We start from the raw sequence: 72,089 nt of genomic DNA, 5'->3' as shown, positions 1-72,089 counted from the left end.
GCATTAGCCACAACATAAACACTAGTCATCTGAATGACTAGGAATAAATTTATTATACATACCGGTAGCTCCTGGTGAGAAATGATTGGATATTTAGTTTTCAGTAAAATTGTCGTGTCTAGGATTTTCATATTGAAAATTAGGCCAAACTAGTCTAGTGTGACTTTATGTGCTTTCCCAAAGTGTGGAACATTAAGGAATCATTTTAATGCCCTTTGACAGCAATTCATTTAATCTTTCATCTACACTCCACCTCCGTGATTCATACGCTACCTGAAATGTAATCATCATATATTCCGCTGCAGAGGGAAGTAATAGAGCTTCACGTTGTTGCCAATACAAATGCAAGTTAAGCTCTTTTTTCAGATTTTGGCTACTTTATCATGTTTACTACAAGTCAGGTACCACAAATGTACTAATGATTGGATTTTAGCCCTCTGTAAAATTCGTGTGTGGGTGTGTAGGTTGTTTGTGTGTACCATGCATGTGTTCTACCTCCATCACACACAAACTTGTTTGCCTTTGTAAAGCCTCATTAAAAATGTGACGCCTGCGATCAAAAGGTACCACCGCAACCGTGTGGCAGAAATCACATGAATATGTTTATCTTGTTTGTGACAACAGGCAGGTGGCTTGATACGGCCACTTTGACTATTTAGCGAAATACCGGCGGAGCTGAGTAAATAATAGATGAGACCTGTTTGCGATGCCTTTGGTCCGTCCCATTGGACGCGAGGCAACATTCTTTGTTCAGCTAATTTGAGTCAAATGAGAGAACGCTCAAGTGTACGCTCAACTTTAGTTATTGCACTTCAAAGCAGTGATGCCTGATATCAAATGTGGTTTTAAAGAGCAGAGCCCCCACCCTACCTCATACACAACAAGCATGCAGCGGGCAGGCAGATGAAAGCACGGGGAGCTATCAAAGTCGTCATAGCTCATTTTGGGGAAGCCCTTATCTGGCCTAGCCGTGCGCCCTTCGGCGCTTAGCGAAGATTCACGCTAAGTGATGCTTGCGGGGTCATGAACACAGTTAAAATTGCGCATCACCGAAGGCCGCGTATGTCACATGGGAGGGCAAAATGGCCTTGAGGCATATGTACACAGTCCGGGGCGTGAGGACCTACCTTTTTGAATATTCTTTGATTTATTTAATGTTCTCCCATTCATTTAGTCTTTAATGAAAGCAAAGTATCTTCATGTTAACTCAAAATGAAACACAAACGTCTCTTTTTTCTTTGGAAAAAAAAGATCAATGTTTTGGTCTTTTTTTTTTTTAAGAGATTATGAACCAAACCAGGAAACAAATCAGAACCAATTTTTCTTAGTGCATTTTCTGCCTTTGAAAATTTGGTTACAGTTATATGCAGTTTAAATGCAGTTAATAAAACAATCGTTAGATGCATCTCTAGTAAAATTCATCCATCCATTTTCTGTAGCCACTTATTTACAAGGGCCGCAGGCTTGCTGGTGCCTATCCCAGCTGATTTCGGGCAGTAGGCGGGGGACAATTGGACTGGTTACCAGCCAATTACAGAACACACAGGGACAAACAAACATTCATGCCCCCAAATATACCTAAGGACAATTTAGTATGTCCGATATACGGCTGCTATGCATGTTTTTTTGAGAGATGGAGGAAGCCGGAGTGCCCGGAGAGAACCCAGACAGGCTCGGGGAGAACATGCAAACTCTACACAGGAAAGCCGGAACCATTGCCCCACCAAGTCACTCTTTTGCAAATTTTGGGTTTAAAAAATCTTATGAGAGACGAAACCCGACAAAACCATGCACAATCGTACCTCGAGGAACGAGTAGTGAATTATCAATCTACTCGAATGCTCCATTCCCATTGTCTACATTTACTTACGGTTACAAACTTTTTTTCAAAGTAGAATGGGAGGCCAAGCCTTAAGCTATCAGGCTCCGCTCCTCTGGAACCATTTTCTTGATATAGTTCAGAAGAGTAACCTTAAAACTTTTTTTCAATGGAGTTTATAGGATGGGATTATAAAACGGCTCTTCGCTTAGTTTAAATTGCCAGGGATCTTCGTTATTGCACCCGGCTTCAATCCATTTTTCACCTTATCATCATACATGTACAGTAGTATGTTTTTACCCAATTTTCCCTATTGAATGGTGCACTGTGCTTCTGGAGGTGTGACTTCACATGTATTTGCTCGTTATCGGGTGGAGACGTTGGTGTTAGGAATGGACAAGTATGGTTGTTGCTGCTGTCATCCTGGGACTGTTAAGTCTGGCACATACCCGCAGAGCAGATAATCATTAGAGACCATTTTCTCACCTCTCTGTGTGCCCGTCATTTTCAGTGAGTTTTTTTGCCTCGACTTAACAATTTTAATATTCTTTTCCCTTGTAGAATTTCAGAAATTCAGAATGACGGCCCCCAGCAAAGTCCTTAATTATATGCAACCCAACAAGTTATTTGCTGAACCAATGGTCTTGGCTCTATTTGCTCAGAAGACACTATGCAGCAAGTTATACCGTTTTTGATATTGTTTTTATGCTAAGTGTTTTCTTGTCCACCCATCAACTTGTCCGCTACCCTTTCTTCTCTCACTATCTACCCAATGTCCCTACATTTTCTCTCTGTGATGGACAGTTGCCTCACAAAGCTTAGCTCCTTCCTTGGAGGGACTTTTTCCTTAGCTCTTTTTTCCAAGCGCTTGCTTGTGGGGTTCAGTTAGATTTCTTTGCTACATAATGTATGAAGAATGTGGTTCTTGACCTGCTCAACATGTAAATTGCCTTAAGATAAATTCAGTAGTGAATTAGCATTAAATAAATAAAATTGACATGACAGGTGGGGTGAATGTAACACTGGAAAACAGGTGAACTTAGCAGAATTGTGACAGGGGTGTGAGTAAGCTGGAGTTTGGGCAAGGGGTTGGGAACAACAGCGGTCCCCAACCACCGGTACTGGACGGTTGATCAACTGGTACCGGGCCGCATGGGCTGCACCTGAAATAATGTTTTGAAAATTATTTAGTTGATCACTTCATACATTTGTGCTTGATCTTTGTTTTTTTTTTTGGTGCTGCTTCTGGCCGCTGTTGATATTACATACATAGTGAGAAGGATGATGTGAGGGGGCACATTGTTTTGTTTTAAGCACATTTTAATCAATTACCAATCAAAATCTCATTTTCGGTCATTTCAAACTGAATTTATTCCAGTTTTTTCATTTTGACAATTTTTCAAAATGGGTCGCAATTAACAGCCAGCACTGTAAATATTAGGAATCAGGTGAGAAACTCAACGCCATTTCACACTGGTAAATAATATATTAGGACGAGAAAAGCAGAAGTCATGTAAACATTTTTGTCATGCAAACATGTGGGAAACATTGCCCCCTGGTGGTAGGATAACAAAGTGCTTGATTTGACATGTAAAGTAGTTGGCTTATTAAATGTTAACATCACAGAGGATTAGTTTAATTAATCTTGGCAGCCAATATCCTGATTGCGATTAAAATCCAATTAATTGTGCAGCCCTAATTTGTAGTGGTATCTATAGACACATTTTATTCAGCAACACCAGAAGATAGAGCATGTAACATCGCGTTTTATTTCTGGCTGTCATGCTGGATAATTTCATCACTATTGACAATGCTCATCATTTAGCAATAAAATGATTCATGTTCCAATTTGTTTGCTCTTAATTTGAAACAACTGTATTATTCCTGTTTCTTTGTTAAAAAGCATTATGTTAGATCACTATATATATATATATATATATATATATATATATATATATATATATATATATATATATATATATATATATATATATATATATATATATATATATATATATATATATATATATATATATATATATATATAAAACAAACTACCTCAGCACCGCATGGGAGATATAACAAGAACATCTCTTTGCATCATCACAGTCATCATATGACTGAGATTTGACGTCTTGTTCTTCGTATGCCATGCAGATAAGCAGCAGCTGCTGTTCTTCTCATGCTGGCTTCCACTTGACTGCACAAACAAATTTGTTTTCATGTCAACCAAGAGTCATATTGGCTGATAATTAACCACAGGCCAGTCTCCAATGGTGCCTGCCTTCTTCATGGCGGCAGACTGCGGAGCCGGAAGACCCTCAAAATGACCACTTCCAGCCTACACTTTTATTGAATCAGTCTCGATGGTTTCCTAACAGCTGCTTTCTGGACAATCTGCCGGCCTCTTGCTTTCATTCAACATTAACTTTTCTTCGTACTGTTTGGATAAGTAAGCTGTTTGGATGCACGTGGCGTCTTGGGTCTGGTTTGATTCATGCGCAAGCGTGTGCTGCTGTGTGTTTTAAACGTGCATGGCTGGGACTATCAAACAGGCCTTTAATTTAATCTGGTCGTCATGGTGACCTTAAATGATTTAGGGCTGACCTCAGCTCTGGAACTCAATGTTCTATAGACTCAGATAGGTCCGGAAGTGTGACTGGTGTATGTGTGTGTGTGTATGTATGCGTGTACAGTATATAAATATGTGTCAAAGAGCAAGCATGCTCATATGCCAATACAAACCTGTAATGCATATATATAGACGATAAGTGTGATAGTGTGACATGGTACCACCTTGACTTTGCCTTTCGGAGATGCGCACACACAAACACACACCTGTTCCTGCCTTTCCGTGTCCTTTCCCTTTATAACCTTCGGTTTGAATTTATTAAAGTAACCTTCAATCCCGTAAACAGCACACCAGTCCACTTCTCTCTTTTTCATTCACACGTACGCATGCACACACCAAGACATACTAGTTATTGGATTCATAACTAGGAAATTTCTATCCCTCTTCTCTGCGTGCAGGATGAGAGGTGATGGAATGAAATTCTCCCACAGAAAAGCTTTGCACTTACCTGGGATTTAGAAAAGCTCTTGTAGTTCTCTCTCTCTCTCTCTCCGCTCATGCACACACACACACACACACGCGCACTCACAGACCCCGCAGACAGAAGCCGCTGTACACTGACAGAGAGGAGAATTCAGAATAAGTGAAGTGAGCACAAGGGAGTCAAAAAGGGATTAAAAAAACGGTTCCGTTGGGAGTAGTGTCACAGGGCCAGGAAGAGGAAGGTGAGATTGAGTTTGAGAAGAATTTGATCCATTTGTTGCTCCGAAGTTAAAAAAGTACTTCCCTTGATAAAGTTGACTGTTCGGCACTTTCACCTCAACAAATTTATGTGCCGGGCTAAACCTAAGATGCGTCTGTGGTTACAAGCTCCTTCTCACTAACAATGCATGCAACTTTACTTTTATCCTGTCATTTTTAAAGCTAAATTAACCATTCATCGGATTGACAAATCTCACACGCTCTTCCATTTTCAGGTCTTTTTTTGCGCTCCCAACCACAACAAGAGTTATGCCAACACAATGACAGCCAATCAGTGTCCAAATCTGGGTGTGACTGACCATTATTTTTCGCCCCCCAACAACTCAAGCCCAACAAGCCCGATACATAAAAACGAATCTAATCAGTATACAGAAAGTATGAAGTTTAAGATGAAATTTGAGAGTAACTCACTTGGAAAACATAACGCTTTAACTAAGACTGCAACAATCTGAACACAATGTATCTGTCACATATTTTGACACCCCTGCTTTTAATGAGTCTTGGCATAAACTACGCATCCAGAAATAGACAAAAACAAAGAATTTGACCATAAATGTGTGGCTGGAGACCAGTCCGGGGTGTAGCCCACCTCTCGCTAAAATTCAGCTGGGACAGTTTCCAGCTCATGCACCATAACCAGGGTACGCTGCAGAAAATTATTAAATGCTAGAACAATCGATGTTTTCCTTTTCCATTATTGCATTCTCATTCATTGTCTTTTCATTGTATCCTAATCCTTTTAATTCTATCAATCCTGCTGGGTTTGGAAATGCACATTTGATCCAACCAACTGACAAAACATAAAAGCACATTACTGTATATGGGAGGTGGAGGTGAAGGCCATCATAGCTTTTCTCAACACTTTCTTGTTCCCTCCATGAAAATAATGTGTTCATTTGAAAAAAATGACATCTTAAACTAAGTACGGCATGGCCAGGTTTCAAGCTTTAGACAAATCACAGGCCGTTTCAGTCAGTGGTGCCATTAAGTGAATTTAATGTCGCCTTTTTGTCATTGCCCCGTGATGCTCTGAATACTGCGCGGCCACGCTTGTGTGGCATCAGGAGATTGCTCCCATATGCACTGATTTGCTCTGATGTATTTACCGCTGGTGTAGTCCTCAATTTGTGTCCTTCAACAGCATCTCTCAGCACACTCTCGCAACTTGTAGGAGAATTGCAATTTCCAGTTGTGCCCAACCCCAAACAATCAATGTCCGAAAAATTGAGCGAGAGAACACAAAACACACACACGCACACACACACACACACACACACGAGATGAAACATTTTTGCTGTTCCAAGCAAGACAATACATAGGCAAAGGCACAACTGCCTCATGAATGTTGCTTAAAGCCTCTGCAATAACAATGCATTGAAGCTTTTGTAATTAAACTCGTTAGACGACCCACCACTCCTATATAAAATGTAGCAGGATCGTATGGAAAGGACACGGGAGAAATTCAATTTTCACTAATCAATTGGCAGAAGAGAGTGACAATGATTCAATCAGTCCTTCTGAAGTGCCACTTCAAAGTGTCAACTGTCTTTTTTTTTGCTAATGTATAGTGTATAAAAAGAGAATGTGTGAAGGATTAGAAGAAAAGCCTAACACTGTACTTGCTGTGCATCAAACAGAAAGAATGTGAGATTTATTGCAGATCCATTAAAAACTTACAATGGTTTTGACCCCCTGAGCCACCACCGCTCATACCTGAGAGTCCCAAAATCTTGTTTCTCATATTTTCATTATGCACACTGCTTTTCACAAGGCTTTGACATGCTTCACCTTAAAAAAAGAAAAAAAGAAAGAACAGCTATAATAGTGCTTCCTCGGTAAAGACAATGCATTCTTATTCCAATGTAGCAAAATGTAATGATTCACCTATTTTCATAATACGACACGTAACTTATAAATGAGTGACAGGGTCGGGACAGCTGACAGGGTAGACTAAATAAGACTAATTTTTGCTACACTAATGTAACACATGACGAATGCGGCTTGACATTGCCTTTTGTGAAATAAGACGTCAAAGGTGGTGGGATATGTTAATTTGCCAGTGATGCAGTTCAAGGACTTTTTGTACTTCACAACATGATGACAAGAGACTTTTTCGTAATTTCCTCAAAGTGTTGTGGAAATTGTGTGTTGTTCTGGGTAGGTGTTTCTGCGTGTGTGCATGTGTGCATATTTACTGTGAGCTCTAATCTATAATTAATCATTGTCAGTGACCCAGAATTGCAGCGTTTTGTCTTTCAAATGTGAGCCTACTCAACCATCTTTCCCTCGCTTCCCCTTTCTCCCCCCCTTTGGGAATTGTCTATTTTCGGATCCTCATGTTCTATGACAGCTTTCACACAATCCTCCATAGCTCTGACACACACGCACACACACCTAAGCACACATACAATCACGACAACACACCTATTAAACGGAATATTTAAGATGTCTCATATTAACAATTACTGGCAGTCCTTAGGACATGACAACCGTGTTTTCACGTATAGAAACATAACACAATAGGACAATAAGTGGATGCTCTATTCATGTTTTTCATCTGATCGCATTTAATATCTTCTAATAAATTCTATTGTAGCATGTTGGCAAACATTAAAACTTCTAAAGCTGGCATTCAAGGCACATCAAGCGATTCCAGTGAATGTGACTGAACTGATATATATATATATATATATATATATATATATATATATATATATATATATATATATATATATATATATATATATATGTATATATATGTATATATATGTATATATATATATATGTATGTGTGTGTGTGTAACAAAAATGCGATTTGATTCAAAAGGACAGAAAAAAACTCATTGCTTTATACCCGTTTGAAGTGAGCCACACCGCATTGAGTAAAAATCAGAATTCTACTGAATCAAACAGATTCACCTCATTGCATTTTAAAATGACTTGCCCTTGAATCATATCGCACCCCATCAGAGATGGGAAAGCCAGGTAGTGAAAACCCTGCCACAGTTTGGCTTTAGCCACAGGTGCTTCTAATTAACTTGCAGTCAAATGTGGTTGGAGCACTTCATCATCTGCTTTTAGGTTGCACATGCAGTCTTGGTATGTGTGTGAGGATCAATCGCTATGTGTGCAGATTTGATATGATTTGCAAAGTCTAATTTGTTGACAATCGTAGGGGTCATTCACATTCTAATGCATAGAATTGCAATGCATTGTGAACCTAAGCTCTCTCTCTCTCTCACACACACCCACACACACACACACACGCACACTTGTGCAAAAACACACATTAGCTACAGTTAAATATCAATCCATTGAAGAGTCAGTCGTAGACTAATTACACTCTTTGACATTCTTCCAGCTCTTTATTGGAATCTCTAAGGCGACCTGGCAGGATACGTGACCAGGACAATGCCAGAGGGATTTGTGTTCACAGGACAAAGAGCACCCACTCACACACGGCCACACGAAAGTCATCTGCGCTTCACTGCCCACATTAAGCTACTCACCTGCTAACACTTACATCACACATTGGCCATAGATTTTTTTGGCTCCGGCTCAACAGATGATCCAAATGGGGAGTCTATCAAGCACGCTTTGTTCAACCTTAGTCACCACAATCGAATCACTTGAAGTTCCAATAGGAGAAACAATTATGTTCCTAAGGTCCATCATGTTCTGATTTTTGCGGTAATATTCTCAAATGTTCTACTTGCCTGCATCTGTCACTGAGGATCCTTCACTCAGCTAAAGTTGAAGGGCATCAGCTCGGGCATGCAAAGTAATTATGCATTTTCCTCTTCTGCAAGGCCATGCTTGACCCTCCACAGGTCAGAGGTCACTGGTCTTAGTTTGGTCATACAGCAATTAACCTTCATACACTGGAAAAAATATACACACGCACACGCTCATTCAAATATCTTATCTGCACGCACAGAGTAATATAGTGCTATTGATGCACATTTGAACTGGTTCTTTCGCTGTCCTTGTCACAAGGTCAGTTGGATTGAATACAGTACAATACAATACATTACAATAAAGTACAATGCATCTGAATTTATTTAGTATTTACTACAGCTACAGCTGTAACAAAGGACTTCACAAAACCTTTCACAGTGAACAATTAAAAATTATATGGATAATCGTTGTAACGATAATATGGACTATTGTTCTTGCTCATTGAAACAAACATCTATAGACTGTATCAATACTTATGAAATGTGATGTTGCCAAAGAGGAATAAATGTTTTTGACAGGTGAACTTGTTCGAATGTACCTGCAAGTAAGTTCAAATGTATTTGCAAGTATGTTTGAATGTATTTTATTCATTCAAACATGCTTGCAAATACGTCTAAATGAACTTGTAGAATAAATGGTGTAAGTGTAGCATTATTTCCCAGAAAAAAAAACCTATGATTCAGTATGTTGTTTTTAGCATTTAGCTGACAAGTACAAACATATTTCCAAGTGCATTCAAATGTACGAATGTGTTGAATGCGCACTTTCACATACCGTAAATTCAAACATAGTTGCAAATACCGTACGTCCGAATGTACTTGTAGGCTAAAGGCTGAAAGCATAGCATTTTCTCCCATAATGCCTTGGAGTTTTTCTGAGCATACCTCAAAATGTATGCTAAAAAAATATCTGTCATCAGCAATATGTTTACTAGACATACTCACATGAGTATTCCACAGCAATGTATTCATCATCATTCATTTATTGTGTGATTTTTATAATCTATAGTTCAGTTTTTGTGAGTGTACAAGTAGTAGTTTCTACAAAGGATAGTGTGTCAGGTTGCACACACACGCTTGCATACATGCCAATGTTGTGTAGGTGTGCCGACGTTTTAGTGTGTGACAGCAGCTGCTATTTGCACTCACACACATACACATTTGGAAATGAAAGCAATGCAATTCATAATAGAATCCCACCGAATAGCAAACAGCAGAATGTATGTTTTTTTTTTTTTTAAACAGACATGAGAGATTAGCGTAGGAGACAATGAATAATTCTCTTTCCTATTACAAACCTACAGTAGCACATCTTATCAGCGCTGACAGGATGTATCCTTGTGTTCTCTACAGAGGAACACAAGACAAATAAATGTAGAATAGGTCCAAGTTGATGAATTTTATACTTATGGAGAAATAATAGCACTTTCAGGGCATTTAACTTCTCTGGTAAAGATACTGTATATTAGCAAATTGACAAGCCAAAAGCCAATCACAGTCGAGATTTTGACGGGTGGGTAGAGGAACCACAAATTGTACTCAAGTAAGAATACTGTTACTTTGGGCAAGGCAAGTCAGCTTTATTAGAATAGCACATTTCGTACCCCCGTCAATTCAATGTACATCACCTAAAAGCATTTTATAAACACAACAGTTAACATTATTTGAAAGCAGAGTAACAAACATGCAACAATAACACCAAGGCCCAAAATATATGGACACAAATGCTATGGTGAGCTTTTATTTTAAAGTTGTTGCAGGCACTGTGTTGCGGATTATTACTCTTTTGTTGAGGTTGCTTCTAACTGGCAATACAGACAACACACCATTGTTCTGAAATCAGCCGCCAATTTAGGGCGCTAACAAACGACTGAATTAGGCTGAAAGTGACATACAGCAACCGCTGTTAGTGTTCATCTGAAGCTCAGGCTCCTTTATAGCTGTGTCTAGCATTTATTAGCTGCCAGCTCGCAGTGCTCGAGTGCTCCATATAGGCTGGTGCGATAGATGTAAAAGTCTTTGCACACTTTGATCCTGCCGCCTGACACAGTTGCCATTCCCACTGATCACATTTAACAAATCTGTTATTTAGTCTTAATAATTGTTGTTTTTACCGAGTAGTTTTCCTTTTTTTTAAATTTTATACAAATAATATTCAAATTTTCTATAGGGTATCCAAATACCAAAAATATTTTAATCATATAAAGTGTCAGGTTAATTTGTCAGACATTTGTAAGAAATTGTACACAAAAAAGGAGACAAGGCAATCTTCCCAACTCATGCATGAGGGGAGCGAAGAGGAACCGGCCAAGGACAATTCTACTGCGCTCTGCCAATCTCTCCGACTCCCCTTACTTTTATTTGTTACAGAGATCCCTAACCACATGAAGGTCCCGGCCCTCAAGGGGCAGGGAAAAACGCAAGTCTATGGCCGGGACCTTGTGTACTTGTCCTTCTATGTGTGAGCATGTGGGTGAGAAACTAATGCATGTATGAAAAAATACGTAGCGAAACATTCTGATAATGCATAGAAATAACATCGATAAGAGTCACAGGTGTGGGAACGCTCCGACTGGCAGGCTTGAGCGGCCTTCCTTCTGCTTGAAAGAAAACAATGACGAGACAGTTCTTTTCCCACAAACAGTGCACTCATTCTCCCAGCGTACCATCAACATACCTAGCAGTACATCAGCAGTTTATTCATTCATTATTATCATTCAGTATGTGTTTATTCATTCACGCAGCAAAGCATTTCTTCATTGCGAGCATTAATATTTTGTAGCAAATGTATAATCACTATATCTATAACTATTCTAACAATAATTATTCTAACATAAAGGTAAAGTACAACATATTTTAAACATATAAAGGTAATGTACATGAATGAAAATAGGTGTCTAAAATTACTAAAGGACCGTGTTTTGAAATTGAGAAAAGAATAAATATTGCATGAAACGTAATTCTACTTTCATCAGCATGCACACACACAGCCATCGAAGATAACATGGTAAGAAAGAAGTTATTCATCTTTTAAGGCAGACTGCAGAAGTACAACAAAACATTAGCATCTATTGAGCAAACTATTGAAAACTACATCAATACGACACCCCCACTTAGTTTCTCAACACCATTATTTTTGTTAAATAATATTGCAGAGCCATGAACTCGAAAATAATGTCAAAGAACAATTAACATTTCTTTCACATTGTTTTTGCCTGCTGTGTTTATCCTGAACTCTTTTTCCACGATATTTTTAAATTTGCATTGCTCAGGCAGCGTTCGGCGTACACCTGCCGAATACAAATCACCATTCCACTTAATATTGAAAAGTCCAGTCTCTCCCCCGAGGTATTCAAACCTCTGTCTAGGCAATGGTTTGGGAAAGAGATCCGCTTTACTGTTGGATTTGTCTATTCTCCACACATTTTGGATGTAGTGGTTGCGAATGTCTCTGTTTTGGGTCCCGGAGTGGTTAACAGGATTCTTTACGATTGCGATGGCTCCTTGGTTGTCTTCCAGGATCACTGTGGACATAGCGTCCACTCTGAGATCATTCAGCAATGCTTCGTTTGGCGTGACTGACTCTGTCAATGACTCATATTGGCACGATGATCAAAAGTCACTATATCGGCAAACTCATCATATCCAAATCTTCTTGGAGCCTTTCTGATTTTGACGCTTGTTCTGATATGTCATCTGTGACCTCATCATGTCATGTTTCACTCATCTGTTTTTGCGGTTCTTTTGTTCTCTGAGCAGAGTGCTTTCACTTCCTGCTTCCAGTCCAAGTTTGAGTCGTTGAAGAAGACATACAGTGTATGAGAATGCTCCTTTTCTCTACATCATACAGGTGATATCCCTTGGCATTTTTTGCGTACCAAACGAAAGGGAAGACTCACTGCTTTTTTTGTCCAATTTCCTTATTTTTCCATCTGGAATATGAGCATAAGCAATAAAGCTAAATACCTTCATGTGGCTCATGTCAGGTTTCTTTCAACGCCTTCTCTCCTAGGGTGTCTCTTCATAGGGTGTCTCTTCCTTAAGAACAGCTGTGGGCAGCCTGTTCTGTAAGTAAGTCGCTGTGACTACAGCCTCTGCCCAGAACAATTTTTGTAATTTTGCGTGACAGCATGTTTCTGGCTGCTATAACTAATGTCATGTTTTTTCTTTCTGCAATACCAAACTTGACTAGCATCTGTTTTCTTTGACACAAAAATACATTGGATAATTAGCATTTCTGATGAGAGTGATGTATTTCAAATAGGTTTTTTTTGGAACTATTTAACCTGATTAACCCCTACACTGATTAAAACTTTTTGCCACTCATACAAGATAAAAGAAATGTTAATAATGTTTTATGTGGTCGTTTTTTTTGACATTTTGTCAGTAGTGGTAGCATTCTCTTGTGGCCTCACAAAAAGAAACTTTCTGGAATACCCTTTTGCTGTTATGTGTGACGTACAGTCATTTCATAGTGGACCTTGAGGCTCAAATATTCTTGAAACTCCTTTGATGTATACACACCACCATTATCTGTCCTCCGTTGTGATGCTCAGACCAAACTTGTTTGAGAATGTTCTCTCAAGCTTCTAGAATTTGCTTTGCACCTCATTCTTCTGTTTCGTGAAATATATCTTGCAGCATTTTGTGTAGTCATCAACGAAAGTCAAAAAATATTTTCATTCACTTACAGATTCGGTCTGCATGGTACCACAGACACCACTTTGAATCAGCTGCATCTTGCGTTTGGAACAAATTACTCCAATCGACTTGAATGGCTTTTCAGCCAACTAACCCTCCACACGTTCTTCACAGAAGGAAATCTCTGTTTCCGCAGAGAAATTCACTCCATAGTCCTTTAGCCCAGTGGTTCTCAACCTTTTTTCAGTGATGCACCCCCCTGTGAAATATCTTTTCAGACAAGTACCCCTCAACCACTGCAAAGCATTTTTGGGTGAAAACAAAGATTTAAAACATGCCATCAGTGTCTGATTTATTAAACTTTAGACCCTTTCAAACTTGATTTGTATTGGTCTACAAAAAATAATCAACCTAAAATGTTCCTCTGAATCATCAAAGAAATCTGTTGTCAAAAAGAAATAGCTTAATTATGAATAAATATATTTCCACAAAAATAATCAATATAAACTGTCAGACCTGTTCTGAAAAAAAACAACAAACATTGTAAATAAATATTTGCTCTGAAAAACATTAAAACCAAAGCATCCTGTTTTAAGGTTACATTAGAGATCTCTTCACAAAAACATATCATTAACCCAATTATTAATAAGTATTTGTCCCTCAAAAAATAATCAACATAAAGTGTCATACCTGTTCTCAAAAAGAAATAATTATTTAAAAAAAAATTGGGGGTAAACTTCCTTTCGACGTCAGCATGTGATCAGAATAAAATCCTTTTGTACTCAACATGGACAAAGTTTTCATTTCCATCACCAATTTGCTTTGCCTGAAGACGGTTTGGAGCATCGTTTGAACAGAAAAATACAAATAAATAAATAAATAATAAATAAATAAATACAAAAAAATACTACACTACAATATAACAGCGTAAAAGTTCAGGTTCTTGTTTCAAGTAACACGACAAAAATAAAATCAATTTCAGGTGGGGAAACAGTTACTATGGTGATGTCTTTGTCACCTTTGTCGTGTTTATGTATTTATCATGTTTGTCATATATGATCCTGCCTTATAGGTTAAAGTTTGAGTGTATTTAAGCTCTAGGTTCTCTAGGTCCATGTCTTGTTTTCTTAGATTTTCTTGCCATTCATTTGTGTCCACTATAGCAGACATCTGATTTATTTTGACTGAGTGTGAGTCCTAGTGTGACTCGTGTATGTTTGGGACTTACTGTTTACTGTCTTAATGAGACAAAATGGACTCATGAGTGGATAAAAATTAAATAACTGCGTCTCGGGCGGATATTAAGACGTTTACGTCGCTTCTTCTGTGTTTTGTCTACTTCGGGGTCCAAATTCCACACATCAAGTGACATGTCTCTCAAGACGTTTAAAGATCTTTGAAAAGCTGCAATTATGACCATTGCAAAATGTGACCAGAAATGCAGGACAGTCAATGCCTTAGTTCAATGTTGTTACCATGCCGCTGATCTAACAGGCCTGCCGGCACGTCATTATCTTTCACCGATTTGTGGTCCACGTCTAGACGTTGTATCCCACAGGGCCCTTTTAATGAGATCAAATGCCATCCTCTCATTAGCAGATTTACCCCTGCGCCTTGTTAACTTTATGATAAAAGAAAAATGTGTATCAACGTTAACGTTTTCCTGACGTACGTCGATCGGGGCACCTATACTCTCTGTTTTCCCTCCTCCAGCTGAAAGAAACGGTACCTGTGATGAGTCCGAGGTTCTCGTTGCTGTCGCCCTGCACTTCTGCGTCAGCGCTTTCTCCCAGCGTCAGCTTTTTCGCTCCAGCGAAGGTACGGCTGAGGAGATGGAGTGAAAAATCCTGTAGGCCCATTCAGCCTCGTAATGGGCTGACGATTACCCTGCAGTCACGGGGGGAGATGAGCGGACGCTTGCCATTTGCCCAGCACAGCTGTTTGTCAAGGATGCGATTATACGCCATGACATGAATACATATGAGGTTTTAATCTCTAATCTGTCAGGGCGGTAGCCAAAATGTTTTTGTCCGTTTGCATTCATTCGGAGGTAAAAAGAATGTCATGAGCAAAAGGAAGTGAGAGGAGGCGTGCAGACAAGCAAGGCTGTCTTCCTGAGGAACCGCCAAAGTCAAACACAATACTGGTCAGCCTCCAGTATTTTTTGAAACAACTGTTTCCGCAAGAAAAACAGCAAAAAAAATCTAAAAGTCTACCTGTGGCCATCATCATCATTTTTTTTTTTTTTTTTAAACTATACAACCAATGTTCTGGTCTATTTTCACATGAATTTGCTCCAATCAGATTTGAGCCTGTGTGTTGCCATGGAATGAAATTTGTCTTCAAATCACTAGTATGGTCCAATGCAATTAAAACTATATCGCCAACGGGACTGTTAAAATGAATATATAATCTTGTTTTGTCAATAAGGTCTTCACCAGGCCATCTAGTTGACATCCAGTTGACCTTTGATGACACTGGCATTTTTCAGACCAAATCATGAAACAGACAAACTTGACTGGCAAAACACATCTGTTGTCTCTGACACAAAGATACATTGGATAATTGGCATTTCTGATGAGAATTATGTATTTCAACTAGTTATTTCGGAACTATTTAACCCCTACACCAATGATAAAATTTTTAACACTGTTACAAGATAGAAAAAAAATGTTTTTGTGCACATTTTTTGACGTTTTGTCGGTAGTGGTAGCATTCGCTTATGGCCTCAGAAAAAAGCTGTAAAAATAAATGAATAAAATCACAAATTTGGAGTGGAGATGTTGATTTCAAATGACATTTTTTGTGACTTTGTCTCTATCAGCTTTCACGCCATGCCACCTCAAGTGTTTTCAACTTTGTCAGTTTTACCATCACAATCTGCATTGGACTCATACTGAGATAATAATATATATATATATATATATATATATATATATATATATATATATATATATATATATATATATATATATATATATATATATATATATATATATATATATCCGATTCACTTCTAGCAGGTAACATTCACAGCTCCAAACATTGCCAGCTTTTATCCTGTTGATGTGGAGAATGAGGCTGTGTTAACGCAAAGATGCTGTGATACTCAGCATGTGTACCAATAAAGAAATATATGCACACACTTATTTCAAATCCACCCACATTCTGTTGCACTAGATAAGCCTATTCTCTTCAAACACTACTTTGCATCTATAATGACAAAAGACAACTCACCGTCAACATCTATACAAGTATTATTTTCTCTGTTTTTCAATCACTCGTTGCTATTCAAAACTATATATATATATATATATATATATATATATATATATATATATATATATATATATATATATATATATATATATATATATATATATATATATATATATATATATATATATATATTGTTCACTACATTTCATACAAAACACATTATTTCTTCTAAAGTCCAACATTATTACCTCAGTAAATCTAACGTTAGCATTGGCTTTTGCTTCCTTATATGGTGCGCATTCCCTTTGATTTACATGAATACAAAAATGCATTTCCTTCTTAATCTTCATTTTCTTCTCTCCTTTTTCCTCAGCCACAAAATGCATATGTGATTAATAGACATTGTTTAATAATGCAAGAAGTCATTTTTCCCCCTCACACAATTTCCATTTAATAAAGTGACACACGATGAAACGTTGCAATAAATGCAGACGTCATACACGTCCCTGTTCATGTTTTATTCACCTAATCAGCCATTGAGGTGACTCACACAGAAATAAACACCTTTGTCTAAACTTTTCACTTTTTGTATGTTTCATAATGGACATCCCATATGTGTCTGTCTAAAAATCCGCAAATGGCATTTTCATACAATGTTGTCAGAATTCCTTGTTAAACGCTCACGGGTAAAGGTCACAATAGAGAATTTGTGTCTCTTTAGCTGAGCTTAGGTGTCTTCTTCCATTACTGCAGGATGATTCGACATAGAAGAGAAGGAACTTTTCACAGGTGCAAAATCATTTTGACATTTCCAAAATGGGAGCACGAGCATGTGTTAGACGCAATCCCCCACCCACCACAGCACATCCCTTTTAAATGTCGCAAGATGTCTGCAGGTAAGCGCAAAATACTCAGTTGGTTTAAAAAACTCTCTCTGGATTTCTTGTGAAAATCCTCAGAGGATTCGTGTCTTGTGTGTGTGTCTGTGGGTGTGTGAGTGAGAGTGAGAGAGAAAATACAAAAGAGTCTATGCAGCCGTATTCTACACAAAGTTATTGATATTTCTCTGCTGTATATTGTTTATCAATTTTCTCAGTATAGAGGCCTATTAAACCACACTTAATAGCATGGAGCTCAATCTTATTACCATAACAAGCAGGCATGAAAAACCTGTAAAAGGTAGTTCTCTATCTCAATGTGGTACTTCATGATTTTTATTGTTTCATAAATTTGACTACCTGCAAAAGTCTTGAAAACACCACTGATGCAGTGCAGGAGATAAGCTTGTTTTCTAAATATTTGCTTTCTAATTAATACAGAATTCTTGTTTGTTGGGCCGCACAATTAATCGAATTTTAATCGAGATCACAATATTGGCTACCACGATTAATGAAGCTGATCCTCTGTGATATTAACATTTAAAAAGCCGGCTACCGTATGTGTCGAATCCAGCACTTTGTCATCTTCCACCAGGGGGCAAGCACAAGGTTAAAACTTGATTAGCTTGAGAAATTGCAAGCCAGCAAATCCTGCAGCAGCGGCAAGAAGGGTGGCAGCATCAGCAGCAGCTTGGCTTCACGGCACGTTCCCGAGATTTCAGCTTTCAGTTCCACCTTTTGAGCCTTTAGATGGCAATGTTTCCCACATGTTTGCATGACAGAAACCTTTGCTTTTCTCACTGTAATATATTAATTACCATTGTGAAATTGCATTGAGTTTCCCACCTGATTCCTAATCTATACCGCGCTAGCTGTCAATTGAGACCCATTTTGAAAAATTGGAACGGCAAACATTAGAATAAACTCAGGACAATTTATAATACAATTTTTAATAAAACAATTTATAATAAAACAATTTATAATACACCTACCTACTTCTTTCCTAATATATACCATGCTAGCTGTCAATGGAGACACATTTTGAAAAATTTGACTGGCAAACATTGGAATAAATGTAATTTGAAATGTGTAAAAGTCAGGCACTGAAAGAGCTGCTCAGGAATTCTACAGTGTAATACAAGGGGTGGGATGTGTTATCCATGATGGATGTCGGCTTCTGTCCGCCACCTCCTTGATAGTCCACTTGGCAGCCAGGAACAGAGCTAGCTTTCGTAACCAATCATTTAAGTGTCTTCCTATCTGTCTTTCAGACCGGGTCGGCACTTTTTCTCCCCACAATATTTTTCACCTAAAAACACATAGTCCAAATGTCTAAATGAAAACACACACGCACACGCAAGTTTAATTCTGTAGCTTGACGACACGGAACGTTTTTTGTCAGCAACAATCAGAACCGTGCAAACACACACACACCACCTCACAGCGTTCCATCAAACTCTGCACTCCAGTCTTCCCCAGAGTGCTCGCTCCTACTTAGACTCGTGTTTGCAGAGTTCTCTTCCCATAGGAGAGACAACGTCCTGTGAGATGTATAGAGCAAGACAAATTCAACTTGTGACATACACGACTTTCTCCACGGGGGATTCTTTCCAGAAGGTTGTCACACACTCATGATAGCAATCTGAACCTGTTGGGGAATGTAAATATTTCAACATTCCTCCATCCTCCACTTTCTTCTGCTTAGCCATTTCATATGCACGGGTGAGCCAGAGCGTATCCCAAATGACTTCAGGGGAGAGATGGGTACCCCTGAATGGGTTGTCAGTCAATCACAGGGCACATCGGCACAAACAGAACCTAAGTATTGGCAATTTAGAGTCTACAATTAACCAAATGTGCATGTTTTTAAAAATAAAATAACTATCAAGCCCTAGAATAACATGCAACCATTGGAACCCTCAGAAAAACTTCAGAAAATCTTTTGCTGCTCATCCAGTGAACATTCATTTCTTTCATTTTTATTACAATGAGGACAGTTTCAAAAATAAAAAAACAGGTACACAGAACGGTTTCTGACAATAAAATATGAAATTCATTCTCACTATATTATTTGTAACTAATTTATTTTGTGGTTAATATGGTCACTAGTTGTGTTATACTTTAACTAATGCTAAATGAGATCTTGGATGAAAGTTCAACAGTGCTAAGCAGGTCATTGCATTGATCATTTGTGTCATGGCAATGTCACACAATTTCCATCCCCTGCCCCTGCAACGTAACTTGGCATTCAGCTGTTCTGATTTTAGTTTGTCAAATAATAAAAGAAAAAAAAAATCCATTTCAGTGTGTGCCATTTGTGTTTTAATGAATTAGTTTTACTAATGACTTTTGAAACGTCCTACGACGTGGATGGTCATTGAACGGATCTCAAGTCAAATTTACAGTGCTCGCTTTCTTTTGCTTCTCCGCTCAACTATTAATCTTTGAATGCAAGCACTTTTTGTGCCAAATCTTTTTCATAAAACTAAAAATCATTTGACAAAACATACCTCACTGTTCTACACTGGGAAAACGCCACAGGAAAGCCCAAATTGCTATGGTTTGACTTCATTTCCGATGTTGCATGGACCTTCAGCATTTCTGGTCTGATGTGAACAGGAAAATAAACTCTTTAAATGGCTTATCATAAAAATCGCTATGACAGCTGTGCGACTGACCTAAACAATTGGCTTGCTGGTGTCTATCCCAGCTGTCTATGCACAGTAGGCAGGGGACATCCTGAAACTGTTGCCAGCAAATTGTAGGACACAGAGGGACGAACAGCCATTCAAGCACACTTAAGGACAATTTATAATACAATTTACAATACACCTACCATGCATGTTTTTGGAGTATGAGAGGAAGCTGGAGCGCCTTGAGACAACCTACGTAGGCATAGGGAGAACCTGCAAACTCTGCACAGGGAGGCGGGAGTGAGCTGGAATTTAACTTGAGACTCTGAATCATGAGGGGGATTTACTAACTGTTCTCCCACCTCGCCCACATTAGGAGGAATACAACCATGGGACTGTCAAAATCTGTAGGGACACAAGGCTCAAAATCGATGCTGGACATCTGGTCACCCTAAATAAAGAGCCTAATACAGAGGAAGTCTCTCTCTCCAGCTAGCTAATAGCTACTACTTGTTAACTAGCTAGGTGATATGGCTAGAGAGCGCTAACTACTAGCTGGCACATTACATAGCCAGTAGGTAGGAAGAGCGAGTTTGCTAGCTGCGTTTTCCTCTAGCCGTATATCATCGTCGGCTACTTTAGCGCCGTTGTCACAATTATCTGGTCGCTACACTGTCGGGCACAATTTTCAGAATTGCCTATGACCCTCGAGACAAGAAGAGAATTGCTTGTAAGCTTTGTGTTTCAACTTCAGTCGAATTTTCTCAGTGGATTGAAACTCTTTTCATTTATAGGAAGGGTGGCCTGAAAAAGTAAAATAACACAAGCGATGAGATTTTTAGGAGAGTAAGCGATGAATAGGAAGATGGCCTTAAGGAAGAGTTGTAAATGAGTCAAGTGGCTCTCCTATCAGTCCTAGTAGAAAAGAGCGACAAGTGAACGAATCGCTGAAGGAATAACAGTAAATGATTTCCCATTTTGCTACGATCCCCCCTCAGGTAGACACGAATGCTTTGGTTATGGACTTCAGTGTAAAAACTCTTGAGGTAATGCGTGCTGCATGCGTGCCATAAATACAGCATGGTATGCATATGCACTGAATGAAAGGAGCAAATTGTCAGGAAAGGTGATGGAATGCAATGCTACATGGCGCCGATCTTTTCCCCACTTTAGGGCACACATACATGGAAAAACACACAGTCACACGAGCAGTTGCATATGTGCCACGCTTCATTTCTGCACCGTTGCATCTGTGTCGTGTCACAACTTTGCAAATGCGCTCGCCGTGGGGACACAAGTACTAAATTTGCACAGATTCTTTTTCCCATCCGCTTGGCTGGAAGAGTGGCTTTTGAAATGATAATGAATCTGCAGGCCCAGATCTCCAGCATGTCACAGTGTCGAAAGTGGAAGCCAGAGGGAATATAAGAAAGCGGTCCTGGAAAGCAGAAGAATTCCTTTTTTGCCAAATGGGAAAATTGATTTCAGTCTGAGCTATATTCGCACAAAGCACAAGTGACACTATAAAAAAAGAGAAGCAAAATAGACTCACGGCCACAACATTATGCATACCTTCACCTTTCATCTAATGAAGTCAAGATTTGTATCAAACAAGATTTTTTTTCTGTTGTTTTTTTTTTTTTTATGAATAGGTTTTAAAGCCATTCAGCTACATGACAAAGTTGGTGAGAAAAAATACAGTCACTATGAAACACTATGAAGTTTTATGATTACCAAACTACTACCTCATTAAAAATGACACCAATTAAATGTATAGTTGTGACAGAATTAATTAACCGCAAAGGGAGTTCATTCTTAAATGTGAAAGGCACTGTCGATAGTTTGTCATTTTTATGATGACTGCATTTTACTGAGGAAGTTTCATAGGATCCTGAAATTGTCATGGTCATAAAACCGTTTGCTATTTAAAATAGATATGCATGATTACAAATGTAATACTTGTACATACTGTTGATTGTTATACTGTTATGAAAAATAGCATACTGCACTATTATTTTATTTGAAAAAAACAAAAAGTGATCTTTTTACTTTAGAATGAGCTACAAAAAACACTCCTGGTTTAACTTTTACTCAAAAGGGAAGAGAATTAAATATACATGGCACAAATAAAATACTTCAGTGGCACAGGTGATCAATAGCTATCAAGGCACTAGAATTCAATCAAGGTCCCCATATTAATAAAGCCTGAAGATATCGTCATCTAGCGACACACTTGGAAGCTCTTTACCCCTCCTCTAATCCACCTTTAAATAATGTACTTTTTTTTATGCCAAGGTTTTTTTTTTTTTTTGGTAAGTTTCAACCCCCATATTCGGGTAGACGTAATCACATAACTCGAAATCCAGACCAATTTTCTCCAGACATCTATAAAATAACTTGTATGGGCGGCAAATACAGCTCAGGACCAATTAATAGCTTCTTCACAGCAATAGATTGGTCCATTTGCAGTGAGACAGAGTCTACAGAGTACTTAAAGTAATCATCGCTTGTCCTTTCAAGGAGGGAAGAATAAAATGACCCAGGCAGGATGGACACATTTACCGAGCATTAACTATGGAATGTAATATGTTTTTTTTTGTTTGTTTTTAGTTTATTGAGCCAGAAGAGCGAAGAGACATACGGGCAAATGCGCTGCATGTCAAGCGATTCTAATATCATAAAACAGCCAAACCTTGTGAAAAAGCCAGCCGAATTTCCAAGATAAACGATTAATTACTAGTAATTTACGACACAAACAGCCTTGGAATTATTATAAAAATATTTTTGAAAGCATGGTCATGACCATCATCAATGGTCTCTTTGATTATGCTGAAATAGCTTTCAGTATTAATAATACTTTTTTTTTTGGACTGACATTCTTTTTTTGGCAGAATTTTATTTATATGTAACTATTAAAGTCAGGGGTTGACTTACTCTTGAGTTTTTGTAAAAGTCACCCAAATTTCTGTAAAATCAGGGGTGTCGACTTATCCTCGAGAGTAAAAGTACGTTAACTCCCATTTGACATATCTATCTATCTATCTATCTATCTATCTATCTATCTATCTAATGGATATCTTTATATTTGAGGTAATCTGACATTGTTGTCGGATGTGCTGAGAGATTCACATGGAATTTTAAGATGACAAATAGCGAACGTAACCTTGGCTGAGTTCTCCTGCTATCTTTCCAACGAGAAAATAATTGATACAACTCATGTTCTGACTCTCATTAGATAGTAAAGATGCACAGAGGAGTGTATAAATCTGATGTTTCCATCGCATCTGATTACTGTTCAAAGTCTATCAAAATAAAACACTCCCTGTCTTGTTGCCCAAGTGTCAATTAAAATGAGTTTATCCACATGGATTGTAGGGCGGAGCGTTGCGTCAAACCAAATGAGATAATTCACGGTCCAGGTCACGTGCCGGGAGATGTTGATTAGCGCTGTCATAAACAACCTCACCTGGCTCAACTTTTATCACACAGCCATAATACACAACTTGGTTGTCACGTGCTGCTGTACACCTTAAGACGGCAAGGGTGGGGCAATTCTACGTGTTGCAGAGCTACAGTACATAACAACGCAGGCGGGAAAACGGAGCCTCCAAAGCGTGCTTCAACATGACAATGTCTTCGGGAGAAGAAATCAAACAAGAAAGCGTATCCCTGCATCCTCTCGGTAGAAGAGCATCAGATATGTCCACGCCTCAGGAGCAGGAGCCGCTGTGCATTTTTGGGACGGGAGATTTGGGACGCTCCCTGGGCCTGCGCCTGCTGCAGACGGGCTGCAGGGTAGTGTACGGCAGCCGCAGGCCTCACAGCTGCGGCCCGTTGCCTCAAGGAGCTCAGGTGAAACGACGCAATGTTGTTAGCTTGCAGGAATGGATGACGGTGCGAGAAAATCGTGATCCGACACGGAGAACGTTTGTGCCTCGCAGGTGATGAGCCATGAGGCGGCAGCCAAGGTGGCTCGACTCATCTTCATTTGTGTTCACAGAGAACATTACGCATTCATGGAGACGCTGGCACCTTATTTGGAAGGAAAGGTGAATTGATGGCCGGTGTTTTATGTAATGATGACACACAACTAATATTGACTCAAGAGCTGTACAACACATTTACTGTATTTAAACAATACGATCTACTCCTCTGTGTGTGTCACGTTTATTTATGAGTTCTTAGTTTTGCTCTCTCGTCAAAACCGAGCCCGCAGCTACCACGCTCATATCCTGTAAGGATGCTAATTGAATAATATAAATAAACATGTTTTCTGTTTTAGAATAGTAACATACATCACATGTAAGTGGGAAATTTTGTTCTCTTGCGCAGGTGTTGGTGGATCTCAGTAATAATTTGAAAAAAGACATGTATGCTGAAGCCAATGCTGCCTACTTGCAGAGGTAAGAGTCCCACCTGAATATTTAAAAAAATATAATACAGTATTTTATAGTTTCTGTCTGACCGTTTGACAGTTCAACTCTATAGCTTTCTTACTGCTTTTGGGTTGTGAGCGTGCAGAAGCATAGTCCTCTATAAAGTATTGATTGAAGTAATTGGAAGGACTTTTAAAAGAAGGACTCTTAAAAAAAAGTAGGTTAAAATCATGGCTTTTTGACACGGCCCAAATATGTAATCTCTCCTTTTTTACAGGAATTCTGAACAATTATGATTTTTATCTAAGAAAGAAACTATCAAACGTTTATTGAGAGGATTGATGTCATTAAAATGTTTAGAAAACAATAACGTAAACTGAATTTAAATCAGTTTTAATGAAAACTAAGAAAATGAGTCTGAGTCAGGTGTTAAAGCATATATTATATTTTATCTTTTTAAAGGGAAGCTCAAACCTTTAATTTTTTTTAACAATAATAACAATAATAATAATAATTTTTTTAACAATAATATCTTTTATACATCCATACAAATTTAACAATGGCATTCTGATTACTATAGCATCAAATACAAAATATGCATCGACATTTTTACCATTTTGTCGACTGAAAATCACATCACAGTTGCTCAGGGGTCAGGTAACGGCCGATCACGTACCTGTTTTCTGAGTTTGGTCATGTGGCATTGGCAAGCTGATCCATGGTTGGCCGTTAACCCTGACCAACTTCGATGTCGTCTTCAGGTGACAGCAGGAGGCAAAATGGCTGCCTATTGATATGAAAAGAAATGAGTGGATTTTGCTACTTCATTCATAATCTACAAACGCAATATTAATCAAATGAACAACAAATGAAGCGATATTGTAAAAAAAAAAAACGAACAAACATTTTTTGTTCATTTGCCCTTAAAAAAGCCATTGAAAGAGGTGTTTTTATCAACCCTCTATCCATACCACCTGTTATGGATTTAAAATCTAGCAGCTGTTGCCTGTATTTAATTAAATTCAGGTGACGAGAAATTCAGAACTGTCAAGGTTAAACCTTGACTTGGAGCAGTTCCGTACCTGTGGTATATGTGTCTACAAAATATAACAAAAGAGACCTTGATGCTGAATGTACTGTTGTACATTTATCAAAACTCTTCTGGTTGATGATCCAACCACCAAAAGGTGATTGCTGTGCATGTACTTCATAAATATTTGTAAAATCACACAGGGGTGTTGACGTTGATTTTGACGTTTTGTGTTCAAAAATGCAACTTTTCCCCTCAAATCACTTTTTTTGCCAGTGTTGTGCCCATGCTCATGTCATCACTAACTAGATGTAATCATTTTTCTAAGAGTTGAATATTTCGATCCAAAGCGGTTTCATATAGAAGAAGAATATAGAAGAAGAATATAGAAGAAGCCCATTTAGAATACAAGACGTCAAAAGGCACCCGCTGCATCCCGAAGAAACGAAACCATCTCCTTTGGCAGCCCACAGCCCACTGAGTTTCGATTTAGTCAAAGTGGAGACATTGATTTGTGACATTCAGGCCCCTCTAGTTCTGTATTTCTCCCCCCTCTCTCTTTTTGTGAGGGGTGTTGAAAAATGTCAGCTTAAGTCTTTGCTGTGCGTTCTCCAGAATGGTCCCTGGAGCAAATGTGGTGAAAGGCCTTAACACGCTGTCTGCCTGGGCTCTGCAGAACGGTCTTCTGACAGGAAAACAGGTGAGGTGGGGGGGGGCGAAAAGGTGTGAGCGGAATGTAGGAAAATCAGAGGTACAGCCGGAATTGTAAAGGGGAGGGAGCGCAAGGCCAATTCTATTCCCTTTGTTAGCAGCAAGCCCTTGAAGCATATTAGAGCATAATAATAAACGGTTGGTGTGTCCCACTCCAATCTGTTTTCATGAAACCCCAAATTCTTGTATAGTGCTAGCCAATAAGCAGAAAAAGGCGTCTGACTGCAATGCCTTATTGATCCTGTAGTTGCCAGTGCAGGTTATTGATTTTTCCGTGTTTCCATATCAATGCTGGCAAAAACGAGGGCAGTGCTTGTAAAGACACACAAGCTAACACATTTTAAGATGTTACAAAGTTGAAAGACTAGTGTTTATTGTAGCTTCCGTTACACAGCTACAAAGGGAAACACAAACATGTAGGAACCTCTGGAGACCAAACCTGAATCTGCCTCAAATCCTCTTCAACAAAAACAAGCAGCATGCACACACGTAAACACACAGACATCCACAAATATCTCTTCATGCTGATACCACTGCAGTGCTCCATTTTCCTTCTGAAAAGGTGAACAGTGTTTTTCCTCCACCAGTCATGTAACTAAAGTTAGAGGTGGAGGAATCAATCCCGGAATAAGTGTGGTACTATTTACAACTAAGTTTCATTGAAGTTTTCATTGAAGTACTCAACATGTACTTAACATTTTAACACTCTTAACTATCGCGTGTTGTGTCAGTCGTGAGTGATTGATTCAAAAGAAAGATATTTTGAATACTGATGGGACTTGTGGCTCTTTAAGGGGGAACTGTTTATTCACAAAGCATTCACTAAAAAGAGCTATTTAAAATACTTGCTCTTTTATTTATTTATTCATCTTTTTTTTTGTTTATTTGAAGCACTAGAAAATGACGAATCACAATTGATATCATACCCTAAATTGGTAAACAGCTACCCATGCGCTCTGTGTAAAAACTGTGTCCATCCTCGACTTGGTGGAACGTGTTTAGGGCAGGGTTGCGCAAGTCTAAGCATACCGCACATATGGTTGCCACGCTGCTAATTACCGCGACAATAATTTGGTTACCAAAAGTACTGCTAGTTCAGTGTGGTTGTAAATTTGGATGTATCGCCGAACGTGGCCGAACTCGCCCTTCGACACACCTGCTAATTCGGTTCTCAAAAATAGGCTATATTTTAGACTACCATAAAGGTTGTCTATTATGTTGCAGGTAGAGTAAATGCAATATTGGTGGATTAGAAATAGATGCAGGTGGACAGGTTCCATGCTCCGTGAAGAATGTACATGGATGGCATCATATTATCATGATCCTTTAAAAAATATTTTAATAGCACTCTTACACAGCAGAGTAGAGGGTGGAGAGGTGTGAGTGCTTATGTAAGGGGGGGGGGGGGGGGGGGGTGTCCATGCCTCGTTGGCGGTGAACAGGTGGTAACATGGTAACCCCCATTGTTGTATAAATCAGTTAAATAAATGAATTATTGTCATTACCATTCGAAATTTTTTTGATTGGAGAGTAAATGATGCTCTGAATTGTTCTAAAAATAAATTAATTAAATGAATGATAATAATGGATGATAAAAGCTATCACAGCTATCAAGTCTAGGTGAAAAAGACTCCTAAATGCTCGGCTCGCTTTAAGTGCCAAAAGTCCCATTACAACAAAACATACTAATAAAGTATAAATGCATGTAAATCCAGGTTACAAACAATGCTCTTTTTCTACGATTAGTTGTTTAGAAAGAAGTTTCATAAAGAAGGTTTTAAAATCATGTTTTCAAACGTGTTCTTGCACTATACTGTGTAACTGCTTTCAAAAGTATTGTACTGTAGTAATGTACTGAGCAGCCAGAAAAGAAGTCTAAAAGTCACAGTCTATTCAATTTCCGGTTCTCATGGAATTATCACACTTTTTCATCACGAGAAAGCACAAAACAATCAAGAAGCAAGCCAAAACCCTCGATGCTCAAGGATGGAGATATGCTGAAGCCCCATGCTGCATTGTCACCGCACTTGTCAGGTCAGGTTTGATTTTTCAGGATATTTTACCCAAAACTTTCATCAACATCCAAATTATACTACTTAAGATGGCTTTCGTGTGGGAATTTCCGTCATAAATTTTATGAATGCCTGAAAAAACTACATCTATATACAGTATATTTGTAAATGATTAAAAATAATTTTTGTTCTGATGAACATACTGTAGGTGCATTTTGACTCATTCCTTTTGTCCAGTGCATAGTACCAATCACACAGCAAACACACATTGTTCCAATCCACACTCAAGCAGAGGACCGCTTTCGTCGCAGCCAGGGAGAAGCTCTGTGTTTCAGCGTCTTGCTCAAGGACACAATAAATCCATGTTAGAGGTGCATACGGCAATTCCAATCACTCGGGTTTAGCTGATAATAAGAATTTTTATTTGACTTGATATTATAGCAGTAAGAACACTTGTCTTATTGTCTGTCACTGGTCGGAAAAGATGGCAATTAGACTATGTTTCTGTGATGGCCTCTTGAGTGAAATTTGGGCCTGTTTAGCTAAACACAAATCCAATATGTTCTTGTGAGGATTCATCATCAAGTATTTCACTGTACACAGTAAATGGTAGCAAAAAATACACCAAAACCTTTTAGGGTCTACTTCAAGATCATCTCTCTGCCACTTCAAGTCACTAGTATAAATAGATGAACAAACATACAATAATGATAGCAAATTAAAAATAAGAATATTATGTCTGCTGGTAGCAACCCAGTCACGCACACTATTTTGTCTCAATGGCTTTTAAGGACGATGAATCAATCTATCAATCAATAGAAAGATCAATTAACCAATTATTATAAACATTTATACTATTACTACAAAGGGTATATTTGATGCATAAATGCTGTCAGGATGACATAATAGCAAGTTGATTGGACAATTTCCCCTCTTTGTGTGTTTTTGTGATCGTGTCACATTTACATTCAGATGGAGATTTAGTCTGTCGGCTGTCCCCTGCTGTTACAGTGCAGTAATGTAAGGAGACATGGCTGGCTGCCCGGTCCACTTACACATACCTGGGGGAAAACTGCTCAGTTGACTTGCCTGTCAAACTTTCCTCTCTGTCTCCTCCTACACCCGCTCTAACCCCTGACAACGCACGCACCCACGCACACAAACAAATACCGTACACATTTAATCACCTTATCTTGGAAAAGTATGTTTGATCATAAATGCCAGCATGACAAGATATAGAAATGGGATGGGATTAGGGAAAGAGTGCACACACACATATACAGTATATATATATATATATATATATATATATATATATATATATATATATATATATATATATATATATATATATATATATACATTTTTTTTAAACGCAAGTCAGAGTGCATCGCCGTGTCATGTGCAAACAGTGCGTGACTCATCTAAGATCTTTTAATTATGAGCAACCGTGCAGAACAACCGGCAGGTAGGCAGCAACATGAAAATACTTCTATTTCTACTGACTTGTTTTAAGGGAAGCTCACAGATACATTTTGATCTTTTTGAATTCATCAGCCCGAATGAACTGTCATTGTACCCCGCCAAGATACGAGACAGTAAGACGTGATAAAGATATTCATGAAAAGTAGTCGCCGTTGTGATTGGTCTATAAAGTAAAAGTAAAAGCATCCACCATCATAGACAGCAAGAATATATGCTTACAGGCCAAATGTTAGGCTACACCTTCTCATTCAGTTTTTTTTTAAGGTAATGATAGACACTTGTTTTTGTTAAGTTAACTAGATAGTTTTTGTTTCGTTAACTAGATAATTTTCTTTTGTAAATGTATTTAAAAACAAGCAAATACAATAACTATTGAGATCTAGTAGCCAACATCAAAAGCACTTTGAGTCAGTTACAATACATTTTAAACCTACAAAATAATAGCTAAAATAATGAAACACACGAAGCGGACTAAAACATGTTTTCGTTGCAACATTGAAGCTATTGTTGACTCTTTCTTTAATATGAAAGAAAATCTTTCCCCAGGTCTACGTGTGCGGCAACAGTGCTGAGGCAAAGCAGGCTGTAGCGGATGTTGCCACCAAGATGGGCCTAACCGTTTTGGACAGGGGGTCTCTGTCAGCCGCCCGGGAGCTGGAGGACTTCCCCCTGAGGCTGTTCCCCGAGTGGAGGCTGCCTCTTCAAATTGCTGTTGGCCTCGCCGCCTTCTTCTTTTTCTATCTGCTCATCAGAGACGTCATCTACGCCTACGTGGAGCAGGGGAAGGACATCTCCTATCGAATCATGGTGTCCTTAGCCAACAAGGTGACGAGTCGCTGAGCCGTTTCTTGCGAAACTGTCTTGAGAGACTTGAGATATGTGTCGTCCCTTTTTGGTTTTAGGGTCATGACGAATCAGGCTTTTGAATTTAACTGATCAGGTTGCCTTTGAAAACAAGTAGACTCCATATGTTCATGCGGATAGGTCCGATAGCTACGGGGGCCTAAAGCTAGAGATGTTCTATTTTCTTGCTGGCAGAACCATTTGCTGATAGGCCAACCGTCTCAATTTTCCGTGCCCTCATTACTATTGTTTTTCTCTTGTCTAAAGCCCTTTGAGGTACATACTGGCGCCTCTTTACTCTTCCCCTCTGTTTTCTAACCCTTAAGGGCTCCGTTTTCATAGACGGAGAACACCTGCGCCGGAGTACAAATGCAGACATATCCTGATTTTTGTTTCAGCGCAAAGCTCGCTGCTCGCGTTTGCATCTTTGGGAGACCACCCTGAGCATTCTGAGTGTTGAGTTCTTGACCATGCGCCTTGAAATTCGACAGTTTGGAGGCAGAATGTCGGTCGGAGCTTAGGCCTGCTAAGTCGGCGTCTATGGTGGATGTCAGATGCATTTTTTTCATTGCAGAAGATAATTAGGGCCAGTGAAGAAAAATAAAGATGTGCAGGATTCTCACGTTTATCTCAGAATTCTGACTCTAAAGATTGCTGAATTTTTACCTTACATTGACATTCAAGTCACAATTTTCCCTTTGACAATTCTCAGAATTCTGAGTTTGATGTTAAAGTCAGATTTATCACTTTGAAGTCTGTATTCTGACTTTATTTTCAGAGTTATCATATTAATCTATAAAAAATCAGTCAGAAGTGAGAATTCTGCGCGTAAAGTTAGGATTCTAATTTCAACTCATTCAATGCCAGGGACGTTTTTTAAGAGTTGGATATTAAATCCCAGACACCTAAGACTTAAATCAATACTTACAGTAAGTTCACTAAGACCATTCATTTCCAGATACTTAAGTATTAAATCGATATTTAGATAGTTGAGTATCAATTTAATCCTTAAGTATCTTGAAGTAATATGATATTGATTTGCCCAAAGTATTAAATCAATCCTTAATTATCTAAATATTAAAGTATTAAATCAATACTTAAATACTTAAGTATTGATTTAATACTTAAGTATCTAGGATTGAATGTCTGGACTCTTAAAAAACGTGAAAATATGTCCCTGTTATTGAATGAGTTAAAGAGTTTCAGATTTCTGACCACTTGAAGTTTAAAGTCTGAATGCTGGAGCTTTGAAGTATTATGGTCAAGAGGTCAAATTACCGAAGGGAATGAGGGACAGTGAAGAAAAATTAGGTGGACAGGTTTTTTGTCTTTTCTCTTTTCCCTCAGAATTGCGACCTAAAGTCAAACTTAAATTCAGACTTGAAGTTAGAATTTTGGGGCTTTGAATCACCATCAGAAGAGACTTTAAAGATTCTCAAAATTCTCGCTTTAAAGTCCAGAATATATGAAAATTCTCACATTTCTGACTTTAAAGTCCGATTTCTCACTTTTCAGAAGTCATTCAGAAGTCTCACAAGTCAGGACTCTGAGAAGAAAGTCTGAAGTCTGACTTTAAAGTGAGAATTCTTTCTTTAAAGTTAGATTAAATGAACAATTATGAGAATAAACTCAGAACCCTGATATAATAATGAGAATCCTCTCCATCTTTTTTCCACTGGCTTTATTCCGCTTTGACCATTTGACCATGACCTTACAAAGCTCCTCCACACGGCCTCTACATCACATGCAAAGTATTACCATTGTATTTGCTTTCTTTTTGGGTAGAAATCCCAAGTTCTGAAAAAATGGAAGCGTGGGCGCCACTGTCAGTTCAGGAGGATTTTATCTGGCCAGACAACGAATGACCATACACCATTCAGTTGTAACAATGGTTAGGAATGCACCTGAAGGCCAAAAGCGGCTGCGGCAGTTCATTTATTCGAGGCCAAATTATTGAATTTCTTTGGAATGGATGAAAGGACAGCTTTGTTTGTAGGAGGCAAGCGGAGCAGCAGGCCACTTGCAATTGATTCGGTGTCCCGAGAATACAATGACTTCTTCACTTGAAGGTCACTCTGAACTAACATTTTGTAACATCGTAACAAAGTCGGCGTTTTGCCTGTGCACGTTGATGAAAAAATAGAGCATTTTCTTTTCAATCTCAGCGGCTCGTTCTTTGTGTCGTGAATGGGATATTTCGGTTAATTTGCCCGAGTCAATAATGCTACCGCGGTTAACTCGCTTGGCTTCAGCGGTCGAGAGTTGACTGCGATGCGCTTCTTAATTTCGCCGCCATCTTTCAGGTGTTTCCCATCGTGTCGCTGGTCATGTTGTCGTTGTGTTACCTGCCCGGTGTTATAGCCGCCTTCTTTCAGCTCTACAGAGGAACCAAGTACAAGTAAAGTATCTCGTCATTTGAAGGAAGCTCCAAAATGTCCTCTGCACATTCCTCAAAGCTTCATCCATCTCTCGTGTGGCGTAGGCGCTTCCCTAACTGGCTGGACCGCTGGATGCTGTGTCGGAAGCAAATGGGCCTGGTCGCTTTGGGCTTTGCTTTTCTCCACGCCATCTATACATTCATTATTCCTATCCGCTACTCGGTCAGACATAAACTCATCTCCCGTGTGGTGGACGAGGTACGGTACAGTGGTTTTAGATGATCTCCACGTTTACTGTACAAGAAATCGTTAAGGCTTTTCTCCTCCTTCGTTCACTCCCCTCAGATGAAGAACAACAAAACCACCCCCTTTGACTTTAATTATACAGAAGCATGGGGAACAGACTCGTTCTACGTCTTGGGCATCCTGGGCTTCTTTCTTTATGTCCTACTCGGCCTGACGTCGCTGCCCTCTGTGGGAGGCTCGCTCAGCTGGAGGGAGTTCAGCTTCGTTCAGGTCAGAGCACACTTACACATCTTTTATGGTGTCTGGCAAATGTAGAGCCAAAAATCAAGAGATGTGTACATGCTTTTTATTTGACAGGGACAGCAAGAGAGTTTAATAGTGGCCGCCATCGCCTATTCATAATAAAAGTGTAATCAAGAGCATATTAAACACAAGGCATAATAAAAGAAACAGTGGGAGTTTTTTAGTTTGGTTTCCATGTGATGAAGTAGTTTTGAAGACCTCACGGACTTACTCATTGCTTGTTTGGTCTTTATATAAAAATACAGCATGTGCCCAAGGCATGTGATTCACCCAAGTATAATCAAATAGACAGATCTCATCATGACAAAAATAGCTGGGTCAACATGAAGTTGAAGTTGTTTTGAACACATAACAGATTGAAATATGATACAGCATGGGTACAAAAATCAATCTGATGATTCACATAAGTATTCTGCTAATATTTTCAGTGCGCCTTCTATTGAATGCTCATCGCATTCTAGATTTTTACATTTGCTCTACGTTTGTTTGTCAGCATGGCAAGTTTTGGTGGCATAATTAGGGATGGGAAATGATTAGATTTTTACCCCTACCATTCCATTAGCTATTCTGTTTAACTATTGGAATCTTATTTTATGAAAAGAGGAGAATAAACAGTTAGATTAGCATCCACTGGATGTTCTGTCCTTACAATAGGAAATTAGCTGCTATGCTAATGAAATATTTTTTACTTAAACTGGAAAAAATATACGTAAGTGTATTAAGCCAGCTGTGGTAGGCACCAGCAAGCCTGCAACCCTTGTGAGGATAAGCGGCTCTAGAAAATGGATGGATGAATGGATAGTTTTAGAAGTAGCATCATTTAACTTACGAGTGCGTTTAAAATCACCTAAACATCGAATTCCAAAGGTCCCGACTCACAAACACCAAATTGCACAGGTCACCGGGACAACATTTTTGAAGCACCATGACAAAAGGTTTTAAGCGTAATTATTCGCAATCAGGGGCGTGCTGGCCAATCTGTGCACACCCTCACTTCACCTAATCTTAGACCTAAGACACGCATCAGCAAGACTCAAAGATGGCAAAGATTATCATCATTTTTTTTCAGTAGACGAGACAATGCAGGGTGTACTGCAAATAAAGTTTTTGAGAGCTCCCAAGTACCATTGTCCTCATCCTCTTTTTCCTATCAGTAAAATCTCTTTCTAGGGCCCGCTAGATAAAGCGTAATTATTTCCAAGTTTTTATCTGAGTTATTAAAGTGCTGTAAAAGCAATGCGTCACGGGCACTTTCTTCCCAAGTGACTAGTTAGGTAGCTCCCTAACACAGGCGTGCACAACGGATGACTGGTTGCTTTTAGCTCAGCATTTTAAATGTTAAGTTATTCATTAAACTGAATTATGATAGCAGGTATAATCCCACGTGAACAGATTTGCTAATACAGGTCACGGCTACGTGTGTGCACAGATGGACTGATGGGAAAAGATATTCGGCAACGGAGGTCAAGATAATTGATCCTTTGAGTAGGGGAGAAAAAGACGACGCAACTGAGATCAATTTGCATAGATTATCGCCGCGATCACGCTTGTCAACAAGGGAATGCGTCCAATTTTAATATTCATGACGCCAAAGGTTTTGCAGCTCTGTTGTGATTAAAAATAAAATCTTTCATTGTTATCATTCGATGAGGCAACTGTAAAACAATCAAGTGTTCTTCTGTGCTCGAGACATTCTCTACTAAGTGATTAACAATAACCAAACAACAGGAGTGCGCTCGGGTCCCGAAAACAATTATTCTGTAACAGCTGTGGAAGGAAACCTTAAGAGAATCTTTTCTCTATAAAACTTAATGTGACAATTTCTATTCATGAAGTCAGCAGGGGAGTAGTTTTATCCATCGACAAAAACACATCTGATGAGCCGCATTTGCACCGTGTAATACAGGATGTTATTTGTTCAAATATATGCCCTGTTTTCCCCATGTTGACTGAGAATGGTTCGCTTCTGAACTTTTTGGCCAAATTCTAATTACCTGGGCGGGCCTTGAATGTTGACATCCAGTTTCTTCCGGGCTCTTGGAAATCGTGGAAATGATCAAGGTGGAAGCGTCATAAAAAATGTTTGGTAACTGTACTGCTGATGTTTTCCAGAACACTATTAACTCATTCACTTCCAAAGATATAATTTTATGTTTGTTTTTTTTTTTCAAGAGTCCAGATATTCTATCCCATGTACGTGTTTATCCATCTAGCCATCCATTTTTTATAGCCGCTTATCCTCACAAGGGTCGCAAGACTGGCTGGTGCCTATCCCAGCTGACTTTCAGGCAATAAGTTACTTGTTTATAGCTTGTTTAATTTTTTCAAGTGTTTGCCCTAAAAAAAGGTCTAAAATGGATGATACTAAATGAAGTAAATATTAAAGTAATGAATTTGGCTAAGTAATTGTTTGTGATCATCATGATTGATTTTGTACTTTTAGTACCTAAAGTAATCAATTATTTTATTTTTATTAGCACCAAAATAATTTGTTTCAAACGTAATTGCCTGAAGTAATCAAGTATTTCAGTACTAAAGTACCTAAAGTAATGATTACAATAGTAATTCAGTACCTAATGGGATTTTTAACTGTTGTACTAGAGTTCTTAAAGTAATTCATTACTTAAGCATGAGTACCTTTAGTTCTTTTAGTGCATAAAGTAATCAATTTTAAAATAATCAATCCAATATGTCAGTACTTTATCTTTTAATTACGTAATTCTTAATTCACAAGCCATTTTAGATCCTTCTTATGCCAAATATTTCAAGAAAAAAAGATATGAAAAAAAAAGTTTGTTTTGTTTTCTAAATTAAAAGCAAATGTCCGTTAATGTTTTATTTTAATTCAAGACTAAGATCACTCTGCTTAGATGGAGGACAAAACACAGATTATATTTACTGTTGAGAGGCTGAAATTGCAATTATTATTATAATTCTATTAGTAGGATGAATGTTAGTAATAGTTGCTCAATCATTTCAGCTCTAATGGTATTTTATCGACAGTACAATTGAATGCAGAATGCTTTCGGCACTTTCAGTGACCCATACAGCAGAGAGAATTAATGGCCATATTTTTTTTCATTCAAATTTGGCAAGGTTGTTTTCAACATTCCTCCGTGTGTTGTGTCGGATTTACTTTCACTTAATAGTTTCAGTTTTCGGGGACTTTGCAAGCAATGCAATATTCATATGCCGAAACAATAAAACAACCTTGAAACGCTCTTAATTTTAATGATGAATGAGGAAATTGCAATGAAGGTTGCACTGCAGATGCTCCTCATGGGTAATTAAATCAGGTATAAAGTGGAGAACGACTCCATCCATCCATCCATCCATCCATCCATCCATCCATCCATCTATCTATCTATCTATCTATCTATCTATCTATCTATCTATCTATCTATCTATCTATCTATCTATCTATCTATCTATCTATCTATCTATCTATCTATCTATCTATCTATCTATATCTTTCTCTCTCTCTCTCGCTCGCTCTCTCTCTCTCTCTCTCTCTCTCTCTCTCTCTCTTTCATCTCTCAAATCCGCCTCACAGGTCAGGGACCTGAGTTCAAATCCATTTCACCCCAGCCTGTGCGGTATATGCATGTTATCCCCTAGCCCGTGCCGGTTACATCTGTAACATTGTAACAATGAACACAAATTCTAGAAAAGAAAACATTCCAAAATATCCCACTTGATTTGTTTTAGCCCCTTAAACAAAAAACAACAACAAAAAACAAACAGAGAAATGGAAATGTTTTTTCTGTGTAGCTGTATTCTTTGGGGGAGAGTTAAATGTCTTTTTTGTCTTTTTTTTCCCCTTACAGTCCAAACTCGGCCACCTTACCCTGCTCATATGCACGGCACACGGTTACATATACGGCTGGAATAAATTCCTCCGCCCGTCAACGTACAAGTGGTACACCCCTCCAGGCTACATGCTCTGTCTGATTGTACCCTCCGTGGTGCTGGTGCTCAAAATGTTGATCTTGCTGCCATGCGTGGATCGAACTCTCACCCGCATTCGACAGGGTTGGGAGAGGGCCCCGAGCGTGGAAACGGGCGAGAGGAAGGCTACAAACCTGTGACCATCTGACCTCTGGTTTCATCCGAGGTGGACTCAGCATGATCGAAGTTGGAGAACTCTTTCATCAACGTTCTTCATCAGTAATGTTGATTTTTTTTTCTTTGTTTTTCCTTCATTCTCGTAATATTTGAGGGTTTCCACGGGGTAAAGAACATCACCAAACCTTTTAGACCTTTCGGAGTACAACTGCGGCATTTCAGTCAGCCAAGTTCAGCCAAACAGGCAGTCTGTCGAGGATCCGAATGTTTCTTTTTCTGAGCTTTGTGAAATTTTATGTGCTTGATGTTCCTCTCTCACCCAATGCGTCAAAAAATAGACTTATATCCCTGGATGACACACATTGTTTTGATAAACAGAGGCAATCATTTCCATTCCTCTCCCTCCAAGTGGAGCATCCCCGAAGCTGCTTGATTCTCATTGCCCAAATCTTTCCTCCCTCTCAAGGGCACTGCACACACAAAATTAGAATAAAGTGGTCGCCCCAGTGTGACAACTCTCCCTCAGCTGGTTTGATTAAACGCACCTCAGCCAGTCTAATTTGGTGCTACAAGGAGAGACAGCTTAGCAAACAGAGTGTAAAAACATTGCAGTGTGTTGTCATACAAATCAGTGCGTGTTAAGTGTTTGAGATGCGCTGTCCCTATCCTCTACTTGACATCATAAATCTGCCTGTGAAACGTGTTCAATGTGATTGAACTTAACTGTCCGTTTGTCTATTTTCCACAAAAAAAAAAAAAACCAGTCTGGGGCCTTAAAAACTTGGGTTATCCCCATTTGGCGTGATTTGATTTACTTTTGACTCCTTTGTTTTTAGAGTGTAGAAATGAAGGTTAAACTGAAAAATACACTTGAAAAAAGTTGGGCTAAAAATAATCCAAATTGGAACCAAAAGAAATGAAAACCTTAAAAAATAAGTTGTTGTTTTTTTTTTTCCCTTTAGGCTATTTTTAAACCAATACTTTTTGGAGTGTAAAAATGTTGGTTGAAAATGGATTTGATAAAATTATTAACTAAAAAATTGGGTTTGTTCCCTTTTGATGGAATTAAGGTTGTTTATGATCCAATTCTTTCTGAGTGTAAACCATTGGTTAAAAAATACACTATAACACACATTGGTCCCCTTTATTGACTCAACTGTTTTTGTGTAAAAAAAATGCACATCAATGGACACATCAACTTTAGTTGTCTAATGACGTAACTCCTCTTTCAAGGAACTTTTATGTGAGTCTGGGTAATAAAAAAATGGCTGATAAGAGTAGTCGAGAGGGCAAAGCAGGCCATTGGATCGAGCATCCGCTGAATGTGGCTTACTCAGCAGTGACAGCTGGTGGGCAGGTGAGAAATTGCAGGAAATGGAAGTTAATCAGATAACGCAGAAGCTGAGCTTGCAAGTGAGGAGAATGGAGCAGCTGTCATGATCAGATTCTCGTTTACCCTCGAGTAGAACATTTATGCAAAAAAAAAAAAAACTTTGTTAACCCGCATCTAATAACATTATCTGCTCACACAATCTGTAATCTCTCCTCCAGCCTCTCCCACTCTTGTATCATCCTCCTTCTACCAAAGAACTGATGTTGATTTTAGGCGCTTTTAGATTCCATCTTTGTGTGTGCGTGCTAAGATTCAAACGAGATTCAAATATTGCCTTGGGAAGCCATGAATCTAATAATGCACAGAAAAACTGTGAAACAAGCTGGCTTACATATTGTAATTTCCACTGGTATTGAAATTTCACACACCTAGACAACTCCGATACGTGTAACATGATTATCTGTGGCCTGCTAGGAAAAGTAAATAAACTGCTGCATTATGGGTAAAGATACACATCATTTGCGAATGAAGCATTTACCTAGGACTCATCTGTGAAATGTACATGAAGTTTCATAAATAAAAGAGAAACCACAACAATCTTGATTCGATTTTTTTTTTTTAATACTCAAACAGAATTAACAAAAACTATAACCAAAGCTAAACTTTATCATCAACTTTACAATCATGTCATGTTTTTCTGGTTCAATAGAAAGCTATACAGTAGAATGTATTACAAGTGAAACCTCAAAACTTGTAGATGGCTGCATTTAGTTTTTTGTAGCACGTGACGTACGTTATTGCTTTCTGTAAGCTAAAGAATTGCTGTCGGACATCTCAAACATGAATGGAACTACTAATTCAATGTACCAAACAGCATTGACTCGTCCAGTGGTTCTCAAATGAGTGTATGTGTATTCCTGAAGGTACTTGAAGGAACTCCAGGGGGTACTCGAGATGATAAATAAAGCAAACATGCAAAAATTCTTTAAAAATAAACGTTTCAGGAAAATATAAGTTAACAAAATGTTATGTTCAGTAGGTTATTGAATTAATTGATTTTAAAAGCCAAATTCTCCCCCACACTAGAATGGTTGAACCCATCTTGTCACGTGCCACCTCTCGTTACCTGTCAAGTTCATGATTTATTTTTTTGAACATATCTCTACTATGATCCCAAAAATGGACATTTTAAGTTGAATATTTTTCTGTGGATGAATATTTATTTATAATCATTTCTTTTTGAGAACGGGTCTAACACTTTTTGTTGATTATTTTTCATGGGCAAATTTTTATTAATGATTAAGTTAATGATTTGTTTTAGTGAACAGATCGCTCTTGTAATCCAAAAAAAAGGACGCTTCATATTTAATATTTATCTGTGAACATTTTTTTACTTATAATTATTTCTTTCTCAGAACGAGTCTAGCACTTTATGTTGATTTTTTTTTTTTGTGGACAAAAATGTATTAATAGCTAAGTTTTTTTTTTCTTTTTGATAACATCTCTTCTATAATCCAAAAGAGGACACTTTATGTTGATTATCTTTTGTGGACAAATGAAGTGTGAAACGGTCTAAAGTTTAATGAATCAGACACTGATGTCAGGTTTTAAGAGTTTTTTTTTTCTTTTTTGAAACCCCAAAATGCTTTGCACTGGTGAAGGCGTACTCGGATGAAAACATATTTCACACAGAAAAATGGATTCGAACCACTGGACTAGTCCATGCACACATTGCTGGGGGCACCTCGAAACATTTAATTATTTATTTGGTCACTTGGTCACTAATAGCAATTGATAGCTTGCTAATGATGTTACCATGAAAGCAAAAACATCAGTAAAGAAAGAATGATTTAAATGTTAATAAGCAATAGTAATAATAACGTTGAACGTTCCTCCACAGAGCCAAACAAAAATAATCTGAATTTCAAATTCCTCCAACAGAACAACGCATAACAACACATTTAAATATTTTATATTTGCCGAGGTCATCAATATTTCCATTCTTTGCTGTAGTTGGATAGCTTGCTGGTTGATATTTTCCACTGCTCAGTTTTCTTTCCCTCAGGTGGAATGTATGTATTTGTGTGTGTGTGTGTGTGTGTGTAACTTATGATATTAATGCATTCATGCTCATACTGTAAGCGCTAAATGCATATGCCTGCTGTGCATATATATTGAAGTTTGATCTCAAACTCTACTAACATCTCCTCCGCTTTGGTTTCTGTGCTTTCCAAGAACCTACTCTCTCTATGCTCTTACAAGTAATATAAAATTTCCTGGGGTCCTCCTCTGATGGAGCACTTGACACGCCGCTCCTCTCGACACGCTCCTCTCGCCGTGATAGGATGAGATGCTGTAAAACTCTAAAAGTGTGTGGGGAGAAGAAGCCGGCAACTGAGCAAATGTTTCCCAGTGAAAGACTTCAGATGAACCCCTGAGATGGATCAGACGCACCCGCGACTCTTCGGGGAGTTTTTCCCGAGTTCACGGACGGGATACAGCGGAGTCACGGTAATAAGAAAGAAACGTCAGTGCAATTTTATCATGATTGTGTATTTTAATTGGAAGTGCATTTCACTTGGTCGGCGGTTCAGTTCATATGGGAACACCAGGAGGAAAAAGAGAAGCATAAATACATGGACCTGAATATAAACAGGTACTGTATATCAACATGACTGAAAGATACTGTGTATGAAAACAAAAGCATACATAAAACTACAAGTACTGTCGATCTTCATGACTGAAAGATACTGTATATGAGCATACATAAAAATGTATTATATATTATCAGTCCTGAGGCAGCTAAAATACTAAATATGAATGCTTGGTTAGTCAACAAAAGAGTGCAGGTCTATTTTTTTTGTTTTTGTTTTTTTACAATGCAAGGCCGTCTTCATCGAAAAAAAAAAGACAAAAAACCTCACTATACAGGTTGCTGATACTCCTTTATTTTATTTATTTATTTATTTTTTTTGCATTTTGTTTTTGGAGTTATAAAAAACTTTTTTTTTTTTTTAGAAAAATGCCTTAATTTATGTGTATGTGTGTGTGTGTGTGTGTGCGTGTGTGTGTGTGTATATGTTTTTTTTTAAATAAATAACATGATCTATAGGCTACCTGATCTTTTCATTGTTGTTAAGGGCGGTAGGGGTAGATGCTCTTTTTTTTAAAATTGTCTTTACTTTTTTTACGCCTTGTATAAATGTTTCCCTAAAATTGTTTCTAAGTATAGTTTTAAACTGGATTCAGGGTTTCTGAGTCAGCTTTTAAATTACGGATTGAATTTCAATGTAAAAACGCAAGCATGAATTGTAGGATGTTAAAAAAAAAAGACATAATACAATTTTTGTTTTATAAATTTCTGTCACAAAAAATAAAGTATTGCTAAAATCTGATATTTGTTTCAAACCAGATCATAAATGTATACGTAAAGCCTAGCTAGTCAAAGTGGCTTCAAACGAGCATAAAAATTCCACGACATGTGGACACAGGCACACGGTGACATCATGACTATAAAAAGTGTAATATTTACAAAACCATAGCATTTCTAACAGTCTTTTTGCAGTACAAACAAACTTGAATGTAGCAGAAATGAGTGATATCAATTTGGGCCCATTTCGAGACGTAAAATAAGTGAATCCACTGATTTCACTATTGCATCTTTGCTTTCTAAGAAAAAGCCACAAGTCACCCCCAATCTTAAGTTTACCGGCACATTTTTCCTAAGTAAGAAGTGTTTTCTCCTCATCAGGTTCAGTCCTCTCCCAGCCCCGTCGAATTCGAGCGACGCTCCGGTCCACGCAAGGAAGGAGGAGCAGCAGCTTTAGCCCCAGCACCACGGAGGGCACCAGCAGACTCAGCATGTAGCCTGGGGGCGTGTACCACTTGTACGTGGCGGCCCGCATAAACCTGTCCCAGCCGTACAGGTACGTGTGAAGGGTGCACAGGAACAAAGTCACGTGGCCCAGCTTTGACTGCAAAACAACAAAGTGAGTGGTCACACACAAACAGATTCTCGGCCTCAGCGGGATGCAGTGTCAAGCAGCAGCCTTTTAACCTTTGGTTTTGTGCAGGGACATTTACATAGGCGCGCATGCAATGTTCTCGTAGATCCACCAAGCCAGTGACCAAGGACAAGGTATTGCCTCTAAATTACATTTGATGAATAACATTAACATTTAAAGTACAGCTCTAATTTGTGCTGGAGTAAAGAGAAGGGGTGTGGAATGTGAAGATGAGCTTCACATGACCCAGTTACATTTATGAATGATTAGTCCGTCAGGCGGATTATATTTTACATTGATCAAAGAAGGGAAAGGCCAAACAGCTCCGAGGAAAAAGAGAAGAATGAAGGACTATCAAGTTGTTTTGGGATGCTCATCACATTCGGAGACTTTTAAAACTGACTTTCCAGTTTAGAATTTTGTGAGATTAGATTAAATATGAGATATGTAGTTCAGATTAAATTATCTCGGGTAAAAAAAAAAAAGGCAGAATGTTTAGCTAACTGACACCATATAAAAACCTGATGGTTGAAATCACGGTTGAATTTGATTCTTATACACGATTCTACAATTTGATTAGGAATCAATTCCCAATTCAAAACTATTTTTGATGCAAGGGGATTTGATCAACAATGATTTCTGCTTCATGTTCAAATAATCGTCACAATCTAATCTGTTCTGCTTTGCAAAACAGTATGACAAATTGAGACATTAAAGTGTATTTTTCCCCCCACAGAAACAGCATATGGACAGCAACAGCTACTTCATCGTTATTTTGATTTATTGACATACCAAGACTAGAATGGAAGATGGAAGCCTTGTTGTGCGATTAGGTTTCGTAAACCTAAGTTGCTAGATGGGCCAACTAATTTTCCCCTCATCATTCTTTTTGAATGATGCAAGCTTTTATAGAATGATAGAAAGTCCGCATTGTTTAGATATTTGAAGTTATTAACTTTGAATGTAGGGATGGACATTTTTTTCTGTGTGAGTTTGAAATATCCGACTGCATTTTAATCCACCGTGTAATTAGAGCCTAGCGCTAATGCTGGAGACTTGTTCCATAAACAATGAAAGCACAAATGACTATTGGTTTCTTATCCTTAATCATTGCATATGATTTTTTTTTAATGGGAGTGTGTTGATGTTATAAGGAGTACAACTAGCTACTAACAAAATCCTAAATCATTCAAATTCTGAATCATAGTAAAAGAGAATCTTGATTATTGTTTGAATTATTTATGGCACATCACCAGTGAATAAAATTATATGTCCAATAAGTCATCACATTTCATGCAACTAGTAGTTTCTCAATTGTTTTTACACCAAGTGAACTTCAGTCAAGATGTATGTGTCAGTCTTGAACAGAGGTTCACAATCGGGGGTCTGTGAAGGCGCTTTAGGGGTACATGAGATTTTAACACTGTTTCTGCAAGTGTTAGCAAATCTAATGCTTTGTTATGTTGTTACAGGAACAGTACAAAACAGCTTCCTTTTCAAATTAAGAGTAAATTAATTGGAAAATGAAGAAACCTAAATTGTGTTATGTCTCCTTCAAAAACTATTGTATGCAAATCCAAAAACCACATGCTCGTGTTCAGGGGTACTTGGTTTAAAAAAAATAATTTCACATAGTGTACATCAATAAATGATTACTGAGAACGACTGTCTTTTTTATTTTAAATCAAAATTGCATCTTTTTAATATTTTTTAGCATACTTGCACCATGTGACTCATCAGGCTAGTTGTAGCTTACATGTTTTTCGAATCCAAGCTTGCTCATGTAGCATCATCCGAATTTGTCTGAAATACCCAACAATGAACTAGTACTGTACCTTATATTTCATTCTCAGTTACTGCCAAACCTATTGGCGTTTTGCCTGCTTCACTTTTTTTTAACAGTGCACATTTAAGTGGAGCGCTGCCTTTGTGGCCCTCTATGGTTTCATAAGGTAAGTGGTAGCCTGAAATGCCAGTCTGTCAAACAACCAATCAGACTTTCCACTATATGAGGCTTTTCAGATTGAAATTGTGGCACAAAGTGCTTCACACAATAATACAATAAATAGCAAACACCCACACATATTTTCCGATGACAGCTGGAAGAAAAGGAAAAGGATGTCAGAAAATCATCATTGAGGCAGCCTGAGTGACTGCGTTAAAGCACAAACACACGCACACACACGAATATTATAGCATTTTCTGCATTGTCCACTTGAAAAAATCCCTGTTTTTGAAAGAACGGATGGAAATCAATGCATTATTTCTAAACTGATTAATTAAAAAAAATCGATGTGTAATCAGTTATTAAAATAGCTGTTAATTGCAGCCATAGATGCATTTGTTTAAGAAAAAATAAATGCAAAAGGGGAATGAAATGGATTAAAAAAAACTGAAAAGATTGCTAATAAGATAGATAGATAGATAGATAGATAGATAGATAGATAGATAGATAGATAGATAGATAGATAGATAGATAGATAGATAGATAGATAGATAGATAGATAGATAGATAGATAGATAGATAGATAGATAGATAGATAGATAGATAGATAGATAGATAGATAGGCGGATGGACGGACGGACGGGCGGACAGACAGACAGATAGACGGGCGGACTACTACTACTACTACGACTACTATTCGTGCTGCAGGCCTATCCCAGAGATGAAAAACCATCCACGCAACCAATCACACCTAAGGACAGCTCAGCATGTCCCCTAATCATAACAATAAAATAATAATAATAATAAAAAATACAAGGCCGTTAAATTAATAATGCTAAATTAGATTTACAGATAAATACAATAAATAATCAAATGTCTTACTGATAAAAATTAAATGAATACATCACAAAAACATGAATTTGAAAAGTTTGATTCATTTGTGAGTCAATGTTTATCAAAAAAAGTGATGAGGAAAGCTCTCACTCACACAAACACGCAACACATATGCAGGCAGAGACAGTTGCATAATGAGAAGTCTGTTGGGGAGCTGCTGAGCTCGGTAACAGCTTGAGCTCGGGTGGGAAAAATCCACAGACGTATTCCTCCAGTTATGACCGCCAATGTTTGAGGTAAACAGGACGCAGGGATTTAGCCAGTCCACACGGCACACTGGACCTTTGTATCCAGAGTCAGCGCACATTCAAACGCAGCATCCACACGCGCTAAATGGCTACCTGTACGTAGCTGAATTCTCTCCAGCTGAGAGCGTTGCTCACTGAAGGCAGCGATGTTATTCCCAGCAGGACGTACAGGCCAAATCCCAGAATGCCCACCGAGAAGTAGGAGTCTGTTCGCCAGGCCACCGTTTTGTCAAACTTTGTCGTTTTGTTTTCCTTGATCTGCACAGGGAAAAAAAAAAAAAAAAAAAAAGCTTTGGAGACTGATGCTTCTGACAAATGCAAGCAGGGTTCAAGAACATATTTTACCTGTGTGATGACGTAATCCCAACCTTTGAATCTCACATAGTATCTGTAAGTTTGAAAGAAAATACGTTATTCATATTTGCCACTAATAAGAGATATTATGCAGTAATCATTTTACTGGCTTGGCTCAAAATCCTCATGTCTGGGTAAAGGTTATGTATTTCAAATCGTGTGTTTCGTAAAACATACAGCATATATTTAAACTGAAATTGTCAGTACATTTTAAAGGACATGAAAAAACAAACATGATGATCGCACACATTTTTCAAAACATTTTAAAATAATAATTTAACGGGGGGCAGTATTCTCATCTTTTTTTCAGCTCAGATTTCTGACTTTCTTCTCAGAAATCTTAAATTTTAAAGTCAAATTCTGACCTCATTCAATAATCATCATCATCGCCATCATCATATCTCAAGGCAAAGCTGAAAATAATTTTACCCAGCCATTTTAATCAGAAATGCTTTAAAGTCAGAATTCTGACATGCCTTTACTCCCTCAAATAATAATGATAATAATAACAACAACAATAATAATAGTAATAATAACAACAGATATAAAGCTGTAAAATTGATTTACCAGCCAGTTACATTAGAATTACTTTAAAGTCAGAATGTATAAATCAAAGTGAGAATTCTGAGAAATCAGACTTAAAAGTCAGAAAGCACAATGAAATGATTGTGATAAACTCAAAGATAAATTGGTAGATTCGATATTTTTTTTGTATCTTTTCTAGTAGATCTTTTTCCATATTCATTCTGGCTGTTTCATCATGCTCTGTATAATTTAATGAAACCGAGTAAAGTCACAAAATGATTGCACAGCACGACAATTAGACCGAGAATGAGAAACTGACTATGCATGGCTAGTGCCTTAAGCACTTATACAAGTAGAAGAAAAAAAACACAATGATTTTCTTACTTTCTGTTATGCAAATTATCCACTGTAGCCTATACTACTGAGCAGAAAACCGCATTAACAAATGTATTGATATTTGCAAATCAATTCTCGAGTGTAAAAAATGTTGTCAAAGGTAAAACTAAATTGATTAATATTTCATCTTTCACCATTTTGTAGAGCGTTATTTTCAAATTACAAAGGAGCACATACTCATTTTTTATTCAATTCCCATTATGTACCTTTGTACATAATGTTGTTGTCACATTGTCATACATTGTTATCACACCACTTCATAAAAATGACTTCACATGAATTTGAAAACACCTGCCTCCATGGAAATCATAAAAAAGCACCTATAATAGATCATTAAACCATATTTATCTGAAGCACCTTATTGGGATGACTAGCGTGTAGAGGACGTGTAGAAAGGCAAAAGCGAGCGCCAGCAATCCTAGCTGCTTCCTGCATAGCATCCATCGGTCCAGCCAATCAGGGAATCGTCTGAAAGAGACAAATAAAAATAAATGCACTCGTTTGCTCCAATCTTAAAATGACATAGGGTTTTATATAAATATATATATATATATATATATATATATATAAATATATATATATATAAATATATATATATATATATATATATATATATATATATATATATATATATATATATATATATATATATATATATATATATATATATATATATATATATATATATATATATATATATATATATATATATATATATATATATATATATATATCCTATAGTTTACCTGTATTTGGTACCCCTGTGGAGCTGGAGGAAGGCCGCAATAACACCAGGCAGGTAACACAAGGATAACATGATGAGGGACACGATTGGAAACACCTAAAAGACACACGGTGCACACAATCACACATGAGTTATGATGTTTTATTTGACTATTATACCTAAAAAAAAAAGAAAAATGTGGACCTTATTGGCCAGGGACACCATGATTCTGAAGGAGATGTCTTTGCCCTGATCCACATAGGCATAGATGACGTCTCTGATGAGCAGGTAGAAGAAGAAGAAAGCGGTGAGGCTGGCGGCAATTTGGAGGGGCAGCCTCCACTCGGGGAAGAGCTTCAGGGGGAAGTCCTCCAGCTCCTGGGCTGCCGACAGAGAGCCCTTGTCCAAAACTGCCAAGCCCATCTTGGTGGCCACCTCCGCTACAGCCTGCTTTGCATCGCAACTGTTACCGCACAGGTGAACCTGCAATATCAAGGAAGTAGCGAAGATACTTTTTATCAGGCAAGAAATCACAACGTAATTGTAAGACAATGATAATCACTGCGTCATACAACGGAGTATTAGGCTCGTACTAAAAAGAATTAATAAAAGATGGGAGGAAATTGCAATCAAAATCCATTATTTGTTCAAAAAGGAGCTGTGCATATCAACACTTGTGCTGTATTTTGTCCTACCCTTTGAATTGACATCAAAGACATTTTACATCAAGGGGAAAGCATTAAAAGAAGACTAGGGAGCTGAAATTTTACCCAGAAAGTGACAACTTAGTTAACACACTCCCAGAAGTGTGTAATCCCTTGGATAAATGATGATGTGGAAGAAACTGACCCAAAAAGATCAAAATATTGCACAAGGGCTCCAGAACATTTTTAATGTAAATTTGACAGATTATAGCGAGTATTCGTGTATATCGCTTGGCAGGCCGATGCAACATTTCCAGTATATATTAGGTTAAGAAGAATAAAGACATTCAAAATACAAATACACATACAGCTCAGTGGTAGACAACAATCTACGGTAGCATGCTGGAGCAAAATGATCTTATTTTAAAGTGCTGGTGCCATGATACAATGAAATAAAATTGATTCATTTAATCCCATAGGGTGACATCTTTTACATCTTTTTTAGTTGTAAAAGCACTACTTTATTACGTCAGTTCCGGTTTATCTTTTTTTTTTTTTTTTTTAATCAAGGAAAGTACTATGCAATAATGAATATTTGGGGGTGGGCTCTACGGTAAGGTATCCCATGATCTTAAGCGATCTAATGTAGAGAGAGTTTGAAGCAGTAGTCATCTTGGACACTAAGCGTACAGCTAAAGGTAAAAATCCGGGACGTTACAATCCCGGAATTTGTTTGCGCTTGAGTTTATGGGAATTAATCGATTAATCGGCAACTGAGTATCAAATTAATCAACAAGTACATTCATAATCGAGTAATCGTTTACAGCCATTAATTAACTTAAAATTGTCCGAATCCTCAAATTTGAGACTCTCAAAAGATTTATTTTGAGTGATGTGGTCCTTCATGAGGTTAGGCTGATTATCTTTAGTTTTTTATTCATCATAGGATATGTGAAAGAATAGGCTTTATAGGTAAATCATTCTTTAAAACATTTGAAACATTGAAACTTTTTAACTGGCAGTGTTTACATCTGCTGTTTCAGTGTTGTGTTTAGTTTACTGTAAAACACACGTTTATTATTATCGTAATTAGCGTATTATTTTATTCTTACTTATTATTATTTATCTAATACACAGTGTCCCAGAAGTGACATTTTAACAGCTCATATGTACTGAATTATAAATGGTAATAAGATAAAACCTGTGCTATTTTAAAGCTAAATTAATTCTTATTTTTTTGTATTCATGTTTATTCCAGTCATGTCATTCACTCAATCAGAAAGGTGTTTGGTGTCCTTGAATTAGCAAAATCTGAGTAATGGACGCTTGTTCATGTGGCATGTGAGCAAGGGGTGATCACATCGAAAATTCCGTGTAAAAATTGAGATTAAATGCTTTCTGAACATGTCAGGTGTGTTTCTATAGCTTTAATATTTTTTGAAAAAGTCAATGTCAAAATTTAACCCGTAAATTATAGTAAATTAATAGGAATATATACAGGAACATTCAGTTTTTTTTTGTTTTTTTTTGCCAGTAAACTTTATTGTAAAAACAAACGTTTTTTTTTTTTTTTGTCATACAGATCCTTAAAAAAAAAAAAAAAAGTCACGACTGAATACTTCAGGCTCCGTAGTAGAATACTGTGGAATATGGGTAGAATACTCTCTACATTCAGTTAATTTTTTTATTCAGATTGTGTAGTTGTCATTTGCACATTAAAACATAACCACTATTGAGCAATGCAATTCATGAATCGTATTAAATCTAATGTGATCTAATACATGAGCAATTATTCAGCCTTGACCAAGAAAATAATTAAATTCAATTTCAACAGCAAATGAGTTCTTACATTAGCGATTCTCTATGTTTTATATTCGTAGTACTTTGTGGTACGGATGAACTTTATTCTATTAATTAAAATTAAAATATATCCCAAAAATATATTTACACTTTCTTTTCTTCTCACACACACAACACACACACACATACACACACAGGTCCCCATAAAAAAAAAAATATATATATATATATATATATATATATATATATATATATATATATATATATATATATATATATATATATATATATATATATATATATATATATATATATATATATATATAATAATAATATATATATATATATATATATATATATATATATATATATATATATATATATATATATATATATATATATATATATATATATATATATATATATATTTATATATATATATATATATCTCACTGGCTGTCAACAATTTTTTTTTAAATTAAAAAAAAAAATTAAAGGACAATTAAAAAAAAAATCTATTTATTTGGCACATGCCATGGGCTGTTAAATGTCGTAAATGTAGATGACGGTCCACAAATGGACCCCAGGCCATAGTGTGGACACCACTGATATCGAGTTTTATTATTGCACAATATTTTCTGACACCTTCAAGGGTAAAATCACACTTTTTTTTTGAAGAAACATAGTAAATGGATGCCCATCGATGCCCTAAATACCCAAACAAACATACACATGTCCGCACGCACACACACACGCGTGCACACACGCACATGTGCTTCACAGTCCTCCGGGAGTGCTCAAGTGGATGGAAATGAAACAAAAAAATACCCACATATGCTGCAGTTTTGCAGTACAGAGCGCAAAAGCGAAACGTGTGATGGGCCACTCAGATCCAAGAATGACTTTGAGTTAATTGATTCAAGGATACATCAGAGGTGGCTCTCGCTGAAAAGACACAAGGCCGACTCAAATTTGGCTGCGGTCGCTCGCAAATGGTCTGATCCGAACTTCAAAATGAGTTAATAATATAATTTGGACTGAGCTTCCCTCCATTATTTTTAACTTGTTGGTCAGCACCCCCACTGTGGGAACACATCAGACACTTGCCAAAGGCTTGTAGCTTTGCAAAGCCAGTGTGGAATGACTGAAGAAATCAATACGCTTGACATTTTCAAATGGCACATCTCAGAGACGTGGAGAAAAATCGATTTGTTCCAAAAATATGACTTCAACCGGAGCCGCTTTTACCTGTCTACAGGAGTCGGCGGGCCCGTTCTGAAGCGCCCAGGCAGACAAGGTGTTAAAGGCTTTCACCACATGAGATCCAGGAAGTAGTCTGCACGGCAAACATTGTTCATTCAAAAACATGAAGCATATTAAAGTTGCATGCTTCAGTGGCTCCTTCACCTCTGCAGATAAGCAGCGTTGGCCTCCGGGTACAGATTCAGCTCGGGGTTGTTGCTGACATCCACCAGCACCTCAGGACCAAAAGCGGGGTGGGAGATAAGCAAATAGATGTCAGACTCACTTGAAGAAAGACTACGATGACGTAGCACATCGCAAGAAAATAGCACTGGATGCTTAGAGATTGCCTGGAGTCTTCTCATTACCGCTTATCGCAAAATTTGTTTTTATAGCGCATTGATTTTAGGGAACAAGCGTACAAAACGCTAGACTGATGAAAAATGCTTTTTGTGAGTGTGTTTGGTTTGTTTGGCTTGGGCAGAGGTACGTTTATCATTGCAGCCTGGTCATTTGTGTCCACATTTGTGTCCTTGGTGTCTCAGGAAGACAGCAAAGTTAACTGCATGCCACCCAAACACGTGTGATATCATCGGAAAGGTCAGGATGTCCTCTACTAGGCACACTAGAATTTAGTCATCAAAAGATAAACACACACATTTGCTCAATCTTAACATTTTTGTGTGTTGCTACAGTACTTGGGTTTATATATTTTGTTAAAATAATTAAATGAATAACCAAATAAATAATAATATTTCTCCCAAACTTCACCAAATAAAGTGAGAATGAAATGGAGAAGATGCAACAAAAAATAGCCTACCTTCAAATTATGCAGGTAAAGCCTCTTGAATTTGCATTTTAATTCTGATAAGATACACGAGACCTCAGGTATCACATTTTGTGTAAAATAGGTTTTGGGTATGGGTATTTTTTTTATATATATTGTGGGGAGTTTTCATGCTAACATGATGAAGAAAATATTAGCTTTTTATTAAGTAGCTCTACGCACTAAAATGCTTTTAATCCTTTTAGTAAAGGGTGATGATGAGAGTATTTGCTTGCAGTTCCAAGAAGACGGATTCAATGTAAGTTTTCAACAAAACAAAAATCTCCCATTAGAGCTCGGTGTTATTCTTTCTTTTTTCTTTTCAAGCAGACCGCGTCCACAAGCAAAGATAAATACCTTGCCCTTCAGTTGTGAGGTGAGATTCTCCATGAAGCCATAATGTTCTCTGTGTATGCACACGAAGACCACATGAGCCAGCTGTGCTGCGTCTGCATGGCTCATCACCTACGGGGCAAACAAAATAAACACTGACACAAACACATGGGAACACACCCACTCATTTGGTGTTGAATAACACACGCTCAGGTTCAAAGGATCGTACGATTTCCCGCAAAATTCCATTCTATCTATCTATCTATCTATCTATCTATCTATCTATCTATCTATCTATCTATCTATCTATCTATCTATCTATCTATCTATCTATCTATCTATCTATCTATCTATCTATCTATCTATACTTTAGTTGTCTCCCTGTATTTTCACACTCTTACCCTAAAAAGGTGCTTCTCAATTTATTTTTTTTTTTTTGCAAAGCAACCCCACGAAAGAAAACATTTCACCCCCCCCCCCCCCCCCCCCCCCACTTGCTGTGGTGACTGTAAATAAGGTCATTATCTTAAAAAATTGAGATTCCCCCGCTATTTGAAAAGGACTGCCCAAATACAATACAAGCTCTGAAAAACTTGAAATATTGTACAAGTGGCATGTCCTACAGGAAGTTGCATCAAATTCACTTGTTTGGTTTTGTCTCTTTACTTTGTTATATTACATCAAGGCTGAAACTAGCGATTATTTTTGGGGATTCAGATATCCTACGGAAAAATAAAAAGAACAAAGCCAATGAGGTTGAAATGTTTATTTCCCTAGTAAAAGAAAATGTATTTTTTTTTAATTCAACTTAAATCTAATAATTCCGCTCAAATGGTGGACTATAGAAATAGGGAACATATTCACAAGTGAGAGGCTGAAAGTCAGAGGATTTGAACAATTTTAAAATGAAGATCAAAAATACTATCGGTTCCAGTTGCAGCTCTTTTTACATCAAATTCAAAATGTTCATTCAAATGACTCTTTTATTTCATTGGTATTTTTTAAATGCTGTTTTTTTGGATCACATTATGAAATTCATGCTATGACCATAAATGCCATGTTGCTGTTTCGTGTAGCCTGTCTGCTAAATCTAAGCTAAAACTCGGTCATGCTGCATTCAGTCCTGTTACTCACATGAGCTGTTTCATTATGATCAAACCCCCAAAATGGAGTCATATTTTAAATAGTCCATTACACACTTTCACCAACATTAAAAAGAAAAAAAAAGCTTGAAGCGGCAGGCAAATATTGATTTTCATCAGCGACCTTCAACTCAGCTGATAAGGTTCCTTTTTTTGAAGCTGTGTTTGATTTTTTTCTTACTCAATAAGACAGGGCATAATTTCAAAGCATATTAGGTCTTACATGTCCAGATGAATATTTTTGAACCAGAAGCAACTTGCCGCTCACCACGGCGTTACCTGAGCTCCTTGAGGCAAGGGCCGGCAGCTGAGCGGTCTGCGGCTGCCGTACGTGACCTTGTAGCCCGACTGCAGCAGGCGCTGACCCAGGGAGCGTCCCATGTCTCCCGTCCCAAAAACGCACAAGGGCTCTTGCTCCCGGGTGACCTCTGCTCCTCCTCCCAGAGGATGCAGAGGCACGCACGCTGGCTTCCCCTCGTTTGACATTGGCCTAGTATGATAAACTCCGAGGTGATCTGCTGAGGTTCGAGACTCAAAATAAATACAATTTCCCTGAAAAAAAAATTCCTCTTCTGAGTGGAAGAAAAGATAAATCCGATTTATCGGGCATCTGCGTGTGCCTTCTTCTACCACATCACTGTGTTGACTTACAGATTTTGAAAGTGGAGTATTTGTATTTGCCTTTCCCCCCTCCCATTTGTCGACTAGCTTTGGGTGAAGTCTGAATGGCAAAAGGTGGGAGGTACTTGCATTTCCTCAAACCATAACTCCAGCAGTCTAATTTTTTGGGGAGGAGGAGGTTTCAACTGCTGGGAAACCAACAAGTCGTTTGGGAAAAATGTCATAAGTTTTCCACATTTGGGTATTTTTTCTATTGTGAAATCTTTCAAAATAAAAACATTTCCTTCACGATCATACCGTGGATTTCAATATTGCATCATATCGGCAACTGCTTGAGAAAGGGACATCTTGAACCCGAGCAAACATTGGCCATGAACTGGAATGCTCCCCACCCCCTCTCCTCTTCCAACGAGTCCCCCTAAACCAAACTGCTTTAGCACATGTGGATAGAGGAAAGCACACCGGTCTTAAGTAAGCCCTCACAAGTGGCCACTGACAAATCAATACTTTGCAAGCGAGCCCACCAATTTGTAGGTTAATCTGCACTTTTATGTTTGCTCGCTAATAAATGATGTTCACTCCAAGCTAAAGATGGCCTTTTATTTCCCAAAAGGCCCTAAATGCTCCAGTGTTGTACAGTTAAGGTGAAAAGCTGACCTTGTGACCTGTCCTATGCTGTAATTACTCCCTCTGCTCTGCTGCTTTGGTCCACTTGATGTGTGAGTGTGTATATGTGTGTGTGACTCAAATAAGGCGGTGGGGTGGAAGGGATTAAAATTATTGCTGATGTGCTTTCCTGCGCTGTAATTAGCCGGAGACCTTAACAGCAATTAACTGGCTATTAGGCAGGGCAGTTGTATTTATAAATCACATTTCCTGCACAAAGGCAAGTGTGAATTGCATAAATAAATGAAACAGCCAAAGGAAAAAGAACGAGACTGCATGTAAAATAATTGATTCAAAATACAGAAGTATTAAAAAGAGGAATGATGACCGTACAAAAGGGAACAACAATATATGGGTTAAAAATTACATCATCAAATTGTAAGTGCACTGAACAAGAATCTCTCGACATCTCTACATTGTGATACAAACACAATTTGTCTTTGGTTTCACTCTGCGGCATTATTTATTGCAGATTGATTCAATTACTGCAAATCCGCATAAAAGTGTTATGTTTTCTTCGGCAATGTTTGCGTAAAATATTATTTTAGGAGTCTATATTAATAGAGGTCAAAGGATAGATTTCTTTATTTTCATTTGGCATTTTTCCTCTTCATTGTCCTTCTTATTTGATTCATCTAATTAGATTTGTTTTCATTGCTTAAAATGAATAAAATTAGTTGCACCTCTATGAATTATATATTTTAAAGTTGGTCTATAAAACATGCAATCAAAGATTGTTGGGTTTACCACCGAAAAGTAGTAATCCCAATATCAGTGAACGGCAAACATTAAATCCAAAAACAAATAACGATAAAGTTCCAAAGTTGCACAACTGAGTGCAAACAACAGAGAAAAGGAACAAGCTGCTGTGTCCTTGGCAGACATTTAATTATCATACAGCTTTGTAGTTATTTTCCCAGACTGTGTGCTCACTTACAGTATACGTGGATCAAATTGTCTTGTTGTTTTCTCTTCTGAAACCCAGCTCAAAGATCAGTAAAGGACAAAAGGACAAAGATTAACTTTGCCGTATTTGAACATTTTTTTCAGCTCACCACAAAAAACGCTCCAACATGCCTCAAATGGCGTGGCTTGCTTCCTCATGATCAAAACCAACAGGAAACGGAGCAGTAATCAGTTTAACTGATGAAATGTTAGTGTCCAAATGCCATCATATTGATTAGCTTGACTGCTAAAGGACAGAAGCTCTTGACAAAAAAATCTCATTAATCTCTACCTATACTTCCCACTATTACTTTTATACCATCAAAATGACAGACTTCTCTAACACCTGTCATTTAGTTAGAAGTGCATATTATCTTAAAAAAAAAAAAAAAAAACATGCTGATAGCAAGCTTCAGGTATAATAGTCAAAATTAGAGCAAAATGATGAGAAGATCTCCATGGCAACGGGCCTAACAGAGCACATGCTCCCCAGATAAATGTGCTATCTAATACATGGAAAATTGTAGCAATTATTCATTGGAGAACATAGGCAGAAGGTTTAAATATTAATAGACTACAATGAAATATAATGTGCGGCAGAGTGTGATTTGATGTCAAAAAGAAAGAGGGGGGCATCTGTGTTGCGGTGCAGCATTGCAGATAGTTGAGAAGACAGAATTTAGGAAACTAGGAAAAATACAATGGTGCCAATCAAGGGAACCAAAAAGGCCCAGCAAAATATAGATATGGACATAAAAATGATCACAGTTTCATCAAAGAATTGAAAAAAAAAAGTATTTTGAAAAATCTGTATTTAATCTCTCCTAAAAAGAACTCTCAGAAAACCCCTCAAGCAGTTGTATCTTTATTGATTTTAAATAGTATTCTCCGGAGATTAAACCATTGAGTGATTTATTTATATAATATCTTGATATAGTATTTTTTGATGGCTGAAAATCACAATAAATCAATGAAAATGTTCTGTACTCATTTTCACATTTTATACATAGCGTAGACCACACATTAGGCCCAAAACATATGATAGAAACCTATCGGCGGTATACCTACATTTCAAGAAATGCAATAAAGTGCAAAACATAAATAATAATCTGAGAACAAGTAGGTATAGTTTGATTTTTTTCCCCACCTTGTTAAAACAAGGTCATAGGAGGCTCATGTTTTTTTCCCCCATTTTTCCATATACAGAATGCTTATCAATGCAATAGAACGACTTCATGCCAATGCATTTTAGCGGGCATCAATTATGTGCTCGCTTTGCCAATTCTTAGCCGGGCAGGTCCCAATCCTCAGCAAATAGTGCTTGTCAACTGTACAGTAAATGTTCTCGAATGGATCTGATCACCTTGGTGATATCCTATCGTTTTTATTTTTAACTCGCTGATCGGTAATGTGCTACAAAACCCCGATTGTGGAAAGCCTAATTGTGTGATATCTTGCGATTCTTCATTTCTTTATTGCCTGTTTTTATGACTGTGCTATGATAAATGTTGCAGGCTGGCTGCACTGCAATCCAATGAATTACTGGGTTATAGGTGTGACCAAGCAGGGAGATGTAGTGCCACAGTGGGGAAACAATGGGTTTGAGGCTAAATTGACCCACACATAGCATACATCAATGCCCCTCTGGCCATCTTCCGCGCATTCCATTCCACGTGCAAAACCTTCTTTTAGCCAAAGTAAACGTGTGAAACTAAGCCCCTATTTACGCCCTTCATTTGTTCTAAAAATGTCGATGTGGGGAAAGGAAAAAAAAAAGCTCTTTTCTTGTTGAGCGCTTTAAATGGATTACAGAAGAAAATAAAGTCCAGCTGGCAGCTTGGCGGCCGATGATATCGTGGACTTTGTTGGCACCGGACAAGCTTTGAGAACAGTGTTGCAATCTGTGCTTTGGAGACAGGAAGGAAGTGTGCTACCGTTCAACCCTCCTCATCAGCTTGCCCCCCCCTCCATCGCAGTATATCACCGTGATGCTTTTTAGGGGTTTACAGTGAAATCTCCCGACTGACCCCTACTGCACTGGTGCTCAATGAGTGTGCTATAAAGTTAATGGGCCAGATCCAATCTATCCTTATAACACACTTCTAGCCACACATACACACTTGCAACTCTCACTGTAAAAATGGAGCATTGAGATGAGATCCTGTTTTTACACGGGTCCTGATCTAAGCGTTTGGAAAACTGAACGTATTAGAACAGCAGGTTGGAAGTAATGAGGATATAAGAGCTTCACATCGGCGCTCACGTTAATCAGTCATTTTTATACTTGTGTTACATGAATCACTTTTTTTTGTTCTTGTGTACAGAAGGGACATTTGGTGGCAGCCTGTTTCTATTCATCAGTTTTTGTCCTCAAGTATTTGAACATGAATAAGGCGATGACACATTGGTTGTATTTAATGATTTCTTGGATTCATTCGCATGTCTTTTTTGAGCGCAACTTCCTGTTTACAGTTTTTCAGGGGATTTTTCCGAGGCTGTAGCCATCTAATATTGATCAGATTTCATATGTTGATGGAATAAACACTCACACAAACACACACGCGCAAAAAAAAAAAAAACACTTTTTTATTTTGAATCACAGTGGGCACATGCTATTGACATAATGCATTTCCTAACCCCGAATTCTAATCATAACTATCACAAGATCTTTTCTATGGGATTTCCAGCAATATTTTTCATCAATTATAACTCGAAACTTGAAGTTGTATACTCGTTGTACTTCAAATGAATTAACAGTAATTTTGATTTGATGATGAATGATGTACTTTGTTTTGATTAGTTTTTTTTGATAATTCATTGAAATGAAATGTTGTTTTTTTAATTGACTTCAATTCTTACGGAGCCTCATCTACAAATAATGCTTTTATAAAAGAATTTGAGACTTTGAATAGGTAGTCCAGAGGTATCTAAGAAAAATCTTTCAATTGTCACTTCCTGATCACTAAGCAGGCTGAATAGTGGAAGTTAGTTGCCATTTTAGACACAATTTAGAGTCCACTGCAGTACAAGTAAATTTCATTTATGAGAAAATCCTAGTTATGGCTGGAGGGCTCAGTAGATAACACTGCTAACTTCAAACCTTGTAATCAAGGACCAACTCTGAGTCAGAGTGAAAAGTAACATCCCTGCGTCTGAAAATGGCTGACCTTATGTCAGGAAGAGGATCTAGCGAGGGGGTGGGGGGGGGATGACTCACTTGCTCACTTGCTTTATTCCAGAAGTCTTAAAAGTACAGTAACAGTATCTGACAGTTAATTGGATCAACTGATCAAATGATTGTTTATAGAACATCCAGTCAAAAACACACTCAATTTAGATACACATACAGTATTTTTCCCAGATAACTAATAAAGAAATTAGATCAAAATAGTTTTTTTTTCTACTATTTCTTAAAAACTATGTGTTGTGCACATCAATCAAGAAAAAAAAGAGGAAAAGTAAAATTAAACATATGAAGTAATGTCATTGCACAAATGTCACGAAGGATGTGACTGTGTTGGGAATTATCATGTTCAAGCTAATGCCAAATGGGACTTGGCACACACCTTCCACCATTTATAGTAGCATTACTTTAATTTACCCCAAATAAAGATTTGATGTTTTAGCAGGCTTTCAATGGAGGTCAAATATTGTCCTGGAATAATAACTGGAAGTACTTGGAAGGGGAGTCTGGTTTCAATGTTACATATATTTGCATATATAGCTTTTTCTTCTTTTTTATTTTTTATTTTATTTATTTATTTATTTTTTTACAATTTAAGGCTGTCTTGTACCTTTTTTTTTATAAGACCAAGATATATATATATATATATATATATATATATATATATATATATATATATATATATATATATATATATATATATATATATATATATATATATATATATATATATATATATATAAAGCAATATAAAGCAAACACTCCCTTCCATTGCAATGCATGTATCCTAATGCAAGACGCCAAACATGACACACTATAAACTTTAAAACTTTTAATGTGTTGATGTGTGTGATCCGTCTCACTATTTCAGCTCCAGTCAACTTTTCCTCTCGATTAAAAATTGATGCACCCTTCTGCTCTGTGTCACTTGTGGGGCTGCTCCCTCTTTTTCATTGCGATGCCTCCCCTCACTAAACCTTCTCTATTTTCTGCAGGTCACCTCTATATATCACCCTTCAACACACACACACACACACACACACACACACACACACACACACACACACGCACACACACACACACACACACACACACACACAAGTGCTGTATGGCTGTGCATATGATGAATACTGCACTTGCCCTGTTCTTTGCTTCCATTCTCACTCGTACCAGCATCGCTGCGACTCACGCTTCCTTTTCCTCTTTCTTTTCAAAAACATATTTCATCAAAGGCACGCTCATAGGTAAAACTCCCGATGATCTCATTAAGTGCTGCTAAGCGCACAAGACTTGAAAGAGCACACTTTTTGAGCAAACACAAAGTAGCAGGCATGCACGCTCACATGAGTAACAGTAGTTTCGGACCAGAAAATCAAAGAGGACCCCGCTCAAGGCTCCTGTCTAATTTCTGAGGCTGAAATCAGGTTTTTCATGCATTGAAATCATTTCAGACTATAGCAAAAAGGCTCAGCTACCGACTTGTTATTTTACATCTACTGTATAAGTGTGTGCCTGTTTGTATTTGTCTCCTCTCTGTCTCTGTCCTGTTAGTAGTTGTATTAACCTGGGGTCTCCCTACTCTCCTGATCAGTGTAACCCCATTAACTCCCATTTAGTCTCATTACCACCCTCATGAGGATCATTACTGCTTGCTTTATCGAATTCCTGAAACACCACTGCATGCTTTTCTGGTCTTGGCGGCCAAGTACAGCATAATCTCTTGTCAAGAGCCCTTGACGTTGTATTACTTTTTATTCTTACCCAAAGGAAAAATATGAACAAATTAGGTTTCAATAGAGTTTATAATTTTTACGACATGCAGTAAATTCTCCCACTGTCATCGATTGTTTGCTGATGTGATTTGTGTGCACAATGCATCATGTGACTTGTGGGCTTTCCAGTAAGCGATTGGCAGTAATTGTGGCAATGAACTTCCTGGAAAGGAGAGTTGGTAATGCTGAGCAAACAGAAGTGAGAGCATGCAATAGAATGACAATCTGACACAATCTCAACTATAATTACACTTGGCAGTCAGAGGGATAAAAATCAGCATTTTGTGGTCACATGACCGAGTTATTTCTTGACTACCACCAGGATCTCGCATTCGCCGTGACGTTTAGTACTGTGGAGGGATTATAGTAGGACACAATATTGGATTGGACGTGATGAGCAGTGCCTCTGGCAGATTATTATAATCATGCCAGATTGACACATAATTTTCTAGTATGCAATCAACAATGTCAGAGAACATGTGGTTTGTGAGTAATTGGAATTCACTCAAGAATTTTATGATGCAGTCAAGTCTTGTAAAGTTTCCAGGATCCATCATTGATCAAAGTGTGTCTGTGTCGAGTATATACAGTGATCCCTCGCTACTTCACGCCTCAGGTTAACTATAAATGCACTTGCCACGGGCACTTCTCGGACTTACACATTTTTACTTGAATCTTAAATTATTTAACCTTATACAGTAACTGTACTGTTATCCCTTCCCATCCCTTGGGCTGTAGTATCACGGAGCTCACTGTTTACACTTGAAATTCCAACTCATTACAAAAGAAATCTGGATAAGAGATTTACAATGTGCTGCTTTCTCCTCCTCTTCCTTTATGTGTGACTTTCGGGCACTACTACTACACTTACTACATGACACGTCATTGGCACCCATCGTGACCATCAACCATTGAGGGCAGGACTTGTATTCTATTCCCACCCCTACTCCCCAACTGTGTGTGTGCGTGAGTATTCTTCAGTTTGCACCAATTACCCTAGTTGTTTCTAAAAATGATTTATTATTGGGTCGATTTGGTGAATTCCATTTTTTTTTTCAAATCCATACTACTGGTCATCCCGCAAGTGTGGGTGATACTTTTATAAATTTTTGGCCTAGAGTTGAAAAATTGTTCTGAAAAGTATTGATTGGAGATATGAGGATTCCACCTGAAGCCAGCAAATTTTTCTCCCTGGAGAAACGCATTCTGAATTAAATGGCATTTATCATTGTATTTTGTTTTTCTTGGTCTCCTTTGAGAACATTGGATGATTCAAAGGTAGTTCCGTGCGACATGCAACGGAACTCTAAAATCTAATTAGGTGCATGTGCGATTTGATCCACTACACTGTGGGGTGCACTACTCAAACCATTTTGCTAAAATATGAGCAATATTGTCCAAGTCTTTTCCTCTCCTGACAATTCCACCAACAAAAAAAATGCTGTTTGCAACGGCTAGAAAAAGGGCCACTGACAACAATCAGTTGTTCTTTGACAAGAAATCCCCTGTTAAGTTCTCTGCAGGCTCCAGTGGCATTTTACTGACCACCGACTCAGCGGGATTTTATTTCAGACCCGATGTGAACATAATGTTTAACAGGAAGGATGTTTTCTCCTCTATGCTGTCTGCTGTCCTCTACGCCTCTCTTGCTGTCTTATCGCTATTCCTCTCTCCAGATTGGGACGCTTTCATCCAATTCCCATAACCGAGGAGCTGCACAACACTGGGAGGGAGAAAAGCACAAAGGCAAGTTAGACAACCACACACACACACAAATAGGTGGTGCAAGCAAGACACACACACACACGCGCGTAGTTGTGTATATACAGACACAGAGGGCCTTATTTCCAGATGCTGTCAGCGGGAGGGCACAAGCTGGAGGAAGCACAGGATGAATTCTCCTCTGCCTCATTCCATCAAAGTGCCGTGACACCCCTATTTACCGCCCCCATCCATCTCGGCGATGACTGTCTACCACCTCGGTCTGCCTGGTGTGCGGGAGGGGGGACGAGGTGGGCACTCAGCGGCGTGCCCTTTGCTGGCGAGGAAGAAGGGCTGTTTTTGACTTGAAACACTTCCACCGGTCCCATCAGGCAAAATGAGGAAGTGACTCGGCTCAAGTTTAAACTCTGGTTCGACCTCAACTTCACCAAGAAATCCCTTCCATTGATTCCATAATAGACCCCTCCGCCCCCCCCTCCCTTCTTGACTCTCACATTTTCGGACTTTCCGCTGGCTTTCCTTCTTCTTGTACGAGGCGTTTTCATCAGTGCGGAGCGTCAGCGCTCTGTCCAATTCCCCGACCTCATTTTGTCTCTGAGAGAAATAGTTTCTTTCACGCGCACGCGGCCTCCCTCACATCGCTGTCCTTCTGTTCCCCGAGGCCACGGCCATGCATTTTCTGCTTCGAATTATTACTTTTTTTTTGTTTGTTATCGCTGGCCACCTCTGATCCATGACCACAGAAATAGAGGGAGCAGACATTGAATGGAATGAAATGGATATTAGCAGCATAGGCCCGCTTATGCTTAGTGGAGCTTGGCAGCAGCACTTTTCGAACCGCATTACTTTTGCTGCTTCTCCTTGTTGCAGAATTTTGTTTTTAACTTGACTTTAGTTGAATTTTCAAGAAATACACCCGCATGGCATCCGTGATGTCCGTAATGTGTAACTCCGAGAGCATGTTGATCTACTTTTTCCGGGCAACTAATCAAATCCTTAAAAATGACAAAATCCTACTTCAATAAATACTTCTACATGCCAGAAATTTTGATATTTCACAGAAGCTGTTTTGTGAAATTCCTTTCTTATGAAGAACTTTTCTTGACTGAAGACAGTTGAAATCAAGGAATTGTTTTTCCTTCAGATTTTAGTTAAAAATTGATTTATTTTAAGTAAAAATGACATTCTGATTAATACTAAGTTGGTGGAGTACAGATTAAACAGCAAAACGTATCTATTTGTATCTGTGGGCCATTTTGTCACTGGCAGTCACCTGAAAATGATTCACAGTTGCTCAAGTAACAACCAATCAGAGATCACCTATTTTCTGAGTTTGGGCATGTGACGTTTGCAAGATGGGACATAATTGTTTATGAATTAAGCCAATGGAAACTGTGGTGTAAATTTCAGTTGACCACAAGAGGTAAAATGTCTTCTCCCTTAAATAGATGAAAAAAAGGTGGATTTTGCTGTTTGATTCATATTCAACAAATATGATTTTAATCACAATGCTGTGTTTAGACAAGTGAGAGTCCATAGGCTATATATATAGCCTATGGAGAGTCCATATATATATATATATATATATATATATATATATATATATATATATATATATATATATATATATATATATATATATATATATATATATATATATATATATATATATATATATATATATACATTTATAAAACATTTATATATATAAAATAACATTTATATATTTATAAAACATTTATATATATATATATATATATATATATATATATATATATATATATATATATATATATATATATATCATTCTTACATCAGAAATAAAGTAAGAATAAATTGTTCACAATAATATGTTCTAAGTTAATTTGTTTTAATACATATTGCTAGGAAACTATACAAAATGTCACAATGATAGTAGTATTTATATTTTTGAGGCCTCAATCTACTACCAGAACCAAAAATGAGCTCCAGAATCTGCAAGAATAAACACAAATATTTCAATTGTGGTGCATTATAAATAAAATATTAAAAAAATAACATTTTCTGAACAAAAATACATCTCTGAAACTCACGTTTGAGCCTTCAATCTACTCACAAAAACTAAAATAAACTCAGAAATTTGAAAAGAAAAACACAAATTTTTAAAATGTGGTACGCTATCTATAAAACGCAAATATTTCTGAACAAAATGGCATATTTAAATTTTTTAAGCTCAAGTTAAGGAAATGAATGGGCATAGTGGACAAGTGGGTCTTGGGGGAAGCTGGCTTGAGTCCAAATGAATGAGTCCAAATCTTTCATACATTTATTCATTCATTATTCATTTATTCATCATTGATAAATGATCCACATTTTTAGAAATAACTTTTCCAGGTAACCCAACATACAGACGGCTTTTCAAGTGAAATCATATCCAACAGAATTCGAATCAAAGACTGAATCGCGCAAGATTGCATTTGGACAAGATGTTGACTGTAAATGGAATTAGCAAGAAGTTAACATGACTTTTTTTTTTTTAATTCAACTTCACTGCCTTCTTAATTATATCTGAGAACGATGCTTGTTTAAATTGCTCATCAGAGTGAAGAAAGGACAGACTGTATTCACAGCCACTTACTACTTACATAACTACACTGTGTTCCACATTGTCCAAATGTTATTCAATATGTATTAAAATATGACTACTGCATATGTTTCATTGTGGCAATCTGGATAGTGACAGCTGGTTTTATTTACCGTCTACTCTCTCCACCAAGCAAATGTTCTCATTCTAAACAAATCCACAGAAACAACAATATAATAAAATGTCCAAATCCTTGTGTGTCTTTCAGTTCAGTCCCTGACAAACGAATGGTGGCAGCAACAAACATTCGCTTTTTCATGCTTGAAACTAACATTTATCTTCCAAAATAAAAAAAATAACAAGCATAGAACTCCCAAAGGCCATGATGAAATTGTGCTCCTAGTAGATCTGTAGAAAAAAAAAGCTGCTTGCAGCAAAAAAAAGAAAGAAATTAAAGAATACATAAAAAAATTGCAATGACTCTTAAAAATGTCAAAACGTAATGGACTCGCACAAAATTTGCAATTTAATCATTTTGATTTGCAGAAAGGGGCATCATGGAGTTTTAATTGGAGTTTTTCCTGTTTTGTTGACCTCTTTTATAATAAATTCAAAGTTTGGGGCAAATCGGTCCTGCTTATACGGCGGAACTCATTGTACGTCATCTTGAGTTACAACGTAATATACGGTTGTATTTCTTGTGTGCGCAGTGAGGCATGTTTAAAAAGCCCGTAGGCGTGTATGAAAAGTGCTTACAAGCTTTCTGCTGATTTAATTAAAATCCCCAACCAACCTGATAGGACACTTTTGAATTTGCAGGTGGGCCAACTGTTGTTCAGCTGACCAAAACTACAAAGACAACTTTTTTTTTTTTTTTTTTAATCCTTTCACAATTTTGTACTTTATTGTTTGTTTTGGGGATTTTTCTTCTTCTTGACAGTGGAACAGCATGCAATTTTCTCGGACAATCACGGAAAGTTCATGTTGACCTGCAGCTTTACGAGCACTCCCAAGATATCTTCGGAAAACAACAATAATGGATTTTTATTTAAACAGCCATATTAAGCCAAGAACTGGCGATCTGCTAAGACAAAGGACACTTGCTGAACATTTTGATCAAAAATATTCTCTCTTACGCTCGAGGGATTCCCATGCATAATGTTAAAGGCTGATTATCCATTTTCAGAAGCAATAACGAGCCTATGTAGTGTCACAATTTCTCAGCGGCTCTGCGCACAACATTTACTTTGACATCTATTAAACGGCGTTAAATCGCCTTGGAGTGCTTATTAGTTATGCCACTTGGACATAACAATTCATATTAAAAAATGCAACATGCAGAATGAAAGAAAATGGCTCGAGGGCGGAAAGCTGCAGAATCATATGTGAGATGAGATTGGAATGTCTTACATATAAATGCATGCGACCGTGGAGAAAAAAAAAAGGTTTAATGAAAGAGCTGATTGCGAATGGATGAAATCGTTTTCTTGTGAGATTTTTGGGAATAACCACGATTGAAATTATCGGATGAGAGAATGATGTGTTTTGTGTGGTCACTGGTCAGCGACAATAAGCTAGTACACTTCAGTAACCTTAGGACAGCCTTTTTAAAAATGTTTTGAGCTGTAATGTGCCATATTTTAGTAATCGCAACTCTTTTTAAAATCTATTATCCAATTAATGATCCCATCTAATGAACGAGTAACCAAGTCCTCACCCCGCCTGAACCACCTAAAAAAGCATTACAATATATTTTACGTAAATTATTTACCAATACTATACCGAATTTTGCAGACTATAAACCACACCAGTATATAAACCACACTAACAAATATTGAAGGAAAAAAAATGGTCACGGATAAGCTACCCTGGACTATAGAACATAAATTGGATGTTTATCCAGGAAGATAGTATACAGTATGGAAGTCTTTTTTTTTATTTTTTATTGAAACTCTTTTTAATTGCCTGCTTACAGCAATACCTTATCTTCAACGGGCACAACATGCTACATGTTGCAGATCATCAACAGAATACTGCAGAGTTAAATAGAAGTTCAAACTCAGTCAATACTTCAGCGTCTTCTTAAGTCATATTTTATATATACGATCATACACTTACGCACACACACACACACACACACACACACACACACACATATATATATATATATATATATATATATATATATATATATATATATATATATATATATATATATAGATAGATATATATAGAGATATATATATATATCTATATCTATATCTATATATATATATATATATATATATATATATATATATATATATATATATATATATATATATATATATATATATATATATATATATATATATATATATAAAGGGCTCAAATTCTGAAAAAACAAAAATTACGTACTACAGTCCAAAAGATACACTAATATTGTTTCATCTACAGAGGTTGAACATGAGAACGTAATCAAACTACTCATTCCTTGCTATTGTAAGTAGATATAACTACAGATTTATTATCTTCCATCAAACTTTGCCGATATTAACTGCATTAGCATTAGCATGCTAGCAAATACGTTTAAGAAAAAAAAAAACAAAAAAAACAAAAACAAAAACAAAAAAAAACAAAAAAAATACTAACGACCATTTAGTTGACACATACATATAAATGGGTAAAACATTTGATAAGGTCCTTAAAGTCACTTAAAGACAAAGCTTCAACAATATTCCACAAGCAAATCTAAGCGTGGAGCTGCTTATTGGCTACAAGGTCAATATCTTCCTCCTCTTCTTCGACATCAAGGACACAATGCCGTGTCATGTCACCGCCCCCTGCTGGTAAGTATGATATAATTTTCTCAAGCTGTTTTAAGTTCACTTTTTATTAATAAACTATATATTTTTTCTGATGAACAAACCCAGGTACACAATTTTAACATTATAATCTAATTATAGACATATGATTACCTTTTTAGTGATTAAAAATAGCTAAAAACGTAAAGTTGTTCTTTAAGATTTTCTGAAATCTTATACGAAATCACACACAATATAACTGCATTTTTTTGTGCAACAATTTTTAACAACTATTTGGGCTTTCAATCAGTGCATATCAGTCAACTCTTTGAAAACACTCTCTAATACTCTTTTTTTCAATATTATTTTTGTTATTTTTTCCAAATGCGCTGAATTCTATATCATAAATATACAACAACTACACATAAGTTTGATACCATTTAGATTCTTTCAAGTAGGCTTTTTTTTTTTTTTTAATTCAGATGACATATTTGCACATCTTTGGCATTTTTTCAATCAACATTACGGTGACGATGCCTTAAGGACCGGAATGACATTTCACAGCTGCGTATTTCCAAGGGTTAATAGCTTGATTTTGAATTTGAATGGGTTCGCAAACTTTTGACTGTTACTGTATTTGCTTTAAATATGGGTGTGTGGGGAGGGAGTGTACATAAGGAGAAGGAGCATGTGAGGATAATTTAATTATGGAGCAGATAAAGAAGGTTGCCGGGGTTAATATTCTGCATGCACTGTGCTCTTCCCTGGACTCACTAATTGCTTTAAACACATTAGGAACTTTATTGACTGCAATGGCCTTTTAAGGCATTATGTTTCTGCTTCTCTCTCTCTTTCGCACTATCTATCCTTCTTTCCAAATATAACCTCTGCTCTCCCTTTCTTCATCCGTCCATCCCTTCCTGGATATTCTTAATTAGAACCTCTGTAAATATGATGAGAATCGTATATTAAGGCAACTTGATGAGGGTTGATTGGCAGGTGATTAACTCCTCTTAACCCACAAATATCCTTCGTCTCTTTCATGCTAATGATGGCGTTAAAGTTGCTCTCGTTGAGTCGAGTTCTAGATAAAGAGCTTCCAGTGTTTTGTTCATGGGATGAGTTGTTCAAAAAAAAGTGCAGCCCCTTCACTTTTCTGTATACATATATCTAGTGAGATCAATCCTCTCCTCACACAACCCGCTCCATTTTCACTCAGCTGGACCTCTTAATGAGGATGGAGGTGAATGGAAAGGAGTTATTAAAAAGTCTTCACTTTCCTCCCGGGACTGATAAAGAGGAATTATATGCAACTAAGTGCACTTATAGCCACTGTTAGGAGTTATTTCACATTTCTGCCACCGTAAATCCACATTCTCTGCAGTGATAGCAGAAGGAGAACATAATTTCTGGACTTTTTTATGGTTGGTTCCTCTCATGCCCCGCCCTCGATAGGCTGGGTGCTTTTCATTAACTCATGCAATCCTGATCCCATTCTTATAGTCTGGGACCCGAGTTTAAATCCACCTTGCTATATGATTTTAGGTAAAGTATTAATGTGATTAATGTGATTACTAAAGTATGTGCTAATGTATCTCATGGACACATTAAGAACTACAGTAATCAGTTACTTTAGGTAAGTACCTATGTAATTCATTACTTTAGGTAATCAGGTTCTAAAGTAATCAATTACTTTAAGCAGTAAAGAACAAATACATCTCAATTACATAATCAGTTGTTTCGTGTAATAAAGTAATTGATTATTTTACATACCCAAGTACTAAAGTAATCAATTACTTTAGTTAAATTGTCATTTATTTTAGGTACTTTATTACTTCACATAATTACCTATTTAAGTACTGTACCTCGTGTACTTGATTACTTCAATGCATACAGTATAGTAATTCACTATTGTTGATTACATAAAATAATTGGTTACTTTAGTACTTAAACCATTTTGGCAAACGCTTAAAATCAACTGATGACATAAAAAAAAAAAAAAATACCTGAAATTGAATCTCTAGATTTCTGGACTAGAGAATAAAATGTGCCTATAGGATTAAATGAGTTAAAGAATTTGGTCGAAAAGAAAAAAAAAGAAAATTACAGCTTGTGAGGCAGCAAGCGTGAGATAGAGGAAAGGCGTGGGCGACGTGATGACAGACAAGCCTAATCAAATATTTGCATGGATTGCATGACATTTTTTCTACCGGTTGTATACACAAGCCTAGCACACATGCGCAGAAAAAAATCACAATTGCTTTATTTAAACCGTATGGCAGATGAATGTCACAATGTACAACGTCTTCTTCCAGCTGTCCACTCTAATCACTATGCACTCTGCATGTGATGGAGGGTGGCTGGGGGCTAACAAATGTATTACAATTGCGCAATGCCGCTGATGAATAATCAAGAAGTTTGGCGTTTCTCATGCAGACCATCGTTCAATGGAAGACACCAACATGTGATTAGTGGTTCTGAGAGGGACTAATGTTTCATACCCCCCCCCCCCCGAGATGATTTGAAAGTAGCCCCATCTAGCGGTGAGTTCAAGCAGTGTGACAATGCTGTCAATCTGAAGAATGCCAGAAAGGCAACAAAACAGTATATGAACACTAAGGAAGATGCCACTTCTGGCAAGACTTTCAGAAGGAATTTTGAACGTATCTGCAGATTTTTTTTCCTACCCAGAGCTGTAGTATGGTGGGTTGAGGCTAGGGCTCTTGAGTTCCCATCTCTCACAATATACGACACATTACTGCACTACCACTTACCACGTTATTTAGTATGTGAATGAGTGCAATAAAACAAAACAAAAAATAGAGATTAACAATAAAATTATTTAAAAAATACTCCCTATTGTTAAAAAAAATCTCTCAATATTGTAAAAAAAATAAAAATAAAATAAAAGTAGTGATAATGTGGAGAAAAAGTACGATATTGTGTTGTTGTGCATAGGGCCACAGTGACAAAGACAACGGCTTGGCCACTCATTTCATTGTTATTTTATTGTTTCAGTAGGCTCAGTGGCATAAAGTATCACTGTCAATGTAATTTTGTTAAGCTGAAATGTAATTTTCCAGGACAGCTCAGTGACGCAATGTTTTAACACGTCCGCCTTACAGTTCAGGGACCCCGGTTCAAATTTCAAAGTTCCCGCACTCCAGAAAACATGCACGGCAGGTGTATTGGACATACTAAATTGTCCTTATGTATGATTGGGTGCGTGAATGGTTGTGTGTTCTACGATTGGCTGGCAACCAGTTTTATGCCAATTTTACATGCATAATGTAATCGTAGATCCCATGGTGCCTGTCAGTTATTTATAATGACTGCAAATTTACATTTAAGTCTGTAGAATAAAAAAAATGTATTAATGCATTTCATGAAAAGAATTACTATATTTGCTCCCTCACGTATACATAATGTACAGTGAAACAAGATATATGAGATGCCAATTTGTGTGACTGAAATGTATATCCGCTAACTTTGCTGCAAGACAAGCAACATGGTACAAAAAGGTTAAGTCATGCTGTTACACTTCATACGGGCAGCACCTTGCTGTGATAACTTCATTAGGAATTCAATGTCAGCAAGCAAGAACATGTGAATATGCTAACAACCTTCATTTGGGCATCCGAACAGCTGGAAACAAAAATTCTCAGATGCTGGAATGTACAGTCCCTTGAAGGCACCGTGTTTTCATATGAATA

The 72,089-nt window shown here is 37.5% G+C and overlaps 2 protein-coding genes across 2 annotated transcripts; one reads left to right on the top strand and one right to left on the bottom strand.

Moving 5' to 3' along the window:
- The first annotated feature begins 23,885 nt into the window (after positions 1-23,885).
- LOC148425394 (metalloreductase STEAP4-like) lies at positions 23,886-37,764 on the top strand. The gene is made up of 9 exons (XM_088411111.1): positions 23,886-24,113; positions 24,203-24,310; positions 24,594-24,664; positions 26,283-26,367; positions 30,422-30,700; positions 33,022-33,116; positions 33,201-33,354; positions 33,442-33,612; positions 37,473-37,764. The coding sequence occupies exons 1-9, from the start codon at positions 23,886-23,888 to the stop codon at positions 37,731-37,733; spliced, it is 1,452 nt and encodes a 483-aa protein (XP_088267237.1). The 3' UTR covers positions 37,734-37,764.
- A 3,811-nt stretch (positions 37,765-41,575) lies between these two features.
- On the bottom strand, positions 41,576-54,754 carry LOC148425393 (metalloreductase STEAP4-like). Its single transcript, XM_088411785.1, has 10 exons — positions 54,400-54,754; positions 53,003-53,110; positions 51,985-52,055; positions 51,826-51,913; positions 48,338-48,616; positions 48,156-48,250; positions 47,767-47,877; positions 46,480-46,522; positions 46,228-46,392; positions 41,576-43,017 (listed from the first exon to the last, which is right to left on the bottom strand). Exons 1-10 carry the CDS (start codon positions 54,604-54,606, stop codon positions 42,766-42,768), a joined length of 1,419 nt encoding a protein of 472 aa, XP_088267911.1. The 5' UTR covers positions 54,607-54,754; the 3' UTR covers positions 41,576-42,765.
- Between the last annotated feature and the right edge of the window lie 17,335 nt (positions 54,755-72,089).

Source organism: Hippichthys cyanospilos, chromosome 3 (genome assembly GCF_059441005.1).
Source record: "Hippichthys cyanospilos isolate Australia breed blue-spotted pipefish chromosome 3, RoL_Hcya_1.0, whole genome shotgun sequence".
In the NCBI taxonomy this organism is placed as follows: domain Eukaryota; kingdom Metazoa; phylum Chordata; class Actinopteri; order Syngnathiformes; family Syngnathidae; genus Hippichthys; species Hippichthys cyanospilos.
Note: the sequence above shows the minus strand (reverse complement) of the source record. Positions and strands in the feature narration are given on the sequence as shown.

What these genes read in the sequence shown, in the direction of transcription:
- LOC148425394 (XM_088411111.1), top strand. Translation starts at nt 23,886, where the DNA reads ATGACAATGTCTTCGGGAGAAGAAATCAAACAAGAAAGCGTATCCCTG. An exon ending in CACCTTATTTGGAAGGAAAG is followed by an intron (nt 24,311 to 24,593) that starts GTGAATTGATGG and finishes TCTCTTGCGCAG; the next exon opens with GTGTTGGTGGATCTCAGTAA. An exon ending in GGGAGTTCAGCTTCGTTCAG is followed by an intron (nt 33,613 to 37,472) that starts GTCAGAGCACAC and finishes TTCCCCTTACAG; the next exon opens with TCCAAACTCGGCCACCTTAC.
- LOC148425393 (XM_088411785.1), bottom strand. Translation starts at nt 54,606, where the DNA reads ATGTCAAACGAGGGGAAGCCAGCGTGCGTGCCTCTGCATCCTCTGGGA. An exon ending in TGGTGTCCCTGGCCAATAAG is followed by an intron (nt 48,251 to 48,337) that starts GTCCACATTTTT and finishes TGTGTCTTTTAG; the next exon opens with GTGTTTCCAATCGTGTCCCT. An exon ending in ACGCTAGTCATCCCAATAAG is followed by an intron (nt 46,523 to 47,766) that starts GTGCTTCAGATA and finishes TCAAACTTACAG; the next exon opens with ATACTATGTGAGATTCAAAG.